Source organism: Pyrus communis, chromosome 13, assembly GCF_041283825.1.
Source record: "Pyrus communis isolate YQ-2024b chromosome 13, ASM4128382v1, whole genome shotgun sequence".
NCBI lineage: Eukaryota > Viridiplantae > Streptophyta > Magnoliopsida > Rosales > Rosaceae > Pyrus > Pyrus communis.
The window spans coordinates 738,534-799,481 of NC_142577.1; the positions used below are offsets into that span (position 1 = coordinate 738,534).

The following is a 60,948-nucleotide window of genomic DNA, read 5'->3' on the forward strand; positions in this document are numbered from 1 at the left end:
AATCCTCCCTTTGGATTGACTGTGGTTGAGCTAGGAAGCTTTCCTTGCTCTCTAATCTGTCCAAGGAACTCAGAAATCTGCCCTATTTGTTTCTTCATATCCATCATCTCCTTCTCGTTATTTGCTATCCGGTTGTTTTGATTTTGCAACCCCTGCAAAATAGAGGTTAGTAATTGCATAGCTTGATCACTTTCCAAGGACGTACCTGAATGAGATGATGCCGAAGGTTGTTGGGGTTGTTGGGGTGCATACGGCTTGGAATAAAAACCAGGGGGGTTTGGCCTAAATCCTCCTTGTTGGGCAGCTTGTTGTGGCTCCCTCCATTTGAAGTTTGGATGGTCCCTCCATCCGGCATTGTAAGTGTTCGAGTATGGGTTGTTTTGATTTTGTCCTTGGAAACCAATTGCATTGGCAGATTCCCACCCACCATTCTCGATTAGTTGAGGGCACTTGTCGGATGGATGCCCTTGAATTGAGCACACGCCACAAACTTGGTGTTCTTGTGCTTTTGGACCAATCACAACCTGAGAAACAAGAGAAGTAAGATTAGCAAGTTGTGATTGAATTTCAGAAATAGCACTCACCTCATTTACACTTTGTTGCCGTGGGGCTTCCCTTTGGCCCACTCCTTCATATTGTTGAGCGTTGAGCGCTCGGTTGGCTATGAGAATCTTGGCATCCCTTGGTGTTTTGTCCACCAATGCTCCTCCCGCTGATGCATCAAGCATTTGACGTTCGATAGGAAGGAGGCCCTCATAGAAATATTGAAGGAGAAGTTCCTCCTTCATTTGATGTTGAGGACATGAAGCTACAAGGCCCTTGAAGCGCTCATAATAAGCCGGGAATGTCTCACCATGATTCTGTTGAATACCACTAATTTTCTTCCGTAGGAGAATCACTCTCGAAGTAGGGAAGAATTTCTCCAAGAAAGCACGCTTCATACTCTCCCACGAAGTCACAGTTCCCGGGGCTAGTTCGTAGAGCCAATCTTTGGCCTTGTCCATAAGTGAGAATGGAAAAGCCTTCATCATCAGAATGTTCCCGTCGACATTTATGGGTGTCATGCTCGAACAAACAACCTCGAACTCCTTGAGATGCTTGTTGGGATCTTCCATGGAAAGCCCATGGTATTTCGGAATGTGGTGCAACAAGCTTGACTTCAACTCGAATTCATCGGTCTTGCCGTGGTTAGCCGCGGGGTATTGAATGCATAATGGTGCGGCATTGGCCAATCCTGAGGCGGAAAGCTCTTTAATTGTTCGGTTGTCCGCTGCCATGTCTTCTTCACCCACTGTTGTCTTGGGTTCCTCTTCTTCAAATTCAGAAATGGACTCGGAGCTTTCACTTGATTCGCTAGGTTCTGGGTTCTTTCTCTTTCGTCTCAATTCTCGCTCGAAATCGGCGTCAAAGACCGAGATAGGTTCACGAATCGGATGAGAACTCCTAGTCATAAACTAGTACCTAAAACAAGAAATAAAACAAGATCAAGAATCTGGAATAAAATAAAAACAAAAGAAAATAAAACAATCCAAGAGATTAGCAAAGTTGCTAATCCCCGGCATCGGCGCCAAAATTTGATGCGTGATTTATGCGCACACAAATTAAACCCTCTTTTTGTCAATTGTAGTGAAGTGTATAAGTAGGGATCGTTCTGGACCGGGGATTAGGAGGGATTGTTAATCACTTGGATTTGACTTAAAAACGTAAAAACACAATATAAAACACTATTTAATGCTCGAAGAAAGCAAAACTAAAAATAAGAAAGATTAAGACTAAGACTTCAACGAAATAGGGGGGAATTGGATTTGGACGAATTTAAACTAAAATGGATACTTGGAAACAAAACAAATTGTAAATATGGATTTGACGGAAATGAATGGATGGGAAGCTAGCTAAGGGGTTCATCTCTATACATGTTATACTTGCATACAAAACGATTTTTAATTGTTTTTCAATAAACCATGAATTCTCAACGCCCCGGGTTAATTAGGTCCGCTTAAATTAACCGTCAAGTTTTCCTTAAGTTAATGAATTGGATGATTGCATACGACAATCCAAAGCATTCCTCACAAATTCCCTACATGAATTGCATAATAGAGATACAAGCAAGAATCATTAAGCAACATGAAAACTATAAGTGTTGACGAGGCATTCGTTACTATGATTGCATGAAACTTATGCCAAGAATTTGTTTAACGCGATTGTTTATAAGCAACCTCCACTACTTGTGAATATAAGTTCATAACTATTACGTGAAACTCACTTATATTCTAGCGTCATATTCATGCATGAAAATTAAGCGTTCATTCTTAATAAACATACATAAATAGGATATCAATCAAATAGTTAAACAAATTAAATTCACAACTTATGAAACGTAATTAAAAGTAATCAAATCATATTGCAAGCATAAACATATATTTCGAATCACCCCCTAGCTAAGGGGGGTTTAGTTCCTCATACTTACAAAACAAAGAGAATTGAAATTAAACATTGAAATCAAAGAAACACCTAAACATTCCAACAACTCAAACTTGAATTGTATGAACGTTTAGGCCCTCTTCTCTTCCTCTTCTTTGTAGCATAAGGTCTAAGGATAGTTGGTTTGGGGGAATGGAAGTGTGGAATGAAGTGAGGAGTGCTGGAAGTGGAAGAGGATTGGTGTTTGGATTATAAGAGAAGGGGGACTCACGGCTAAGGAAAGAATGGAAGTGTTTGTGGTGTGTTGTGGTTATTTCTTGTTTTAGGTACTAGTTTATGACTAGGAGTTCTCATCCGATTCGTGAACCTATCTCGGTCTTTGACGCCGATTTCGAGCGAGAATTGAGACGAAAGAGAAAGAACCCAGAACCTAGCGAATCAAGTGAAAGCTCCGAGTCCATTTCTGAATTTGAAGAAGAGGAACCCAAGACAACAGTGGGTGAAGAAGACATGGCAGCGGACAACCGAACAATTAAAGAGCTTTCCGCCTTAGGATTGGCCAATGCCGCACCATTATGCATTCAATACCCCGCGGCTAACCACGGCAAGACCGATGAATTCGAGTTGAAGTCAAGCTTGTTGCACCACATTCCGAAATACCATGGGCTTTCCATGGAAGATCCCAACAAGCATCTCAAGGAGTTCGAGGTTGTTTGTTCGAGCATGACACCCATAAATGTCGACGGGAACATTCTGATGATGAAGGTTTTTCCATTCTCACTTATGGACAAGGCCAAAGATTGGCTCTACGAACTAGCCCCGGGAACTGTGACTTCGTGGGAGAGTATGAAGCGTGCTTTCTTGGAGAAATTCTTCCCTACTTCGAGAGTGATTCTCCTACGGAAGAAAATTAGTGGTATTCAACAGAATCATGGTGAGACATTCCCGGCTTATTATGAGCGCTTCAAGGGCCTTGTAGCTTCATGTCCTCAACATCAAATGAAGGAGGAACTTCTCCTTCAATATTTCTATGAGGGCCTCCTTCCTATCGAACGTCAAATGCTTGATGCATCAGCGGGAGGAGCATTGGTGGACAAAACACCAAGGGATGCCAAGATTCTCATAGCCAACCGAGCGCTCAACGCTCAACAATATGAAGGAGTGGGCCAAAGGGAAGCCCCACGGCAACAAAGTGTAAATGAGGTGAGTGCTATTTCTGAAATTCAATCACAACTTGCTAATCTTACTTCTCTTGTTTCTCAGGTAGTGATTGGTCCAAAAGCACAAGAACACCAAGTTTGTGGCGTGTGCTCAATTCAAGGGCATCCATCCGACAAGTGCCCTCAACTAATCGAGAATGGTGGGTGGGAATCTGCCAATGCAATTGGTTTCCAAGGACAAAATCAAAACAACCCATACTCGAACACTTACAATGCCGGATGGAGGGACCATCCAAACTTCAAATGGAGGGAGCCACAACAAGCTGCCCAACAAGGAGGATTTAGGCCAAACCCCCCTGGTTTTTATTCCAAGCCGTATGCACCCCAACAACCCCAACAACCTTCGGCATCATCTCATTCAGGTACGTCCTTGGAAAGTGATCAAGCTATGCAATTACTAACCTCTATTTCGCAGGGGTTGCAAAATCAAAACAACCGGATAGCAAATAACGAGAAGGAGATGATGGATATGAAGAAACAAATAGGGCAGATTTCTGAGTTCCTTGGACAGATTAGAGAGCAAGGAAAGCTTCCTAGCTCAACCACAGTCAATCCAAAGGGAGGATTCGAATCCGCCAAGGCCATCACCCTAAGGGGTGGAAAAGAAGTTGGGACCGAACCAAACAATCCCAAATCTGCCCAGAAAGTAGATGAAGAGACGACACAACCTGAGGAAGTGTCTAGCTCACCCACGGCAAGGGTGAAAAACCCAATGCCGCAGGCCCCCAATCACCCTAACTCGGCCAAATCAGGTAATTTAAGTTCAAATTCATGTATGTCACGTCCTAATCTGCCCAATGTACCTTTTCCTCGCAGGTTCATGCAAGAAAAAAAGGAAGAAAGCGAGAAGGACATTCTTGAAACGTTCCGGAAGGTGCAAGTGAACATACCGCCTCTCGATGCAATCAAACAGGTTCCAAAGTATGCTAAATTCCTCAAGGACCTATGCAATACAAAGAGAAGAAGGGCAAACAAAGAGGTGGTGAAGGTAAGCGAGAATGTGTCCGCTGTTTTGCAACGTAAACTGCCTACCAAGTGCAAAGACCCCGGTAGTTTCACGATTCCTTGTGTGATTGGACATAATCGTTTTGAACATGCCATGCTTGATTTAGGTGCATCCATAAATGTCATGCCTTATTCTATTTATGCATCTATGAATTTGGGTGAATTAAAACAAGATGGTGTAATTATACAATTGGCCGATCGTTCTAACGCGTATCCAAAAGGAGTTTTGGAAGATGTGCTTGTGCAGGTGAACCATTTAATTTTTCCGGCTGATTTCTACGTCCTAGACATGGATGATTCAGCCCATTCTACATCTTTGCCGATTCTCCTTGGTAGGCCATTCATGAAAACGGCCCGAACGAAGATTGATGTATACAAAGGCACCTTGACAATGGAATTCGATGGGGAAGTGATTGATTTTAATATTTCTGAAACTATGAGATATCCCGTTGATGACCATTCTTGTTTTTCCATTGATGTTATCGATTCTTTGGCACAGGTATACCTTGAAGAATTGAACGAGGACGCCCTGGAAACAACCATCACTAAGGCCATAGAGTGCAAAAATGAAGGATTTGGGCCAATGCAAGGCCACGGCAAGGAGGAGGAATTCTTTGCCATGGGTTCTAGTGAAGAAATAATTGAGGTTGTGGCAGCCCTTGAGTCATTGCCACAACAATATGGTAAGGTTCCACTCTCACTTTCAAATTCAGTTTCCACTAAGATGCTACCTTCTGTTGTTCAGGCACCATCGCTTGAACTTAAGCCGTTGCCGGACCATTTGAAGTATGTGTTTTTGGGAGAAGGCGAAACATTGCCCGTCATCATTTCATCAAGTCTCACGGCAATGGAGGAGGAGAAGCTTGTGAGGGTGCTGCAAGAACACAAAACGGCCATAGGGTGGACTTTGGCCGACATTAAAGGAATAAGCCCTACCACATGCATGCACCGTATACTTCTCGAGGAGGGGACTAAGCCATCCCGAGAGGCTCAACGCCGTCTCAACCCTCCGATGATGGAAGTGGTGAAGAAGGAAATAATCAAGCTTTTGGATTGCGGAGTGATCTACCCTATCTCCGATAGCCGTTGGGTCTCTCCAGTTCAAGTTGTTCCCAAGAAGTCCGGAGTAACTGTTATCAAGAATGATGAGAATGAGCTCGTGCCTACACGCATTCAGACTGGATGGCGAGTATGTATCGATTACCGGAAGCTAAATGCCATGACTAGGAAAGATCATTTTCCTTTGCCATTCATCGACCAGATGCTCGAAAGGTTAGCCGGTCATGCTTTTTACTGTTTTCTTGATGGATACTCTGGATATAACCAAATTGTGATAGCCTCGGATGATCAAGAGAAGACCACATTCACATGTCCCTTTGGAACATTTGCTTATCGTCGCATGCCATTTGGCTTATGCAACGCACCGGCCACTTTCCAAAGGTGTATGGTAAGTATATTTTCCGATTTTGTTGAAAAGATCATTGAGGTTTTCATGGATGATTTCAGTGTGTTTGGGAGTTCATTTGATAATTGCTTGGATAATCTGACCTTAATTTTGAAACGATGTGTTGAAACTAACCTTGTCTTGAATTGGGAGAAATGTCACTTTATGGTGAAACAAGGTATAGTTTTAGGACATATTGTTTCAGAAAAAGGAATTGAAGTAGATAAATTGAAAATAGACCTTGTACGTCACTTACCCTCTTCTACTTCGGTTAGAGAGGTACGTTCGTTTCTTGGCCATGCAGGGTTCTATAGGCGTTTTATCAAGGACTTCTCCAAGATGTCCAACCCTCTTTGCCGATTGCTTCAAAAAGATGTGCCATTCAAGTTTGATGAAGAGTGTAATTCGGCATTTAACCAACTCAAGGAGAAGCTAGTCTCGGCCCCCATTATTGTACCTCCAGATTGGAGCCTTCCGTTCGAGCTCATGTGCGATGCATCCGACTATGCATTAGGAGCTGTTCTAGGACAAAGAAGAGACAAGCGGCCGCATGTCATATACTATGCCTCTCGGACTCTCAATGATGCCCAATTGAACTACTCCACGACGGAAAAAGAACTTCTAGCTGTGGTTTTTGCTTTAGATAAATTCCGTTCATATTTAATTGGTACTAAAGTAATCGTTTATTCTGATCATGCAGCTTTGAGGTACTTGCTCACGAAAAAGGAAGCAAAGCCGAGGCTTATCCGTTGGATTCTTCTTCTTCAAGAATTTGATATTGAAATCCGGGATAAGAAAGGAAGCGAGAATGTAGTGGCTGACCATTTAAGCCGAATGATCCACGAGGAGCATGAACATGCCGTACCTATCCCTGAAACTTTTCCCGATGAGCAGCTGCTATCCATTGAGGTAAGTGAACCATGGTATGCAGATTTAGTGAATTACTTGGTGGCTAAACAATTTCCAAATGAACTAAACAAGCACCAACGTGATAAGCTTAAAAATGATGCACGTTTCTATGTTTGGGATGACCCTTATTTGTGGAAGTATTGCTCAGATCAAATTGTACGTAGATGTGTGCATGATTCTGAATTTCACTCAATTCTAAGCTTTTGTCACACATATGCATGTGGTGGTCATTTTGGCACACAACGCACTGCCCTCAAGGTTCTAGAGTGTGGTTTTTATTGGCCGACTATATTTAGGGATGCTAGAAAGCAGTGGACAAGGAAACTTTAATTTACTGGCTTATGGTTGTTACTTAAATGTAGTTCATAACTTAACAAACATTTGATAAGGTGGTCTTGAATATTGTTTACAATGAAAGTTTAGACGATGATGTGTGGTGGTGTTGCGAAAATCAATGTTCAATGTACACTGGGCAATTTAGTTGTCTAAAGGATGGTGGAGGGAAGGGGGCTTTGAAAATTATGATAGGGATATGCATATAAGGCTTGATGCATATAAAACTTTAGAATCTCAGGGATGCTGTCTAACCGCGTAATTTGGCTGCTCTTAGCAATTCAAAGTTGTTACTCACACTGTATTTAGCTGAGGAACGTTTATGCTGTTATTTTGTATAACGTACCAGAGAAGTGAATCCTAATATTTAATTAGTTGTTTCTAGAGATAGAGTTCATTTCTTTTGTCCTATTTACTTTTTGTCATGTTTTAGTTCTGACTAAGAGCTTCTGTGATATTTCAGATTTTTATATCTAGAGAAGGAGTGAATAAAAAGTATGCATCAGTCTTGGCCCCGGGTCATCATGAAGGATTAGGGTAAGAGGATAGACATTGAATTTGGAAACCATCTTCTGAAATAATTATAATTTCTTTTCACTGAATGATAAATTTATGATACGTATTACAATTCCGCATGGTTTTTACATTTGGTGACTGCAAGTCAAGACGAAGCTTGTGGGTTCATATGTAATATTGAGACTCAATATCTTTCTTTTGTGGCATCAAGAGGAGTATGAGAAGTCTCTCTAACTGGCAAGTGAATGCTAGGCAGATGCTGCTTGGGTACCTGGTCCCTGATAGATTTGGTGGCGTGCTTTGTGACACTTCTCTTGGAACATTATGAGTATCAAAGTTTGTAGAGAATAAGAAATTATTGAAGCGACAAGGACCAATAGACTTGATTGGTTGGACTATCCAAGCCCTTTACCATGAGCTTAAGCCCATAGTCAGAGTGCAGCTAGTTTGTATATTCAGAAGGTGTCTTATTTCTATTGGGACTAGATGCACATCAGTTTTCAGTTTGTTTATAGCTAGAATTTTGATGAATAGTGCATTCACTTGGTTTTACTATTTTTGGTAGCTCTATATTTGACTATAGTAGTTGAAATACCCTGATTATTGACATCCCAATTTAATTTGACTGTTTTCACAGAAAAGCTGATGATCAGGGTATATCATCATGGGGCTGGAACCTGGGTGGCCAGCATTCCACATACCATGCACTATTGCCAAGGGCATGGACCATATATGATGGTATCATTCTTCTTTCTTTCCTGTTAGCCATTGGTCCTGTAACTTGCCCTTTAAGCTGCTGTTTTAATTCGGGTAGTTTTATGTATAAATTTAGGTGAACCTGACCCAGAAGTGAAAATTTCATGCCGGCAAATATCACCATTCATCCCTCATAATTATAGAGAAAGCAGTCTTCCTACAGCTGTTTTTGTTTACACGGTAATCTCATTCAACTTGATACCAGGTATATTTAGATGAAAAAGATCGTCGTTTTCATAACCTCTTTCTGTCTTAGACAAGTGTGAACGTAAGGATCTTACACAAGAATTTCAATATAATTGTCTATCATTTGGTTTGTTTATAAGAGTCTTCTTTCTGATATAGTTGGTGAACACTGGAAAAGAAAGAGCGAAAGTCAACCTTCTATTTACATGGGCGGTAAGGTTATATGTTTTGCTTTCGGAATGGTTTCCAAGCAATTCAAAGATTCTTGGATATTTAGTAATTTATGCTTTTCTCGGTGTAGAATTCAATAGGAGGAATCTCACACTTGTCGGGCAATCATGTGAATGAACCATTTATGTGAGTAAATTTGGTGGGTGTTGTATGATTTGTTGCCTACTATAGTGGCAGCATGTATTTAACATATTCCGACTTCTTTTTCTTTGACAGTGGCGAAGATGGAGTCTCTGGTGTACTTCTGCATCACAAGCAAGTCGTCAAACCTTATTACATTTATTTGATGGTTGGTTTGCAGATTTTTCTGCTGGCAGTGTCATATTAGGCCAGACAAAGTGTTCAAACAACCCCCTCCTCTTTTATCAAGGCATATAATGCCCCAAACAGGTGAAAGAAGTCAACCATGAGGAAAAATGAGATGCTTCTGCGTCAACTTACAAACTTAAAATTCCTTGTCAAAATACCAGGAAATGAATGACATGGTAAAAACAAAGAAGTATGGACAGATATCACAGGAGCGTTTAAGCAGAAATGTTAAAAAAATTTTAAATAGATTAATCGTCTGATGCTAAAAGTAAAACATATTCCCTTACATATGGAATTGATATTTAAATACTAATTCTTGCCCTTTCGGGTCCCTTGTTCTCCTATTTTTACAATTAGTAATTCTTGTCCAGTCATCAACGATAAGTTTTGTGGCCAAGTTGTAACTGTTACTTGGGTCTCTGCATTTGTTAACATTGAAAGTGTCTTCTTGTGAGCACCTTATTCGATGCCCATTCTTATTTTTGTTCAAACATAGGGATTTTTATTTTTATTTTACAAAAATTCTGTTTTCACCTTGTCTTGTTTCGTTCAAACTAATGAGCCTTATATTCTTATGGTTCTTGGTAACCTGAACCAAAAAAAAAAAAAAGTTATCAGTATGTGATTTTGGGAGTTGTTGTCATTCACTATTTTAAAACTTGTTAATTCTTGACAGTATATTTAAACTGTGTTTAACAACTGTGCTTATGTTGCAGGACTGCAAAAGGGAACCCTCCTGTTACTTTTGCAATAGCTGCATGTGAAACTCAAAATGTAAGCGTGAGTGTGTTGCCATGTTTTGGGTTATCTGAAGGAAGTGCCACTATGGCCAAAGAAATGTGGGATAAAATGGTGCAGGTATTATTTCTGTGGTTTGCTTTCTCAATTCAGTGTACCTTGTTTTTTGTTGTCTAACCTAATGCTATGTGCCTCATTTTTCTATTACCCAAATCCATTGTCTGTTCTATCCAGCAAATGCTGTCATTCAGCAACCTGGTTGATCAAATTCAACTTTTGAAAATAGTCCTACTTAGATTTTGACATGGTGTTCCTTCCATTGTTTTACAAGAGTGATTGTTTTTCCTTTTCTAAATCCGAGCCTTATCTTTTTAGGATGGAGAATTTCATCGTGATAATTTCAATTCTGGACCATGCATGTCTTCATCACCTGGCGAAACAATCTGTGCTGCAGTAGCAGCTTCTGCTTGGGTGGAACCTCATGGGAAGTGCACTGTTGCATTTGGCCTATCATGGTCATCTCCAAAAGTAAAATTTTTGAAGGGAAGCTCATACCATAGGTAAGCTTATTGTAAATCTTCTTTTTCCTGTTTTCTGCATCGGTGTTTTAGTAATTTACAGACGAAAAGCTACTTCAAAAGTTGGATGCAGACAATCCACTATGCATATTTTGCAGTACTGTACTTAGATGATTTACAAATGAATGGATTTAAGAATATTGTAATCTAGAAAGTGGCAGCAACACTAGTGAGGTGCATTATTGGTTATTGAATTTTGTAATTTTTCTGTAGGAGGTACACAAAATTCTATGGGACCTCTGAAAGGGCAGCTCAGGACATGGTGCATGATGCGCTGACAAGTTTGTTTCTCTCTTTTTCTATTGTGACCTTTTCATCAAAATACTAATATGTTGACATTCACTAGATTTAGTTTTCTGCTTACTCTTTCTTGTTTAACAATCGTTGCGGTATATGTGATGAGTCCTGATCAGTTTTGAAATCTGGACAGATTATAAGCGATGGGAAGAAGATATTGAAAGGTGGCAAAACCCTATCCTCAGGGACGAAACATTACCAGAATGGTAAGAATGGAAGCATTATACTGTGGTTGCTCTTTGTTAAATCAGAATGTCCCATCAGATAATATATTGGTTTCCTAAGTTGGTGAAACTGCCTTAAAGTACCCAGCAGTAGAATCTGAGCTTATGTTTAGAATAACATTGTCAATTCTTAAAAGTTGTGAAAAATAAGTGCACCGCCTTACATAAAGAAAGGTGTTTGCATTTGTGTGCACGATTGGCATCTCATTTCTTTAGAGATTGTGATGTTAGATACCTTCCTTATATTCAAATTAACAGCACACAACTGTGTCCACTGAAAGCTGTTTTGAGCTTGCTCGAATGATTGGTCCAGTAACAATGGTCTCTGCAATTACTGTAGTCAAAGAATCATATATACCCATCTCCATTACAAATAGAAACTCCCCAATGAATAATCCATTGAGTAAACATTGTGAAGTTGCTTTGCTATGTTTACCTGTCAATGATTAACTATGAACTTGGTCGTCAATCTTGCGGCTAATATTTCACAAAATTTTTGCAGGTACAAGTTCACATTATTCAATGAGCTCTACTTTTTGGTGGCAGGTGGAACAATTTGGATCGGTATTTATCTAATCCTGATTTCCTTGATAACTCACATCTGGAAATAGGTTCTAAGAATATTTTCATGTGGACACTAGTTCTAGTCCGAACAGCGAACGTGCACTTTTTATTCACATATTTCCCTTTTTGCTAATTTTACGGTAAAACTGAGAAATGGGCTTTAACTGTGATTGATTCATGCAGATTCTCCCTTGCCAACAACAAACATTAAAGACAATCGACACCAATTAACAAATGTTGAAAATACAGATGTTACGGTTACTGAATCTGAAGTGAAGAGCAATCACAGCGCAGTTGTTGAGCACACTGCAACTGGTTGCCAAAGGAGTGTAAAGTTGGACCCACAAAATGCCAATGAAGAGGTTGGGAGGTTCCTTTATCTGGAAGGAGTGGAATATATCATGTGGAACACATACGACGTACACTTCTATGCATCATTTGCCCTTCTTGAGCTGTTTCCCAAAATTGAACTTAATATTCAAAGGGACTTTGCAAAAGCTGTCTTATCAGAAGATGGAAGAAAAGTAAAGTTTCTGGCTGAGGGTAACTGGGGAATTCGTAAGGTTAGAGGAGCTGTCCCTCATGATCTGGGAACACACGATCCTTGGAACGAAATGAATGCATATAATATTCATGATACTAGTAAGTGGAAGGATTTGAACCCGAAGTTTGTACTTCAAGTGTATAGAGATTTTTCTGCATCGGGGGATATGTCATTTGGAGTTGATGTTTGGCCTGCTGTTCGTGCTGCAATGGAGTACATGGAACAATTCGACCGGGACAATGATGGACTCATTGAGAACGATGGTTTCCCTGATCAGACCTACGATGCTTGGACAGTTCATGGAGTAAGTGCTTATTGTGGGTGCTTGTGGCTTGCTGCACTTCAAGCTGCAGCAGCAATGGCCTTTCAACTAGGCGACAAGGAATTTGCTGAATGGTGCAAAACCAAATTTTTAAAGGCAAAACCATCTTTTGAGGAAAAATTGTGGAACGGCTCTTATTTTAGTTACGATAGTGGGTCCAGTAGTAACAGTAAGTCCATACAAGCAGATCAACTGGCTGGGCAGTGGTATACCGCATCCTCTGGTTTACCCTCACTTTTTGATGATTTTAAAATCGAAAGCTCTCTGCAGAAAATCTATGATTTCAATGTCATGAAAGTTAAAGGAGGCAGAATGGGTGCTGGAAACGGAATGCATCCCAGTGGGAAGGTGGATGAGTCTTGCATGCAGTCACGTGAAATATGGACTGGTGTCACATATGGGGTGGCTGCTACGATGATTCTTGCTGGAAAGGAGAAAGAGGCATTCACTACTGCTGAAGGTATTTTTATTGCTGGCTGGTCTGAAGAGGGCTTTGGGTAAGTAGACATATACCTCCATTATTTAGAGTAATCAATTGTTGATGTGATTTTACTCTTGTTCATGTCATGTGCTAGATGTGAAAAGTATAGAATCTTACAGAGAAAGCTTTAGACAGGAAGAAAACTCTTTGACTGAAAATACATGTATTTCTCATTAAACAATAATTAGTTATACACTTGGTATTTATAGTGTCAACAGAACTAGCACTTTACACATATACCCTTAGTAATACTAACAATTACATTTGAGAATAACAACTATACAGAGAAGAAACTAACAGTACAAGTCTATTAGATTGCTCTTTAATAATGGTGATCATTGAAAATCTCGTAGTTTCTAGTTTTTAAGTTGTTTTTTCCTCTGGCAAATTAAGTTGTCCAGCCAAACTATAGTAATGCTCTGCTGTTTAGTTATCATTTTTTCTTCCTGAAAACATAAGATGTCTGGAAAGGACCCGTCGAAAGCATAAGTTGCTCTGTTGTTTAGTTATTCAGCATCACGTCTCCCTGGACTTTCGTGGCGGAGAAATATTATCTCAAATTTTGTCATATTTTTAATGGTCATTTTTTGTTTTCATATTTTGGCGTTAACAAAGTTAATTTTCTGTTAAACTACCTTTAGATACTGGTTCCAGACGCCTGAAGGATGGACGATGGATGGGCACTTCAGATCTCTAATATATATGAGGCCACTATCGATTTGGGGGATGCAATTCGCCTTGAATCTGCCCAAGGCAATTCTCGAGGCTCCTCAGATCAACATAATGGACAGAACACATTTATCGTCTGTCAGCTCACAATCCTCTCACAACGAAACAGGTGTGAGAAAGATTGCAACCAAGGCAAAATGCTTTGGGAATTCAGTTTTTAACTGTGCATGCTGATATTGTAAGATGTAAATTGATTGTATTGTAAAGAAGTGTATAGTGAAATCTTCGCTTCCCCATACCCTCCCGATGTGAGGTAATACAAGTTGGGAGAGGTTTCGGGGGGAAGTCTTGAAGAAATAGCCAAATAGGTAATAAAAAAAAAAAAAAAAAAGAGTTGTATTTCATTTACATGGTATTTGTAGATCAGTCTTTCTTTGTAATCTGAATCCTGGCATGTAAATTGGAAGACAGGATCGAAATAATGTTGTTGTGTTGCGTAGATGAATAGAAAAAAAAGAAAGCTCTTTCGAGGGGTGGTTTTTGGTGCCCGTGAACGGATTCGAATCCAACTAGCTAGTGTTGGCGACAGTGTTAAAATGGTGTAGACTTGGTTGTTTTTGCATTATGTTCAGGCATCTAATTCTGAGACTTCCCAAGACATACAGCTTAAGCTTTGGTTCAAGGTTTGCCAAAGCTCCAGAGACTTACCAATGTAAGGCTCAACCGCAATTGGTATTGGTGGTAATTGACCAATATTCTATTGTACTCCAAGGTGCCTTGTACTTCTGTGTTTTTAGTCGTTATATTTTTGATAATTATGTCTTTTATAAATCTAATGGTTAAAAATTTTGGAGCATACTAGAAAATCTGGTTATTTTTTCTATTGGAAATAATATCAGTGGCTAGAAATTGCCAGGTTCCCAATATCTGCTTTATCCACTTAACCCGTGGGATAACACGGGGGCTTTAATTATTGCATGTGTGTATAGTCAGTACAACGCGGGGGCCTTAATGAAAAAAAAAAATTCTTAATTTTTGTTAATTAAAAATTATATAATAACTTTATTTAATAAAATAAACTTAAAACTTTAACCAAAAACACTTAAACTTTAATAAAAATGACTTAAACTTTAATGAAAATACCAAAAATTTAATATAATAAAAATAAAGAAAAAAAAAAACTACTGATGTAAAAGTACTAATATACCCTATTTTAAACCCTATATCGAATTATAGCCACCATTTTAGTTTTATGATAATTCTAACCAAAACTTGCCAATTTTGCATAATTAAGCAGTAGGGATGTTCTGACAAAAAAAAGGCAGTAGGACACATCAGCCTTTTCAAATTGTCCAAGAAACAATGGTATGGTTGGTCAATTGTAGCTTCCAATTCCTAAATCAACTTTTTGATATTTCATATCATGGTTTTAGTCAAAACTTTAATGATTTTCATGTTCCAATGCAGGTGAATATATTATGAATCCTTCGACAAATCAACAACTTTAATGATTCAGTTCCTGATTCATTTTATGTTTAGTTTACTGGGTTATCTTCAGTTTTCACGTTCTCTGATTACATTTGAATATCTATATCTACTCTATATCTATACACATATACATACATATATATATATATATATAGATAAAAAATTAAAAAAAAAAAAGTGTAGGAAATGGAGAGGGTTCGAGATTAGGGGTACTGGGTAGTATTCAAGATCTCAACTAATTGTTGTTTTTTCATGGTTAAGAGTAATGGGGAATTTTTTGTCATTAAGGGTATATTAGTACTTTTACATTAAGTTTTGGTTAGAATTATCATAAAACTAAAATGGTGGCTATAATTCTATATAAAGTCTAAAATATGGTTATTTTCCCAAAATTCCCCTATTTCTTATACTGAACATTAACTATTTTTTAAACTGAACACTAATACTATTACTATTTCTTAAATAGAACAGTGACTATTTCTAGAATTGAATATGAATACTATCACTTTTTTCTAAACTGAACACCAACTATTTCTAGAACTGAACACCGTCTATTTCTTAAACTAAACATGGGTATTATCACTATTTCTTAGACTGAATATTGATACTATTTATTTCTTAAATTGAACACTAATTATTTTTTAAACTGAAAACTGACTATTTCTAAAATCCACGTCAAAAAGCCACCTTGTTTATGCTTGGTTGGTTACATCCCACGTTGAAGCAATGAAATGTGGGGCGATGTTCTTTATTCGATTGCACCCCTAAATCATTACATTCCAAGTTGCAAATCCTTCTGGTGAATCATATCAAAAACTACACGTGCCATATCAATCAGGCCACAAATAGGATACATATGCACCAATGCATTTTGAACAGACATTAGAATCAAGCTCATACTTCAGCACATGAGGCATTTGTGATAATGCGTTCTGGGACAAGGTGTATTGCTGCAAGTAGCAAACCGAAGACAAAGCTGTAGGATGTGAACATTAGAATGAGTAGAATAGCTTGCAAAGGGCTTATAGCTCAAGTAAGTTACCTATATCTACATGGTAGCATGAAATGACACGAAATTTGAACAGTGTTGGGGCTCAAAAATGTCACACACCAATCCAATCAAGTCTCAAGACCCAATTGTCATGCAAAGCCTACATTCAAGCCCAAGCACATGCCAAGGCACGAGATCGACGAAGAATATATTTACAAGCATGCCATGCCGTGGTGATTAAGTCAGATGTTCACGCCATGCTCATGCCTATTCATCACGCCATGCTTCCTTAGCCACAAATCATGCTAAGCCTAAGTCACATAATCGGGGCTTGCCAAGTGGATTGTGGTGTGGATAGTTACGGAAGGTCATCGGGCCTACGTGGAATCGAGGTCATGGAAGACTTTGGGCTGCTTGGGAGCCCAAAGATCCAAGCCCATACCTTTTGTATTCCATGCATGCATCATTGAGAGAGAACCAGCCCATACCTTTTGTATCATCATATGCTCTAGAACCATCCATGGATCCACAATCCCAAGCCAGTGGAAGCCATTTGGGAACCTTCTGGGAACATTGAGAAGGCTTACTGGTGCAAATACTCCAAGCTGCAGAGCTATGATACACCATGGTCTCAAGTTGAAGGATAGGGAGATAAGGATGCAAATCTCATGGATTTTACCCCAAGCCTAAGTGATGAAGTCTTCACCATCGATATGCCAAAAGAATACAATGAGGAAGCTGCAGAAGAGTAGCTGTTCCACCAGAAAATGATGGTTGTGACTCTGTACAACCTTCCTGACATGGAAGCTGACACATCTAAGCTTTACTTTTCCCCAAGGCAGGGGCACACTACAGCGCATGTCCTCCAAGAAAACCCGAAGTTCAAATCCCTCTTCAACCAGCTTGAATACGACCCAAAAGCAAGGATTACTACTGTTGAAGCTCTCATGCATGTTTCTGAGGACTATGGCCCTCAATGCTACAACGCCCAACTGCAAAAGGCTTTCCTCGAGAATAACAACGCCATCATCTTCATTGACGAAGACATGGAAATGGCTTTCCTTGAACATCGAAGGCCACTGTACCTGGAAGGACAGATCGATGACATCTTCATTAGGCTTGGTTGACACTAGTTCCTCCGTTAACATTCTGCCTTTGGCAGTACTTACTACAACAGGCGTCCCAATGACAAAGGTGGTAAGGTCTCAAATCTCTATCAATGGGTTTGGGAATATCAGTGAAGAAACTATGGGATATATCGAGATTGACTTGAGGATCGGCCTTGTCAGGTCTTTTACTAAGTTTTTTGTGATGGACATCAATGTGGCTTACCACACTCTGCTCAAAAAGCCATGGATAAACAAGCACAGACTTGTAGCCTCCACCTACCACCACTGCGTCAAGGGAAGGATTGGGCTAAGGCCTATTCACATCCTAGGAAACCAAATGTCATTCAACTTTGACGAGGTCCACTATTCCGATGCCGAATTCTATAATGATTTCTTAAGTGTTGGACGTGGGATATCACAGGTCTCAGAGATACCTTTACCCCCTTGGGAAGAAGTTCGAGATCTTAGTGACCAAGAATTCCTAGCCACTGTGGAAAAGGGAAAACACATTCAACCTGAGACCAATGTATTTGCCTATAGTTCACCTCAATGCTCCAAGGTCGTGTTTCCTGATGGCCGCGTCGTCTACCGCTTATGACGGGTTGGGGGGCCTAACCACGTTGAGTGGGAAAGCCCCGAGTATAGAGAGAGTATGGAGGCATTGAACACCAAGCAAATGAAGTTCCCAAGGAAGCTGAAGACATGCCTGCACCTATTGGTGAGGACGAATCCCTACAGAAAATCATGCCTGCGCCAAAATGCATGCGGGATGGATCCATTGCAGTGGTGGAAAAGCTTGAGGAGGTAAACCTAAGTGATGATCCCTCTATGCAAAAAATGATTTCTATTAGTGTTTGCATTGATTACCTAGATCTCAATGCAACATGCCAAAATGACGAGTTTCCACTGCCCAACATGGACATCATGATCGATTCAACCTCAAGGCAAGGCCTGATGTCATTCATGGATGGCTTTAGTGAATACAACCAAATCAAGATGTCTGCCAAAGATGTTCAGAAGACGGTTTTCCGCACGCCATTTGGAAACTTTTACCATACGGTCATGCCATTTGGACTAAAAAACGCAGGTGCCACCTATCAACAAGCAATGATGGCAGTCTTTCACGACATGATGAGGAATGAAGTGAAAGACTGTGAGTACGATCTTGTCATGAAATCTAAGACCAGGGAAGGGCACTGGGAAGTGCTAAGGAAAGTGTTGGGAAGATGTCGAGCATAAGGGTTGCAGATGAACCCCAAGAAATGCGTTTTTGGTGTTTCCTCAAGCAAGTTCTTAGGCTTCCTAGTGCATCAGTGCAACATCGATGTAGATACAAACAAGGTGGGCACAATTAGAGCTCTTATGCCCCCAGAAAATGCAAATGAGCTGAAATGCTTGATAGGGAAGCTGTCATACATTCAACATTTCATCCTAGGATTAGCAGCAGTAACAAGAGCCTTCGCCCCACTGCTCAGGAAAGGGAAGGAATTCGTATATACCAAAGAATGTGGTGAACCCTATCAATGGGTCCAGCAATTAGTCACCAACCTTCCTACCATGAAGGCACCAGTCCCAGCATTCCGTTCAAGCTCTACCTAGCTGTAACAAGCACTGGTGTAGGAGCCCTGCTTGCCCAGGACAATCCAACTCGGGAAGAAGCACTAATTTACTATGTCAACCGATAGCTAAGAGGTGCTGAAACCCGTTATGAGAAGACATAATGCCTCTGCCTAGCTCTTGTCTACATATCACAGTTGCTACGACCACTATTTCGTAGCCCATAAGCTGCATCTTATGGTAAAGTCTGATCTAGTAAGATACTTGCTCACTAGACTTATACTATCTGACTGTTTGGCTCATTGGTTGCTCCAACTTTTTGAATTTGATATTATATGTGTGACGCCTAAGGCTATCAAAAGCCAAGCTGTGATAGACATGATAGCATTATTCCCTAAAGAAGAAGAGGCCACCATCTCCAAGGAAGTCCTTGGTGCACTGCCAGAGATAGCTGTCGCAGCTGTGGAAGAGGAGCCATGGGTTATGCAATTTGATGGTTATTCTACAACCATAGGAAGAGGAGTTGGTGTTATACCTGTTAATCCAGAGGGCCAAGCTATTACCCTATCCTTCAAGCTAATCTTTCCATGCACAAACAACGTAGCCGAGTATGAAGCTTTCATTAAGGGCCTTTCCACAGCCAGGGAAATGGGTGCAAGGAAAATACGAGTCGTAAGGGATTCAAATTTGGTCTTGAGTAAGGTCCAAGGAAGCTTTGCATTGAAGGAAATAACTTTGGCACCATATAACACTATGGCAGAGAAACTCATGGCAAGTTTCAAGCAAGGTGGTGTTGGAGCACATTCCCAACATAACCAACAGATATGTAGATACCCTAGCCATACTTGGCTCCAAGCTTACCTTTGTCGAAGAATAACCTAGCATTGCTGTAATCAGAAGGGAGGCCCCATCCATTGATGCACCCTTCCCGAAGGAAGCTCCAGAAGATGATGGCTGGAGGGAAATTATCAGAAGAAAACTTTTCAAGCCAAGTAGAAAGCTCAGCATCAAATGTCTTAAGGAGTAAATCAATGTTACTGAGACACTCTACAAGCGTCCACCCGGATGAGTATTAACCCGATGCCTTAGACCAAAAGAAGCACAAAGGCGGTTGCACGAGATCTATGAGACCATATGCGAAGTCGACCAAGTTGTGAGTCTCTACTGCCTACTACAAAGAAAAGGGTACTATTAGCCAGAGATGAAGCAACAAGCCATATGCATCTAAGCCGACTGTCCAAAATGCAGTAGAATGCTTTCCCCATAAGAAGCACTTGCAAATTCCATTGCTGATGATTAGAGGTCTCCATACCTAACCTTTTTTATTGATGGAATACTGCCAAGCAATATCAGGGACACACGTAAGTTGAAAGGGATAGCCAAGAGGTACTTCGTGGGTGAGGCAATTTTATACTGGAAGGGATTCAATGGGGAACTACTGAGGTTCCTTGGGCCATCCAAGTCGTCACAAGTTATGCAAGAGGTACATGTTGGAGAATGCGGTGAGCACCAAGGAAGAAAGAAACTACACAAGCAGCTACTGAGCCTAGGATATTATTAGCTAAGCATGAGGGAAGACACGCACAACATGGTCAAGTGATGCCATGCATACCAAGTTCATGGAAATTTAATCCACAGGCCTCCAACGCTACTGCATGACATGGGCACCTCATGACCATTCCATACTTGGGGGCTTGATTTGATAGGAACAATCAATCCATCTTCCAAAGGCCACATATGGATCCTAGTAGCCACTAAGTCCTTCATAAAATGGGTAGTGGCAATCCATCTCAAGAAAGCAATAGGAGCAGCAGCATCTAATTTCATCAGGGAATGCATCGTTTTCTGATTCAGTATACCTTACAAAATAGTAAGAGACATGGCACACCTTTTGTGAACATACAAGTAAGTGCCACACTTAATGCTTACGGGATCAAGCACTGTCGCTCCATGCCAAATTTTCCCTAGGGAAACGGTCAAGCCGAAGCCACAAACAAGGCACTGCTAAGAATCCTAAGCAAGATGGTACATGATTACGTTGGGGCTCGAGCACTTATCTTCTAGATATCTTATGGGCCTATCACACATGCCCAAGGAATAATATGGGTTTCTCTCCCTATTCCTTGGTGTATGGATCCGAAGCTATTTCCCCTGTGGAAATGATGATGCCCACAGTAAGAGTTTCAACATTCAACGATGTGGAATGGGATGCTATAGCATAAGCAAGCTGGAGGTGGAAAAACCTTAAGTTACTCGAGGAAAAGAGGCAAAAGTAGTTGGGAAAGTAGCCCTATACCACCAACAAGTTACCAAAGTCTACAACCGCACAGTCAAGCCACACAACTTTAAGGAAAGAAATCTCGTCCTCAAGACAACCAAGCACATAAGGAGGCAGATCTCCGGACCTTTGAAGTTCGCCCCACACTAGGAATGACCTTTTGTGATCAAGGAAGCATATCAGAGTGGCTACTACTACTTGACCTCAGTCAAGGAAGGTACGCTAATGGAGCCTGTCAATGTAAAGTGGCTAAAGCCGTATTACTGCTAAAATGCTTATGCTTATTTTAGAAGGACAAACTTCTTCTATGCAATGATCATTTTGCTTACTCTATGAGGCCTTGTAAAGCCATGCAATGATTGATGTACCCCAAATTTTAATGAAATGAAGGAGCATTTTGTCAAAATCTTTGGTCTATTCATTTCTTTACATTGGCAAAGGTAACTAGAAGGATTTCTTCTAAACAAGCTATAGTAGTAGTCATGCCAAGGCTATAAAAAAAGCCCACGCCAAGCCTATCAATGCCATGCAAGCTGCTCAATGGTTCAATGCTTATGCAACATGCCAAGCTAACACGCCATGCAAAACCATTGAGTCAAGCAACTTAAGCTTTTTCAAAAACTATACTCATGCAACTTGCCAAAGTCTATCAATGCAAAGCAAGCTGCTCAATGATTCAATGTTTATGCAACATGCCAAGTCAACACGCCATGCAAAACTATTGAGTCAAGAAACTTAAGCCTTTTCAAAAGCTATACTTATGCAATATGCTAAAGCCTATGAATGCAAAGCAAGCTACTCAATGGTTTAATGGTTATGCAATATGCCAAGCCAACACACACCATGCAAAACCATTGAGTCAAGCAACCAAAGCTTTTCCAAAAGCTATACTTATGCAATACGCCAAAGCCTATCAATGCAAATCGATTCCAAGCCTATCAATGCAAATCAATTCCAAGCCTATCGAGGCAAATCAATGCTAAGCCTATCAATGCAAATCAATGCTATGCCAAGCCTATCGATGCAAATCAATGTTATGCTTATCGATGCAAATCGATTCCAAGCTTATCGATGCAAATCAATGGTAAGCCTATCGATTCAAATCAATGCTAAGTGGTGTAAACTTGCAAGTGCATAAGATAGTCATAATATAGCATTTGGCAAGTCCAAGTATCGTTCCCACGAGGATTCTAATTCAACCTCCAATTTGATAAACTAAACTGAATATAATGACATTAAAAACACACAAACACGAACATATAAACCTAAACAACAAACTAGACTTGATCTTAATTTATAATTCAATCAAAGATGTGAAGATTTTGTTGTGATGATTTTATAAGCGAACAAAAATAGGACCTAAAATTAAAACTAAGATAAAAGAGAAGAAAACATTGAGTTTTAAGGCAAGTAATGAAAATCTAGGGATTTGGAATCAACCACAAGCAATCCAATTCAGGTTCAATGCATTCAATGGAATATTTCGTCTCTTAGATGACAATCCCCGTATCTAAGTCTAATTAAGGCACTATAGACCATAGCTCTCCTTAAGTATATGATTCTCTCTGGTTAAGGTAGAGATTGTATATCCTAACATGCAGTCTATCCAGTTAGGGCATAAATTTAACATGTAGAACTCATTATGTACAAGAGAACTGGAGAATCATGCAAACCATCAATCTTGTAATTCACAACCCTTATTCACAAGAAGCTAGTTCGAATTATATTGCAGTTACGCCTCAAATCCGTCTTCAAATTACTATATGTAAAGCCCTAAGGTGACAAGTCAAAGAACTTCAACACAAAGCATTCAATTCTTGTAGTGAATAAGAATTCATCTCGTAAAACTAAATATCCATCAAATAGTCATTGAAAACCATAAACATTTATGCTAGGGCATCATCCTAGCCCTAGAAAAAGGATTTAGTTACTCATAGAATACGAAGACGTAATTAAAAATCTTATAAACATGAAAAACTTCCGAAAGATGAAGATGGATAGGAAAGATGGTTGGCGGCTGCGACCTTTCTCCTTTGCTCCTTGGACTCCAAAAATCCCGTTCCCCAAACTTGGTCTCCAAAATATCCCTTTTTTTCTCTTCCTTCTTTTTCTCTTGAATAAATGCTGAAATCCTTATTGAATAGGACTGTTTAATTCTCTTCTTACTTGGATTGGTATTTTGATGATGTGGCACACCAAACTAGTAAATATATTAACTATGAACCTTTTAGGATAGTCTTGAACTCTTCTAATAGCTCTCCTTTTTCTTTGCATGTTTCCTTTTATTAAAGTTTGTAAATTTGAAGTCTCTTTGCAAATCCCGTGTAAGCATTGCTGGCAGACGTCTGGTACAAGAATCACTATAACATCTTCTAGGAAACTTGGACTCACAAACTGTAAAATTCCTCTGAAAGCTGACTTCCATATCTTTCAAATGGTACAAGCCTCAATGGCTGGTTCATTCTGAGGAATTACAGTTTAATTCGTAAAGTTGGCTAATCTACACAAGCAGCTTCTACTTCCAGCATGCTAAACTCATTTACATAGCAAAAGTGCTCCTTTTTGAAGGGAAATTTTGAGATTTCTATGGGATTTCTAGTGACTAGCATGCATATACAATTCTAAATTTATATACACAAGCAACAGAAGCATATTATCACATATTATCAAAGCTATAGTCATGTAAATCCCCTTCAAGAAGCATAGGTTCATATATGATGCATCAAACAAAATATTGAAGAACAAAGTGAAGGTTGAGTTTTATACATCTTGATCTAGATTTTTGGCCAATGATGGACCACCTCCAAGCTCTTTGTTCTTTGAACTCCTTGAGGCTAGCCTCCCTCCTTGCTTCCTCCACCTTAAAGATTTAAAGCTCCTTGGTTCTCCTTAAGCCTTCAAGTATAGAAGACCTCTAAAGATCCACACCCACTAGTGTAGTGAGATGGATGTTGGAATAACCAAAAGGAGAAGAGATGATTAGCTATTTTCTCCTCTTGGTGTCCAACTATGTGTGTGTATAGAGAGAGAGAGAGAGAGAGAGAGAGAGAGAGAGAGACTTATTTTTCTCTTGTTGAAAAGAACACACAAAAACCCTAATGAAACTTTTTCATTAAACTCCCTTTATAAAGGTAAAAGAAGTAAGTCAACTAATTGACTCTTTCTCTCTCTTCTTTCTTCATCCTTGGCCGGCCGCTTAGTGTTGGTTTGGACTTTGGGTTTTTATCATTTCAAGTCATCATATGCTTGAATAAAAAAGCCCAATGGGCCCTAATGAACCAGAACTTTTTCTTTAAGCCCGAAACGATCTTTCATCGCTTCTATGATTTCTTTAGACTTTCTAATTAATCATAACACTCAATTAATTCCATCATCCTTAGCTGTCTCTGACACACCTCGACCCAGAATATCCACAAGGACTCCGAATCGAGCGGGGCTGGTTGACACCTAGAAGGTGACGAAGCCATAAAGTATGATGATGTGGAAAAATATGAATAAATTTGAACCTAAGAGTGCCTAAATACCAGAGTGCGCTGGTGAGCAGGAATGAACCCACTTCACACGTGATGTTAGAGCATAAGTAAGTACAGTAGATTAGATTGAGAATCATACCATTGAAAGTAATCTCCAATACCAAGATTTGCCAAGAATTCTCATTGAAAAGAAAGCTCAGCTAATACAACCTGGAGGGTGAAACAAAGTAAGGGCGAGTGGCCCTAGAAATAAAATTTTAATGAAAACCTTCTAATTGTCGTAATCCCTAGCTATAACACCTGTATAGTTTTCAGGAAATCATACCACGTATCAATGCGAAATCAAAAAGTATATCAACATGAAATCCAGAAGTATACCACTACTCAGCATCTCATTAGCAATATAAGTAATGTTGTGCTTAATAACCCATACTAGCACGCAAAGTCAAAATCACCTATGATGACCTGTACAACTGCACCCATATCTCATCAACCAATGCTAGCACATAAGTCGGAGTCACCTATAATGACCTGTACGACTTATCCATATCTCATCAATCAATATCCAAGTAATATGTCAGCCGGATCCACCTCTTGTGCCCTGTACGGCTAAATCAATAACTCATCAAAATGCTAGCCAATAGCTCATCAACATGCTAGCTGGAGTCACCTCATGTGACCTGTATGGCTGAATCAATAGCTCATCAACATGCTAGCCAATAGCTCATCAACATGCTAGCCAATAGCTCAATAACATGTTAGCCAATAGCTCAATAAGTATACCTGTACACGAGTCGGAATCACGTAAAGTGGTTTGTACAACAGGACTGGGTGTAAATAAATACGCTCAAGTGCTATGATCACGTGAAGACTGTGTGAATAATCACGGGTCACCTACAAGTCGAAACCACCTATTGTGGTCTGTACGACAGGACTGTGCACCTACCTTGGATCCAAGGTGAGCGTAAGGTGTGGAAAGTGAACATCATGTGAAAGACTGTGCCCTGGCCACGGGGGGAGCACTAACATCGGGGTGCAGGTTTATGAGCTCTAACTGCATCTAATATAACATGTACGACTCATGGGCAACTTGTACGACAAGGTCGGAGTTGCCTATTATTGCAACCTATACGACAATGTCAGGGTTGCCTAAAACATAAATGTAGTCATGCCATAACTCCACCATTTCAACTAATACGATAAACTCACCTGAACTTACCTGTGTGTCCTGCATTCACTTTTGCACTTCAAGGCATTCACAAAAATTATGTGCAGATATTATACATGTGGATATGCCATGACACAATCTAGTACTCAACCATAACATAGTGTTTCCATATATATATATATATATAGACATACATACACACAACATGGCGTGAAATGCATAATCTATAACGCCCCACTTCAAAACTATTTATTTCGGGAATAATTATCTGGGATAAGCCCAACTACACACTAGTTTAATTATCTATCATTACTTACAATTCTTTACTTCAATTTCTCAATTCTTCACACATTGCTCAATTCCCCAAACAAGGCTTTTGTCTCGATTATTTAATCTCATCTATTGTATGGCTACATCTAACGTCTCATTAGATTGCCTACGTACCCTAAACAGGGATCAAGCCAATCGTAGTTCACAATAATTATTTATAGGTAACATGCATAAATTAATTTAGAAGCGTTTGTGGAACTTTCAATTATATACATATGATAAACAGGAAAAGATACACTCACGTGGAGTCTATGCCACAACTTCCTAGCACAATCATCGAGGCGTCTCGAACAATCGATGCCTAGGACAATTATCAAATCACATCTCATAATTCTTATCAATAGATCATGTAATTTATGTAAAGCACATCCCTAAAACATTTTAGAGTGATTTAAGCTCCATTAATCAAAAGTCGATCGTCGGTCAATGATCGACGGTAGGGTCCACAACCCTGCGTAATTCAATCCAGGAGATCTGCTCCTCGGATTTCCGATCAGTAACTTCCAAAGATCCACATTATGATTCTAAAACATCATCCTAAATTTCATTATGATCCAACGGTTGATCTCCGTCAATTGCCAAAACAAAGTGGCGGTTAACATTTATTTTACGAACTTACAATTCCAATTCGGGAAGATCCGTATATCGGATTCCCGATCCATCAGTCCCTATGATTCTCAAATATTATGTACTATAATATTAAAGTTTGGTGACGATCCCACAGTCGGGTCGTCGTTTCATATTTTTACCAATTAACGCATTTTAATCAAACTAGGTTCACATAATCAAGTCATAACATATAGACATCAAATCTAAAATCAAGATATCGATTTAACGTAAAATGACATTGGCGGCCCACTAGCCATGTGCCGCCGCCGGTGGAGGTCGGCCGCTCCGGCTTGCCAGAAAATCCAACTATTTCTAAAAATTCTCAAATTTCACAACAATGAAGATCTCTATGAGTGGAGCAACTTTCATACCTGTGACTAAGGCCAATTTGGCCGGGAAACACCTCAAATCACCACAAAATCGTCGGAACCCTATATGTGGGTGTTCTCCAATTCGTCCTCAAATCGAACTCAATGCTCCAAAACTTGTTTGGGCTCTGTTCTAGCCATCTAGGGAAGGATTTTGGTGGAGGTAATTGGATAAAATCATTTTAGATTTGGAGGATTGAAGACACGGTTTCGTCGCGCCCATGGGTGTGGTTTTCATCAATTCAAAGCCAAACTCCATAAATTTTGGGTTGTAATTGATAGAGGGAAGGTCATAGAGTATTTCCTAACTGTTAATTTGGCATGAATCGCCGGAAAAATGGGTAGAAATTGGCCCGAATAACCCCGGCCGAACGGTTTGCATGCCATGGGCACGGGTCTAAGAAGAAAGGGTTTTCTTTTTTTTTTTTTTTGTTTTTTGTTCCCTCCTTTCTCTCCTTGTTCCTCTTTCTAATTGGTCATTCCCTTTCCTCCTTTCCTCCTTTCCTCCTTTCTCTCCTCTTCTTCTCATCCCAACCGTCCTTTACTTTCTTTCTTCCATCCCAGCCACACACGTGGCTTGACACATATCTGCTCTAGAAATCTGGAGCCTTCTAATGAAGGCCAAATTTACAGTAATTTCCTTAATTTTAAACATTAATAACTTTCTCGTTATAACTCTAAATTGCGCTTCGTTTGCGCCCACCCGTCCGTAGCAATGAGTACTATGAAGATATGCTAAGAAAACGAACCTTACGTGGCACAACACGACAGTCAACAAAGGTCAACACTTTGCCTCGAAGGGCATTCTTGTAAATTCACTTAATAAAATTATAAAGATCATAATTATTGGGGACGGGTTTAAGGTTTAGGTACAATCTCACCACAAGAATGTATCAGTGTACAGTCACTTTAGGTTCTAATTAGCGAGGCAATGAGGTGATTGGTAACAATCCAATGGATTTGTATTTATCCAATCACTTAGTGAATTAAAACTTACTTTTAATTCTCCTTCTTTGATGACTACTTATTCAATCATCAAGAAGGACCCACAAGCCACGAGTGACATCTAACCATATTTCATGGCTACCCAAGCTAATGTTGAATTTGGTCGGAGAACCTACTCAGTTGGAATTACAATGTAATTCGATCCTTCTCTAAACTATGTCATATGATTAGGGTATGGATACTTTATGTCAAACCAATACTTTCAATCACATTACTACGGTATGGATACTTTATGTCAAACCCCTAATGTGATTAAACTATGTCATATGATTCAATTGAGTCGTATAGGAATGCCTTCCATCGTTACGCTCGATTCTTCGACCGAAGATTTCCGAATCATATCTTAGAGTATTCTTCTTCTCGTACAGAGGATTAGAGATTCCTTGTTGAACATTCACATGTCTACATGATTAGGCAACTTAACCTCAACAATGTTGTGGACACTCTCGAATGGAATGCCTTTGACACTATCAAAGATCAAGGACCTAACCACTTGACAACTATGATGTCTCAGGTTAAAGGACTTACATTATTCCAACCAATTAAGTTACTTGCTTGATGTGTGAGTAGACCTCCATGCAAGTACTCTCTTTTGATTGTGTTTCTATACGAATGGCTTGAGACTTGCCATCCTACCAATTGAAGCAGACATACTATGTACTGGTCTATCCGGATTCTCAGCGTCCCTCTAACAATCTTATGACCAGGAACCTTTTTGGACATTATGATTATGTGAAGAAGGTCTTAGTAGTCTAACATCTTTAGATTACTTCTTCCATTGATCCATTGTCCATGGACTCACCATTTTGGACGTGTATCATTCATCAAGATAGTCTTAATAAGTGACTTTGCCCCTTTTGATGTATTAGACTTAACCATACGTTCAGACATTGTCTTGAAAGGTTTCTTCCAAAGATTGACTTTCAGGGCATATCTCTAACACTTTTTCCTTCTTTCTTCATCTTCACTCTTCAAATCTAAGAAAAACATAAAACTAAGTGAAACAAACTAAATTCACTCAAAAACATAACAAGAACCTAAACTAAAGGGCATGAAAATGTACGCAATTATGGTTATATCACTAACCCTAAGCCTACCAATGCAAATCAATGCTTAGCAAGTCAAGCTTTCTTGACATGCTATGCTTCCCTACGGAAGCTACAACATCTTTTCCATCTTCCCTTAGGGAAACTCATTGGCAAAGTACCAAGTGACATGATCAACTATTTTCCCCAAGAAAGCAAACGGAAGCTCAAGCCTGTGTCTCAAAACCTAAACATAACTTCATCGAGCAAATTCTCATGCACTCAAAGTAAGAAAAAGCCAATGTCATTGCAAGATTAAAGACATTGCAAGCATTATGCTAAGATCAATATTAGCATCCAAAGCCAAAGGAAGAAGTCAAAGGCAAATAAGCAAAATACAAAGAAAAGCAGCCCCATGCCCATTGTTCGAAAAGCAATAAACTAGCTGTCTAAATGGAAATTACAAATAAAATTAAAGGTGGAGTAAGGAAAGCAATCTTCTTCATGGTACGCCACTTCAACATCTCAAGGTTCATGCTTTGCTAAGAAAAAGAAGGGATGGTTAGAAAAATGCAAACAGTCATGCAAAGTGTGCAACTAAGGAAAGGTGAGGAGTTAAGCTCAAAACACCACCTCTTGGAGGAACTACTAAAGGTGCCAGCATGCAACTGATCCGCAACAAGTTGAAGGCACGCCACTATTTCCTTAGAGCTCCTACATACCAACTTCTTCAACTTGAGCTGCTAAACCTCTAGTTCCTTATGTTGCAGTTCGAGAGCACGCATCAACTTGTTGACTTTGATGAATGGGTCCAAGAAACCCTTCTCATTTTCAAGTCCAAACATGGTATCGTGCAACTCTCCCATCTTCTCACTAGAGAACCCACCGGCACACCCAAAGCAGCTACATCACTGATAATATCTCGCCAACATAACAGTCTGTGCTCGATGAGTTCTAATAGGGAAGTGTGCTCCATACCATAAAGTAGGAGCCCGAGTTCTTCGAAGATCACCCCACACATAAAAGGAGATAAACCTACCAAGCTCACATCTGCATCCCCAACACACTCAAAGAACTAGCCAAATGCCTCAGCTAGCCTGGAACGAACCTTCACTCCCCTAAAGTCAACCCTGGAAGAAAAAGCCTCGCTGGAAGGAATCAGTTCCTTAATCAAACTTAACACCTTGGCTTTATTAGCAATACTATGCTTGAGCTTTTCGAGGGCTTCATGCCATGATGCCCATTCCTTAACCAAAGCCCGCTTCTCAGGGGAAAGAACCTCTTCAAGAAAAACTGTATGCTTGGGAAGAATGCAACTGGGGGTTTGAACATTTTCTATAGCCTCTGCAGCACCAAATTTCACCTACAAGGAAAGCAAAGAAAACACGCACAAGTAAGGAAACATATAAACAAGCAGAGACGCAAAGTATCACGGCTCACAAGAGGTATCCAAGGCAAAATTCCAACAGATCAACATGCTTATACATGCACATGCAAAAACATGAAGCAAACATGCTAGAAGAAGTTTAGTTACTTCTTATAGACACATGCAAGCTTAATCAAAATTTTCAAAGGCTTAAAAGAAAAGATGGCAATAGCAAATTCATGCAAGGTTAAGCATTAACAGAGAATAGGGAGGCATACCTTTGTATTTAAAAACCCGTAAACTTTATCGAGATCAACATCCTCTGCTACCTTGTTGCCATCCTTGCTGCTTGGTTCTCTACCGCAGTTTTCATCCTTCCCTAGGAAAGCTTGATGATGTTCCCCACTCCCAAGGTCAGACTTGGCACTTGTATTGCTACTTTCTTTGGCGACTAAACCCTATCCAGTTGCCTCATCGCCTTCAATTTCCCCAACGCTCCGCTTTTCCTCACTTGCCTCAGTAATATCAAGGAACTCAGGAGGCTTGGGAGTGCTGAAAGAGGCAGACGCAGATGCTCGGGCACTTATGGTCCTATGTGTAGAGCCAGCGGGGGCTACTTCCTTGGTAGGAGTTTTGACTATAATAAAATTTATAATCAGCACACAACCACAAAGCAATGGAAGCAAGAAACAAGGGAATATGACTCATTACCAAGCTTTGGTTCCCCGAGGAACTTTCGCTCTTCGATTTCTTTGGAGTAAGGGAAGCATTAGGCTTACTGCTGGGAAGGTCGTCCTTTACCATGCGAGGCCTGAAGTGTTTCATTGCATCATCTGAGGCATAACATATAAAGTGCTTAGGAAAAACATGCAAAATGAAGATTGGCAAGAGAAGTGAAGATAAGAAATATACCCGAAGCTGCTTTCTTCCTTTGACCTGCAAACTTTCCTTTGCCAACACCTGACGACGTACTCTTCTTAGTGTTCTAGGAAGAGTCACTCGAAGCATTACTTTCCTTTGCTGCAGTAGGGCATCGACACTTTGAACCAGAAGCAGCAGTCATAGGCTCTAACATTAGCTTAGGATAGATGACAACACTGAGAGATAACCGCTGCTGCTTGTCACCATGAAACTTGGTGATAACAGAGAAACACTTCAACCAATAAGCAGCATAGCCATTAGAGATGCCACTCGAGTCCGGTTGGTAATATACTGGAAAAGGCGAAAACATTCCAGAGGCGCGTACACAAAACTCCAAAACAGATTGTTGAAAGAGGTCTTAGCTTTAACGGGGAAAGACATTGGCAAACCTTGGTCAAAGCCCAGTTGCCGTCGCATCCGGAAAGGAGAGTAAAATGCACTCATTTCCTCACTATCTTCCCCTTAGAAATAAGAAGAATGAGCCAACATAGTCAATGGATTTTTAGTAAACGAAAAGAAATCCAGATTCTCGAAGAGAGGAATTGACATCACACTTGGATCATCATCAAAGGCAACATCGATAAAAACATCACGGAGGAAAAACATTCGGGGATTGACATGTATGGACGGAAAACAAAGCTGTTCATGTCATCTAGAAGCTCCAAGATGTCCTGCTTCTTTGCTGGAATCTTCCCAACCCAACGACAAGCCAGAGGGAGCTTCTCAGGTAAATAAGATGAGGAGTCAATAACAAAATGGTTTTTCACTATGCGAGAGTGGTAATGAGTTATCTTTAAACCTTTGATACGCTCCTACAAGAAACTTTGCAGGAAGCTAGCACAAAAAAAAAAAAAACTTTTCAACAGGGTGTTACCTGTGGCTTGCTCTACCAAAGTGTGAAGCTGGTCTAGTTCATGGTAGAAGAGCCCGAGAAACAGTGAAACCAGTGGAACCACTTGGCCGTATAAGATTGCCATGGCCAAAGGAATCACTTAACAACTAAAGGTATCCTTGTTATCACAGAAGACAAAGCGGCCTAGCCATAAACATAACATGGCCTCGAACTTGCAGTTCAGCTCTTGTTTGTTTTGCCAAAAGTATTTGATCCATTTGCTGAAGTGAAATGCCTTGCTCTGAGAGGTAGGAGAACCCTTCTTTAAAACATAAAAAATGTATGTGTCTGTAGAAGGAATGATGTAACGGAAGGGATCTACGTTACCCGCAATTGGAAGATGCATAATATTGGCAACATCTTCCAGGGTAGGGGTAAATTCTCCCTAAGCACAAACAAAAGTATGGGTCTTTGTACTCCACTGCCTAACCACGTGGCAAAGAAATTTGGGCTCGAGATGAACAACTTGCTTCTTGGTCATGAAGACAACGTTCAAAACCTTGGCCTTTGCCAAGGTTGCACACTGGTTTGCAAAGCTAGGCTTAGTATCCACCCAATTTGCCTAGCCAGTGGCCTCACCACAGAAGAACTCGAAGTGGATAGGCACGGCGGGAAACAACCCACTTTCAATGTAGCGCTGAGAAAAATGTTTGGGATCAATAGAAGGGACCAAATCTAAGGAAGGCAGCATCGAGAAAAACGTTTGGGATCAATAGGAGGGACTGAATCTAAGGAAGGCTCTTTCCCCTTGAAAACCTTGCTTTGAGAACCAAGAGATGGAGGCGGCTTGCCTTGTCAAAGTCGATCCTCAGTAGTAAAGGACCCATCAACTGTAATTAGGTACTTTGCTGACTCCGCAACCATAACGCACCTATGGAAAACAAGCGTCAAACCATAGATATCATAAGCCAGTGCAACATGCAAGAAGAAACGTGCAAGTATACAAGGTGAAACACGATAAGGAAGCTACCCCAGGAAGGCAAAATGGTGCGTGTATAAATTCAAAGCCCTTCATGCAAAAGTCTAGGACTTTAATATGGGACTATTTTCCCTACATGATATCACACAAACACATGAATCTTTCCCTGCACATGCCATGCTATCAAAGTCCTAAAATATCTAGCCAGCGAAAGTGCTCAAGTGTGCACCAACATGCAAAAAGGCAAGGCAAAATGACAATTGCATAGCATACATGGAAAGTATGAGAGAAATCGCAGAGGCCAAACACACAAAATTTCGAAGTAGCAAGGCTACCTAAGAAGTTGAGTCCAAGTTCTCGAAGGAAAGATTCACACCCCTTCCACATCCATGGAGAAACCCCATAATCTTTGAAACACACAATCAAAAGAGGAAAGATGCATGCCTAATTTCTTCACATGGCAAACGCAAAAGACAAAAAGGAGAAGCAAAATCTGAAAGGGGGTCAAGGGAAGAATTTCCTTACCTGGATAAAGCCTTATCGCAAAACTCGAAGAAACATGAACGGGATGACACAACCTAGCGCAGAAAGCAAAGAAAAATTTGGAGAAAAAAAAAAAGCAGTTATGAAAATTTGAAGAAGGAATGAGAATTCAAGGAGGAGAGGGAGAGCAAGGACAAATTAAATACTTGTACTAGGGAGAAGAGCAGTTTGTAACAGTTACCAAGTGGACGCGGGGAATACCCAGAGTTTCTCTGTATGATTGGATGTGCACGGGATGCAAGGGAGCACAACGACAAAGAGTGATCAGCTGCCAAGCAGGAAGAGGAAGAGTCCCATAGCCCGCTCAAAGTATCTCATAGCCCAAATAATCAAGGGGGCTAATGTTGGGGCCCAAAAATGTCACACACCAATCCAATCAAGTCTCAAGGCCCAAATGTCATGCAAAGCCTACATTCAAGCCCAAGCACATGCCAAGGCATAGGATCGACGAAGAATATATTTACAAGCATGCCATGCCGTGGTGATTAAGTGGTGTAAACTTGCAAGTGCATAAGATAGTCGTAATATAGCGTTTGGCAAGTCCAAGTATCGTTCCCATGATGATAAACTAAACCAAATCTAATTATATTAAAGACACACAAACCTAAAAATATAAACCCAAACAACGAACTAGACTCGATCTTAATTATCAATTCAACCAAAGATGTGAAGAGTTTGTTGTGATGATCTTATAAGTGAAAAAAAACATAACCTAAAATTAAAACTAAGATTAAAGAGAAGAAAACGTTGAGTTTTAAGGCAAGTGATGAAAATCTAGGGATTCAGAATCAACTACAACCAATCCGATTCAGGTTCAATGCATTCAATAGGAATATTTTCATCTCTTAGATGACAATTCCTATATCTAAATCTGATTAAGGCACTATAGACCATGGTTCTCCATAGTATATGATTCTCTCCGATTAAGGCAGAGATATTATATCCTAACATGCAATCTATCTAGTTTGGGCATAAATTTAGCATGTAGAACTTATTACGTACAAGAGAACCAAAGAATCATGCAAACCATAAAGCTAGTTCGAATTATATTGCAGTTATGCCTCAAATCCGCCTTCAAATTACTATATGCAAAGCCCTAAGGTGATCAATCGAAGAACTTCAACGCATTCAAGTCTTGAAGTGAATAAGAATTCATCAAATAAAACTAAATATCCATCAATAGTCATTGAAAACTGTAAACATTCATGCTAGGGCATCATCCTAGCCATAGAAAAAGGGTTTAGTTATTCATAGAGTACCAAAACATAATGAAAAGTCTAGAAAAGAACATGAAAAACTTATGAACGATATTAAAATATAGAAGAACTGAACGATGGTAGATGGTTGCTGCTTCCCTCCTCAAAATGTCACAAAGAATCCCCTAAAAGAACGTCCCATGGCTTCATACAATCTCTCCTTGATATATTCGTCAAAATCCTTGCATGATTAGGTCTTTTACAATATTTTCCTCATTTGATTGGACAACTAATGATGTGGTGAGCAAACTTCCCACGTAAATTACTGCAGACCCATTTGAAATAGGATTAAAGTCATCTCCAACGTGTTTCAGTTGAATTGTGACTTGAAAAAAACCAACAGAGTTTGCAATTTCCACTTAGACTTGGCTCACCAACGTTTTGCATGAAATCTTCATAACATTGTCTAGAAAACATGAAATCGGAGTCCATAAAATTCCTCTGAATGCTAACATACATGTCTTTCTAATGGTATAAAGCTCAACATCTCATTCCTTCTGAGGATTCATAGTTTATTCCATCAAGTTGGCTGATCTGCACAGACAGTTTCTGCTTCCAGGACACATAACTCGTTTCAATTGCAAAATCTATCCTTTTTGTTGTGTTTTTGTCTTTACTCCTCAAACCTAGGAAAAAACAGAAAACTCAGTGAAAGAGAACTGAATTCATTCAAACATCACAAGAATCTAAATAAAAGGGATATTAAAATGTAGGCCATAATAATCATATCATTAAGCCGGATGTTCATGCCATGCTCATGCCTATTCATCACACGATGCTTCTTTAGCCACAAATCATGCTAAGCCCAAGTCACATAATCGGGGCTTGTCAAGTGGATTGTGGTGTGGATGGTTACGGAAAGTCATCGGGCCTGTGTGGAATCGGGGTCATGGAAGACTTTGGGCTGCTTGGGAGTCCAAGGATCCAAGCCTATACCTTTTGTATTCCACACAGACATTATTGAGAGAGAACTAGCCTAGTTTATCCATTTCCCTAGCAAGCCAACCCCCTTAGTTAGGATTAAACTAGATTATTGCATTAAATGCATGTTAAGCCCAGCAAGTTAGGCATTTAATGCTAACTTTCCCTTCCCAGCCTGTACAGATAGCCATAAAGCACTACCAGATTTAACGACTGCAGAAGGTAGCCCCGGGAAAGCTGTGCTTCGAGAAAAAGCAATCTGCAAGTCTCAACAGTGCATCTAGTTTACACCGAAATAGGAATAATAGAATAGCTAAGGAGAAATGAAGGGAAAACCAAGCCACAAAGGGATATTCCCTTGAAATCTAGAGAAGAACCCTTCACCTAAATAAGGAGGGAGAGAAGCCATTGGAGAAGAGACTTAAATGAACACGGAGGGAAAAATAAAGAAAAGGCAGTAAGATAGAGCCACCGAAGAAGAAGCCTAAAAAGTTCCATGTTTGTCCAGAAGCTTACTCCAAGCCTCAAGCATCACCATTCATGCAACCTTAGCAATTTCCACAACTTTCTATCAAGCATCTCATTCATTAGAAACCTTGTTATCACCCAAGGAAAACCCAAAATGTGACGACCCGTCCCGAATTAAAATATATTTTATCCTTGAATGTGTGGAAATGGCGAGTATACCCTTGAGTCGTAGTGACATGGCTATACATTTTTAGTTTTAAATTATTTGTAGTAGACGTGAGTAAATTATACGCGACATCACGAGAGCGTGGATGCAAGTTTGGGCCGAGTCGGGTGTGTAGAGAAAATGTTGTGGAGGAATAAAGGAGTTGTGGGTTGTTTTTGATTTAAATTGTTAGCCTTAAATCTCATGGCCCAATCAGGGCCCTACTCCTTCTATTCTTCCCAATCCCATGAGACACACACACCTACACACGTGCTCCTTCTTCCCTAACTCTCTCTCATTTTCTCAAACTTTCTCTTTCTGTACAACCTGAGCTCATAGCTCTCAAAACCCTTCAAAAGCTCATAGATCGAGTGTAAGGATAACACTATTATGCTTCCTTTGACCTCAGGAGTTGAGCGGTACCATTGGTTTGAAGGGAAGATTGGTAGAACTCGAGATACCCAAGCTCCGGCAAGGAGTGTAATTTTCTCCAACGTCATCGTCGAGGTTTACTTGCTATTGAGACTTAGAAAGGTATTGTTACAACTCCTCTAGTGTTTTAGACTACTTTTGATTATGTTGGACATCAAAATAACCTCGGTAGTGGGTTACAGGTTTAATTGGAACTTCAAGGGTTTTTCAGACAATTTCTCGCCGTATTTAGGACCCCAAATAGGTAAGATACTGTTCTTCTAGCTCAGGGCTTCAATTTGATATAAAATTTGTGAAATTTGGTGTTGAACCGATGGAGATATTGAGATTCAAAGTTTTTCTAGAAATTGGCGAGTGCAGCGGCGACAGCCGGTGAAGTATTTCAGCGAACCACAGGAGAAGACAGAGAATATTCCATCAACTTGGACGGAATATTCTTAACGGCATCAGGTATATTTATCGAAATATCCTATTATTTAACGAAATATTCCCCAACGACGTTAGGGTTACTGTCAGCATGCTAGGCACGTGCCTGTAAGTGGTCGGCGCATGAGGGTTCGTGGGACATCAAAAATTTTTTCTAAAAATATGAGGATGCTCGTGGTGTGGAGTAAGCCATAATGGTATATTCAAATACCTCAATTGAGCAATGTATGAGAAATTATTACATGATTTTGGTTATGTACTTAAAATTGACGTTAAAATAGTGGTTCCATATATAGGTAAGACGTTTTCGGAGGACAAGCGTAGCCAGGCGAGACTTGGGGGTTATGACCCGACTACATACCAGTGATTGGGCTTTTGGTTTTCTATATATACGTATATATGCTTTACGTTTTCCCAGAAATAGTTTTAAATGGTCTTTATGTTCAAAATGCCATGTCATAATTGCTTTAAATTTTAGCATATGAATTTAGTATAGCTTTGCATGATGTTGTATGACGCTGGGGATGCTCAGGTAAGCCTCAAATAACCTTCACGTGATTGTTCACCTCCCTGATAGGAGCATATTTAGGCGACTTACTTAGCTTGTTTTCGTGCATCTATGTTGTTAATTCATAGTTGTTTTAGTAGTTTAAGCCATTTTCGTGTGTTTTTAGGTTCATATGGCTAAGGAAGCAAAAAGATGCATTTTGGAGCAAAATTGGGCTTGGAATGGATAGCATATGATTGGAGCCAAAGTGTTGGACGAATTTGAAGGCCTTGTATTCATTTTGGACATAAAACAAAGGGCCTAGCCCATTCTCTCTTAAACCAACCCCAAGGCCATGCATTTCCTTCTAATTCCAAAGCCCACAATCACTTCAAAAGCCATGCAAAGAACCATCCATTCCATCAAAAACAATCCATCAATTCACATGCAAAACCACCATTAACACACATGCACCCAAACAAAGCCAACCTAGCTAACCCTACATGCATTCTTTATGCAACTCTTCATCATTCCACCATTCATTCTTTATTCCACAAACATCTCACATGCATTTCCACCTTCCTACTTCATCATTTCACCACATTCTCCCTCTTTAACTCATTTCATTATTCATTCACTTTGCATTCATTCAATTCCACCCCACATGCACCCTTTATTCTTCATCATTGCAACCATGGCACATTTACACCAACAAAACAACTCCCATGCCGTGGCCTACTTATATTCCCATTTCCTTTCCAACATCTCACATGCATTTCCACCTTCCTACTTCATCATTTCACCACATTCTCCCTCTTTAACTCACATGCATTCATCATAATACACAAACACATTAAACAAATAGCCATATACACCTCCACTCCTCCTATAAATACCCTTGCATTCATTCATTCAAGCATCATCTCATTTCATACACAACACACCACAAACACTTCCATCTTCTCCCTAGCCGTGAGTTTCTCTCCATTTCCCTTCCATTTCTCCTCCATTTCTTCCATTTCCATAATCCCCCAATCCATTCAACACACCAACAACATCCCTTAGTCCTTGTGCCACAATAAAGAGGAAGATAAGAGGGCCTAAACGTTCATACAATTCACGTTTGAGTTGTTGGAATGTTTACGCGTTTCTTTGATTTCAATGTTTAAATTCAATTCTCTTTGTTTTGTAATATGAGGAATGGAAGAGAAGAGTGCCTAAACGTTCATACAATTCAAGTTTGAGTTGTTGGAATGTTTAGGTGTTTCTTTGATTTCAAAGTTATGAGGAACTAAACCCTTTTTGGCTAGGGGTGATTTCAATACCATGATTATTTATGTAATATGAATTGATGAATTCCGGTTATGAACTCTTGATTCGTGAATGCAATTGGCTTAACTATTTGATGATTAACTTATTTGTGTTTGTTGATTGAGGGTCGACACTTAATTAGCATGCATGAATATGTGGCTAAAGTTTAAGAAGGTTTCACATAATCGTTACTAACTTATACTTGAAAGTAGTGAAGGTCGCTTGTCACGATCGCATTAAGTTTAATTCTTAGCATGAGTAACATGATGTCATAGTTGCAAATGCTTTGTCAATGCTTATGGTTTTCATTATTCTTAATGATCTTCGATTGTATCTCTATTATGATGACATGTAGGGAACTTTTGAGAATATTTTGGGTTGTCGAATGATGCCATCCAATCCAATAATATAAGGAAAATCTGAGGGTTAACTAGTGATGTCACGGTTAATTTGGGGCATTGTCGTTCATAATTCAATGAAGGAATAACTGGAAATTGATTCATATGCATAAATATCATGTGTGGAGAAAGAACCTCTAGCTAATTTACCAACCATCTTATTTCATCAATTACATTCTGTCTAGTTATTAACTTGTTTCGTTATTTCAATTTTCGTCAAACCTCAATCCCCCTTTTGCTTTAATGTTCAATATAGTTAGAAATCAATTTAGTTTGTGTTTTTAAAGCATTTTGATTCTTTTGGTTTGTCTTAGTGTTTTAACGTTTAGTTTCACATTCTTTGAGTCTAGTTTAGTGTTTTATATTGTTTTTACGTTTTTAAGTCAATTTAGAAGGTTTTAGCAAGCCCTCCTAATCCCCGGTTTAGAACGATCCCTCACTTATCCATTCTACTACAATTGTCAAACGAGGGTTTAATTTGAGTGTCAAGTAATTCTCGCATCACTCCCGTACCACACGCTTACCTTGGATCAAAGGCAAGTGTCAGCCTGCCGTACAAACTACGTTTGGTGGTTGCAACTCGTAGGTGACTTGCGATACTTCGCACAGCCATCACGTGATCGTAGCACTTGAGTGTATTCATTTACACCTAGCCTGTCGTATAGAACACATTTGGTGGTTCCCACTCGTGTGCTGGACTTGATTGATGAGTTATAGACTCTGCCGTACAGGTCACGTTAGGTGACTTCGGTTGACATGTTATTTTATATTGAGTTATTCAACCTGGCTTACTTATTCATGGTTGAGATGATTGACATGGGATATATCCGATTCTTGTTACTTTCGAGCAGGGTTATTATATACGTATATGGTACTATTTTCTAAGAAATTATACGGGGTTTTACGGTGAGGGGTTATTATATTTGAAAAGATAAATGGTTTTGTTTTTGCCCACTCATACTTTCTATTTTGCGCCCCTCCAAGTTTTAGATAGAAGTTCATGTTGGTGGCTCACGAGGACTTCACGGCGGTTCTGATAAACATCCACTAGTGTAGGGTTTCTTTTATGATATGTATAATTAGAAATTATACTTCTGGACTGCATTCTGATACATGCGCTCTGGTTTTGTGTATGTACTTACACTCTAAGCACTTCCACTCGCACTAATATGCTAGTCTAGTGTCAATTAGCTAGTTGGTTTTTATTTACCCATACTTTTCTATCACTATCACTTCCACACAGCGCACATGGCTGCGTCACCCCCACATGACGGCCAGCATGCCTCAATTTAGGTCGGGGTGTGTCAGCTTGGTATTAGAGCCTAGGTTCGGCAGTCCTACATATTTTGTGAGTATTCTAATTATTTTGATGTCTTTTGTCAGAACTATACCGCCTCATAAAGAGCTTTGCACTTCATCTGAGTCTAACTTCCCTGATATTACTCAACTTGGGAGGCTATTGCTAATGCCATTCAGTCCTTCTTTCGTCCTAACCAGTGGACTCCTTTGGAGAATGTATGTAATTTGAAGTTGAATAATTTTATTGGTACTGAGGGGACCGAGGAAGCCGAGCGTTGGTTTAATCATGTTGATAAAACTTATCGAGTGATGTAGAGGCAGGGCAACTTCCCTGAGGATAGATGGGTACAGAAGACCACTTGGTTTTTAGGTGAGGAGTCTGCATCCTGGTGGAGGCAAGAATCTTTTCAGTTGACACTAGAGGAAGCTACAGACTGGGAGATTTTTAAGTAACTATTCCAGAAGAGATTTGTACCTCTAGAGTATATAGATCGTAAGAAGCCAGAATTCACGCATCTAAAGCAAGGGAAAATGTCAGCTAATGAGTACTATAGAAAGTTCATTGATTTGTCTCGGTATTGTCCAGAGATTGCTGAGAACCCTACTGAGATGCTACGACGATTTAAATTAGGTACTAGGAAGAAATGGATTCTATGGCGACCATGACTCCCTACACCACCTATCAGGAGTTTTATGAGATTCTATTGCGAATTGAGGATTCTGAAAACATGCCCAGTAATAGTGAAAGAGAAGCAGAAAAAGATAACAGCCAGGAGAAAAACGATAATAAAGATAAAGGGTAATCATCATAGGGACCTCGCATGACGCAGAGTTGTAAGAGAAGTGGTGTTAGTTCCAGTTCGTCTAGTGGAGGTTTGAGTTTCACTACGCAACAGAAGGGGGGTCGTTCAGGCGGTTCTCACTTCCAGAGTCAGAGAGGTTTTAGTGGTTATGGTGGTCCATTTTGCAGTAGATATAACAATCAACATTTTGGGGAGTGCAGGCAAGGTAACATAGGATGTTTTACTTATGGCCAGATGGGACATCGGGCTATCCAGTGCGGACAGAATCCGCAGAAATCCCAGCCATCTGCCTTGCCACCACCAGTTCCTATCCAGCAGATTCAGGGGTCCAGTGGTTATACTTAGACGGGTTATGGTGGAGCCTACCACTATCAAGGTGTTATAGCTCCATATTCTGGAGGACAGTATCAGTATCTACATGACTTTTATCATGAGGGAGGTTATCCTCAGTACCCAGGAGGTTATACTTCATATCTTTCATATTCAGCTGGTGGACCACAGTGGTATCTCGGATGACAGTCTTAGAATGTTGATGTTGCTTTTAGCAGTGCAGGATCATCGAGGTAGCCTAACCAGTCTGGTCAGGGACGAGGTGCAAAGGGATATGAAAATCAAGCTAATAAAGGTCATGGAGGATGGCAATAGCAACAAGGCCGTGTTCACCATATCTCCTTACATGATGCTCAGAATAACCCCGATATGATTACTGGGACGTTAAATATCCTTGGCCATTTTGCAAGAGTATTAATTGATTATAGGGTAACACACTCTGTTATTTCTCATACATTCGTTCAGACGACGCAACCCTACCCTACACCTCTTGGGTATGAGTTAGAGTTTTCGATGCCTAGAGGTGAGACGTGTTATTGTAGTGGGGTATATCGGGGATGTCCTGTTTTGGTGGAGGACATCGTTATGCCGGCTAATTTGGTTCCATTAGATATAGTTGATTTTGATGTTATTCTGGGCATGGATTGGTTACACTACAATCGTGCCAAGCATGATTGTTATGAGAAGATAGTTGCTTTTCATCAGCCGAGCTTGCCTGTGGTTACATTTGTGGGTGTACGTAGTGGATTAAAGCACGACATCATTTCTTTTGTGAGGGCCAAGAGGCTATTGAGGAAAGGTTGTCAATTTTATTTGGCTCACGTGGTATTGAATGAGGATACTCCTATTTGTGTAGAGGTAGTTCGAGTAGTTAGACATTTCCCTGATGTTTTCCCTGACGATTTGCTTGGATTACCACCATATAGAGAAGTGGAGTTCATTATTGAATTACTCCCAGGTACATATCCTATTTCCTTTACTCCTTATGGAATGGCTCCGTGGAGTTGAGGGAATTGAAAACTTAGTTGCAGGAATTGGTTGATAAGGGTTTCATTTAGCCTAGTACTTCACCTTGGAGAGCTCCAGTTTTATTTGTATGGAAGAAAGACGGAACTTTGAGGCTGTGTATAGATTATCGACAGCTGAATCGGGTAACGATTAAAAACTGTTATCCATTACCGCGTATAAATGATCTAATTGATCAGCTTCGAGGGGCCTGCGTGTTTTCCAAGATTGATTTGAGATCCGGGTACTATCAATTAATGATTAGAAGTGAAGATGTTCATAAGATGACTTTTAGGACTTGCTATGGTCATTATGAGTTCTTTGTGATGCCATTCGGGTTAACTAATGCACCTACAACTTTTATGGACCTAATGAATCAAGTATTTAAGCCATACCTCGACATGTTTGTTATCATTTTCATTGATGATATTTTGGTGTATTCTAAGTCTACAACAGACCATACTTAACATCTCACTCTGGTTTTTGAAGAAATTGAGGGAACACCAATTATATGCTAAGTTTAGCAAATGCCAGTTTTGATTAAATCAAGTGGCATTCTTGGTGCATGTAATATCAGCCCAGAGTATATAGGTGGACCCGCAGAAATAGCTGCAGTTGAAAATTGGGACCAGCTATGAACCATCACTGAGGTACGAAGTTTTCTTGGTTTAGTGGGTTACTATCGACGGTTTGTTAAAGATTTCTCTACTATAGCTTTACCACTAACGAGGTTAACTAGAAAAGATGTTAGATTTGAGTGGGACGATGATTGTGAGTGGAGTTTCCAGCAGCTAAAGTATTGTCCCACCCACGCACCTGTTTTGGCGCTTCCAGACGACGATGGTAATTTTGAGATTTACAATGATGCTTCCTTAAATGGCTTAGGCTGCGTATTAATGCAACATGGTAGGGTGATTGCATATGCCTCACAACAGTTGAAGCCACACGAGATGAATTACCCTACCTATAATCTCAAGCTAGCAGCCATCATTTTCGCTCTAAAGATTTGGAGACATTACTTATATGGAGAAAAGTGCAAGATTTTCACAGATCATAAAAGCCTTCAGTACCTATTCACCATGAAAGATCTTAACCTTCAACAACAGAGATGGATATAATTACTTAGTGATTATGATAGCATGATTGAGTATCACCCTGGTCATGCAAATGTGGTGGCAGATGCACTTAGTAGGAAATGACACGATTGACTTAATGCTTTATATGCTTGCCATATCCCTCTCCTTGCAGAATTGAGATCTACTAGAGTTGATTTGGGAGTAATAGATCGGGAAGAAGCCTTACTTGCTAGTTTCCAGGTCAAACCAATTTTAATTGGTCGTGTGCTAGAGGCTCAAGCAGAGGATGAGGAATCCTAGGAATTAGCAGAGGCAGTGTCACGAGGGAAGAAGAAAGATCTTAGAATTCGGGAATCATATGGCATGCTTATGCAGAGAAGTAGAATGTACGTGCCGAATATTGCAGAACTAAAGAAAGATATTCTCGATGAAGCACATATATCGGCTTATGCGATGCATGCTGGGAGTACCAAGATGTATCATACCATTAGACCTTTCTATTATTAGCCGGGCATGAAAAGAGAGATTGTTGAATATGTGAGTAAGTGTGCAATTTGCCAGCAAGTTAAAGCTGAAAGAAAGAAACCTTTTGGGTTGATGCAGCCACTTTCTGTTCCCCAGTGGAAATGGGAAAATATTACTATGGATTTCATGTACAAGCTTCCTCGTACACGAAATGGATATAATGGCATATGGGTGATAGTGGATCGGCTTACTAAGTCAACACATTTTATATCGGTTCAAGAGAACTATTCCTTAAGTCGATTAGCTGAGTTATTTATAATAGAGATTGTTAAATACCACGGGATTCCAGTTAGTATTATTTTTGAAGCTCTTGATTCGCAGACAGATAGGTAATCCGAAAGAACCATCCAGACATAAGAAGATATGTTGAGATCTTTAGTGCTACAATTCGGCGACGCTTGGCATAAGCGTTTAGATTTGATGGAGTTTGCCTACAATAATAGCTATCATTCTAGCATCGGGCTGTCACCTTCTGAGGGATTATACGGTAAATATTGTCGTACTCCTCTTTGTTGGTCAGAAGTTGGTAAGCGGGAATTAGTAGGCCAAGATATTATGGATGAGACTACCCATAATGTTCAAATAATTAAAGCTAACCTGAAAGCAGCCCAGGATCGATAGAAAAGTCTAGCTGATAAGCATGCTACTGATAGGGTGTACAATGTGGGAGATTAGGTAATTTTGAAATTATCTCCATGGAAAGGCGTAGTGCGGTTTGCTAAGAAGGGTAAGCTGAGTCCTCGCTACATCAAACCTTACTAGATCACCGAGCGAGTCGGTGAAGTTGCTTACAGACTTGAGTTGCCTCCAAAACTGGCAAAAGTACATGATGTTTTTGATGTTTCTATGCTTCGCCATTATGTTTGTGATCTGTCACACGTATTACCTCCTCAACCATTAGAAATTAATCCAAATTTGACTTATGACGAGGAGCTAGTGACGATTTTGGATTGGAAGGATAAAGTTCTAAGGAACAAAACTGTTCGCTTGGTGAAAGTTTTATGGAGAAACCATTCAATGGAAGAGGCTACTTGGGAAATAGAGGATCGTATGCGAGATATGTAACCACATTTGTTTTCTAGATATTGATATGTTGTATGCTGGTGTAAGAAATTTCAGGGACGAAATTTTTCTAAAGGGGGTAGGTTGTGACGACCCGTCCCGAATTAAAATATATTTTATCCTTGAATGTGTGGAAATGGTGAGTATACCCTTGAGTTGTAGTGATGTTGATATACGTTTTTAGTTTTAAATTATTTGTAGCGGGAGTGAGTAAATTATACGTGACGTCACGAGAGCGTGGATGCAAGTTTGGGCCAAGCCGGGTGTGTAGAGAAAATGTTGTGGAGGAATAAGGGAGTTGTGGGTTGTTTTGATTTAAATTCTTAGCCTTAAATCTCATGACCCAATCAGGGCCCTACTTCTTCTATTTCTTCCCAATCCTGTGAGACACACACATCTACACACGTGCTCCTTCTTCCTTAACTCTCTCTCTTTTTCTCGAACTCTGTCTTTCCATACAACCCTAACTTATAGCTCTCAAAACCCTTCAAAACCTCATAGATCGAGTGTAAGGATAACACTATTGTGCTTCCCTCGACCTCACAAGTCGAGCTGTACCCTTGGTATGAAGGGCAGATTGGTAGAACTCGAGATACCCAAGCTCCGACAAGGGGTGTAATTTTCTCCGACGTGATCGTCGAGGTTTACTTGCTATTGAGACTTAGAAAGGTATTGTTACAACTCCTTTAGTGTTTTAGACTACTTTGGTTAAGTTGGATGTCGAAATATGCTTGGTAGTGGGTTGCAGCTTTAGCTGGAATTTCAAGGGATTTTCCGACAATTTATCGTTGGATTTAGGACCCCAAATAGGTAAGATCGTGTTCTTCTAGTTCAAGGCTTCAATTTGATATAAAATTCGTGAAATTTGGTGTTGAACCGATGGAGATATTGAGATTCAAAGTTTTTCCAAAAACCGACGAGTGCAACACCAACCAGCGAAGTATTCCTGCAACCCACTGGAGAAGACAAAGCATATTCCGTCAACTTTGACGAAATATTCTTAACGGCGTCAGGTATATTTATCAGAATATCCTATTATTTAACGGAATATTCCTTAGTGGCGTTAGGGTTACCGTCAGCTTGCCAGGCACGTGCCTGCGTGACACGCCCCGATCCTGATATTCCCCAAATACTAGGATAGGCACGTGTTGGCCGACACCCGAGGGTGACGAAAGCCATTTATTGAGTGCAAATGCTGAAAACAAGGGGTAGATAAGGCTTATAAATATAAAAGAAGAATGAATATACGACTAAGTAAAACAGTAAAAGAAATAATATAAAATTGAATGAATAAAAAAATGGGTCCTACGACGAAAGGACTTGAAGATGCTGATGCGAAAGTCCTTTGACGCTGGGATTGTACGCCTCAATTCTAAGTCCTGAAGGGGGCGCAAAACAAACATGAGTGGACCAAGTTGATATATATATATGTATATATATACATATATATAATAAAACAGTTATCAACGTACTAACCCCTAGGTTTTATGAAAACACACATATCATGATAAAAATAGGTTTTCCAAAACCTAGCATGTCGTGCAACGTCCCAAATCATAACTTGTATATATACTAATCACTAGTGAATGTCCCATAACCCCCAGGCCCCATGTTGGCTCCCCGTCTCTAAGCAGACAGTTAGAGGAAAATACACTCCAGGCCTCATGCCGGCTCCCATCCCCGTGCTAATAGCCAGAAGAAACACACTCCAGGGCCTATGCCAACACCAAACCATCGCCCGGGATGGACCAGAATCTATCCCTACATCCCGTAGCGGAATAAGGACCACTAGGTAAGTACAATACATATATTGAAAAGCAACTTCATAGGATAAAGTCATCCATCATCTATACTATAAAGAGATGTTCTATACATGTTCTAAATATCATATCATCATCCATCATATATTTTATAAGAACACAGGTTATAGGAAAAATAGTAATAATTCAAACTAGCCTTAGTAAGCATGTTATCTCATAAAACGTTTCATAAAACATAGTCATCAAATCATGCTTTTCATGTATGCATTTCTACTATCAAAACATGCATTTTTAGAAAGGGTTCACTCACAGTACTTAGCTGTCGAAGAGCCACGCAACTAGCGAAGACGGAAACACCACAATTAATTGCCCCTAAGCACATAAAGGGTACATTTAGTCAAACTCTACTAAAAAGATTGAATTTGGGAAAATGGACATCGGAAACGGGTTCAGGATGTCGAAATTAGCCTAGGAAGGGTCCCACACGAAAACCCAAAAAGTCAACGGTCAAAGTCAGCGCTGACAATTGACTGGGTTAATGGTCAGACCGGGTCAAAGTCAACGGATCCAGGTCAAGGGTATTGGGTTGGACCGAGTTGGGTCAAAGGGTTTGGACTTGGGTTTGGGTTTTAAAAGGGATTGGGCTTGGGTCATAAAGGCCCAAGGTTTTGGTTTAAAAAGGACTTGGGTTTTGATGGGTTTGGAACCTGGGCTGGGCCTAAGGCTTAGGTTCAGCCCTAAAGGCTTGGCCCAAGGGCTTGGGTAAAATGGTTGGGTAACCCGGCCCAAAGGCCTAGGTTGAGGGTAGTTTTCAGGCCACCATTTGGTTGGTTTCTGGGCAAACTTCAAACGCCCATAACTTCTTCGTTACTCAACCAAATCAAGTTATCCAAAAATGAAAGTCATAGTTCTTGAAGAAAGGAAAAGAATGGTACCTTGCACGATGGCTAACTCACAGTGGTTTGGCCAGAAAACACCTCGAAAGCTGCGGAGGTTGCCAGAAACTTGGTAAGATTCAAATGGATATAACTTCTTCAATACTCAACGAAATTAGGTGAAACAAAAAGTTGTAGTACTCCGCAAGACAAAGAGATTGATACATTGCACGCCGGTCAACTTGCCGTGGTTTGGCCGAAAATTGGCTCGAAAGCTGTCAGACTCACTAGTAAAATTGGAAAACACCCTTCGAGCTGTTCCTCACTACAAACCTTCACCAAAGCACCTAAAATGAGTCCTAACTAGAGTTTGATTGATCTAAGAGAAAGATTAAAGAGAGAGTCCCGAAACTTACCAAGGTCGAGGGTTCATCGTTGTGGTTCCCTAAGATTACGGGTTGGAAAACTGGTATCTGTTCCTTCCTCCATTGAGATGGTGACTAGGTGTAACCATGTAAGTATGTATGTGTAGCTATGTGTGTGTGTTGTTTTCAAAGAGGAGGGGGACAGCGCAGAGAAGCGAGAGAGGGTTGCAGAGAGAGTTTTGGGGGAGAGAGAAGAGAAAAAAGTAAGGGAGAGAGATGAGTCCACGGGGGAAGGGGAAACCAGGGACACAAAATAGGGGTAGGCCCCTTGGGCACACCATTTAAGACCCAAAAACCATTTTAAAAAGGAAAATATCCCCCAAACTTAGTGAAAATACAAAAATACCCTTTTTCTTCCGTAAATCCCAGGATGGGTTGTTACACTGCGCGTGGCCGCATGGGACGTCGGAAATTTTTTCTAAAAATATGGGGATGCTCGTGGTGTTGAGTAGGCCACGATGGTATATTCAAATACCTCAATTGAGCAACGTATGAGAAATTATTACAAGGTTTTGGTTATGTACTTAAAATTGACCTTAAAATAGTGGTTTCACGTATAAGTGAGACGTTTCCAAAGGACACGTATAGCAAGGCGAGACTTGGGGATTACGACCCGACTACATACCAGTGAGTGGGCTTTTGGTTTTCTATATATAGGTATATATGCTTTACGTTTTCCCATAAATAGTTTTAAATGGTCTTTACATTTAAAATGCCATGTCATAATTGCTTTATATTTTAGCATATGAATTTATTATAGCTTTGCTTGATGTTGCATGATGCTGGGGACGCTCAAGTAAGCTTCAGGTGAGTATATATTGATGGTAGCGACGGTAATGAGTATGATTATGATGAGTTGCATTAGTGATTAATATCCTGCATCTTGGTGTTAATGCTTGGCCCAAGGCCAGGGCCTAGCCTTCACGTGATCGTTCACCTTCCGCACCACACGCTCACCTTGGATCCAAGGCAAATGCCAGCTTGTCGTACAAACCACGTTAGGTGGTTCCAACTCGTAGGTGACTTGCGATACTTCGTACAGCCTTCACGTGATCGTAGCACTTAAGCGTATTCATTTACACCTAGCCTGTTGTACATACCACATTTGGTGGTTTCGACTCATGTGCAAGACTTGATTGATGAGTTATAGACTCAGCCGTACAGGTCACGTTAGGTGACTCCGGCTGACATGTTATTTTATATTGAGTTATTCTACCTGGCTTACTTATTCATGGTTGAGATGATTGACATGGCATATATCTGATTCTTGTTACTTTTGAGCAGGGTTATTATATACGTATATGGTACTATTTTCTGGGAAATTATACAGGTTTTACGGTGAGGGGTGATTATATTTGAAAATATAAATGGTTTTGAAAAGTTTTTTTTTTCTGCCCACTCACATTTTTTGTTTTGCGCCCCTCCAGGTTCTAGATAGAAGTTCGTGTTGGTGGCTCATGAGGACTTCACGGCGGTTTTGACAAACATCCACCAGTGTAGGGTTTCTTTTATGATATGTATAATTAGGAATTAGACTTTTGGACTGCATTCTGATACCTACGCTCTGGTTGTGTGTATGTACCTACACTCTAAGCACTTCCACTTGCATTGATATGCTAGTCTAGTGTCGATTAGCTATTTGGTTTTTATTTACCCGTATTTTTCTATCACTATCACTTCCGTACTGTGTAGTTGGCTACGTCACCCCCATGTGACGGCCAACATGCCTCGATTTAGGTCGGGGTGTGTCACGAATGCCATGCAACCATGCCAACCTTCTCTCTCATGTAAAATGATAATCTTGTAGCTTCCACACCACTCTTCACTTGAGTAAGTCATTATCTTGATCTTTCCTGCTATCTTCGAGCCGTTGATGTTACCAGGGCATTTCCTAAGACAAGCTATCACTTTCGAGATATCCCGAGACTTGTTGCGAACTCGCACCAAGGGAGACAAGAGGACATTCTCAAAGCTCAAGTCCAACTCAACCTAAAAGTCCTCCAACAAACAAAATCTTAACTTTTTCAACCAAGATTTTGTAGGATGGTGCGGGGAGAACATACAATAGATGTACATTTTCCGCATTCGTGTATAAATCTAAATACATTGTCACTAAACAGCCAAATAAATGCACTATAGCATAAAATTGCACATGTACCGAATTGTACAAGTATGTATTTCATGGCTAAACTACTGATTTCCATTCCATACGTCGCAAATCGTATATCCGAGACCTTCACAATATGAACATTTTGCTCCCTCCTCCACCCAATCCAAGAACTTCTATCATTCAACCTAATGATTACTGTGTAAAATCATCTCACATGTTCTTCGATGTTTGGTTCGCCTGTTTCGTCACATTCTACACATGTAAAAACTGTCACTTACTAAAAGCTTTGTTCAATTTTCTTTTAGACAGTGAATGAAGATACACACGCGTATGAAGTAGGGTTGGATTGAGTGAAGTGAACCTAAATCGTGACAAAGTCGGAAGACAGGCAGGAAGTACCTGTACATAGTATGCCGCCATCCCCTCGACATGTAAGGCACCCTGCTGAGGTACCCGCCATATTGCCATCACCACCTTTTTTCTTGTTGGTTATAAGTCTAGTAGAATCTTCTCAGCGATTCTCTCTTAAGAGAAAAACTTGATGGTGGGATACCTCTACTTCTGTACCGCCTTCTTCTTTCACTACTATTTGCTGGATCTCTGATATGTCAGTTGCAAAAGTAACTGTACCTCCATTTGCATCCTCCTAAACAGCACAACCAACTCAACCATTAGAAGCATCATTACAATGTTTCGAGTTGCTAGCTAAAGCTCAACCACAAAACTTCGTTTCCAATTTAGCGGAATAGTTAGAGATTTATGTCAATTTCGCAACTAAGTATGAGTGCTTGTTTTTCAAAAAGTACGATTGCTTCTTTGGTACATGAAGGCATAATTTGCTTCAAGTTGAACAATCAAACGAGTTTTTGGTTCCTAACGATGCAAACTGTTATTTTTCACTGAAGTAAGGCATGCAAGTAAATGACTTATCAAACCATTATGTTAGTTCGAAGCATGATTCCGAAGTATATATTGGTACTGAAACTTAAAACATCAGTTGCTTCCTTTTAGTAAAGGCTGATGCAGTACATCCCGTAACTAATGTATGAATGCTGCTAGCTTAGAACCTCATGTTCCCAACATACCTTTGGTGTAGCCACCCTTTTGTCATCTGCACCCTCAATTTGTTGATCCGCATACACAAGAAGTTATGCAACCACTATTCTGCCTTGAGGAACGTCTAAGGAGGCCTGTCAAACAAGTTATTACAAGTTCAGTAACCCACATAAAACTTTCCACTGCCATTGTTTTATTTAACCTCATTGTTCTGAAATTTCTCTCTTTACGAATGATGCGCAGTCACATACAACGAATCTGAAACTTCCTTGCCAAGTCTTGACATCGTGTTCTGTCCTGCTTGAGAAGCTGGAAAACTCCATGTCTTCCTCACCCGAATAAAACCCCAATTTTAGCAATGCTTCATGTCATCAACGATTCAAACAATCGAATATTGGAACATGTTTGAATGCAGAATAAGAAAGAGAAACCCAATTGGAAAATTTTTACACCTTTCTAGTTTCTACTATGAAAGAGTTGATGCATTTAGTTAATTGTAAGCTCAGGAATCGTAGAAACCAAAAAAATAAAATTCGCCTTTCAAAAGTATGCTGCATTGCTTGAACCTCTTCACCTTCCAATCCTTTCCGCAAAGCGCTTCTGCTCCTTGTCATTTTCCTCTTAGCAATCACCTCCTCTTGAATCTCCTAAATTTCTTGATGATCCAATTCCACGGTTTTGGGACTCAACCCTGTATCTGTTATCAAATCCTTCTCCTTGAGCATCTGAAACAAACCGGTGACGCTGGCAATGGTGTCAAACTCCGACACCACAGAAGCCCCTCCTCTTAGTCCTCTTTGGCTTTCGGGAGCCTGGATTTTGAGCTTGAGCTCAGCAATCTCATGGAGGAGTGTGTCACGGTCGCACACCCAGTGCTATTCCTCCTAGAGCCACTTCTGCTCCTTGCGGAGCCATCGTAGCTCTTTGCAGAGCCACTCGGCTTTTTGCTTTCGTTGTGAGAATAATTTGAAGAGAAGCAAATGATGTTGAGGGGTTTTAAGGATTTGAAAGAGAGAGAGAGAGTAGGGAGACAGAGTAGTAGTGGTGGCACTTGGGGAGAAGATGGGGAAGATGAGGTGAAGAAAGAGAGTGAGGGAGGAAGCTGCAGACATCTAAGAGAAATTACAGACAAAAATTGAAATAAAGAAGAAAAGACAAAGAAGATATGAACGGGTGAAGAGTGAAAGCAATGATATATTTGAGTGGATATCAATCAAGTGCTCTCCCAACTGTCACCATTTGGCAATTGCCACTGTAACCGTCCAACGGTCTTTTTTCCTCACGACTTTAGCTAGTTTTTTCGGGTCTATTTTTTGCTCACCATCCTTAAGTAGTGTATTAGAACCAAATTCAAGCACTGCTGCAGACGGAGGAAGTGAGCAAGTCCGACTACCTGTAAGTAAGCAAACAATTGAAGTCAGAGCAACAGTAGGTACCAGCCAAAGGCTCTCTAACGGTCAAGTTAGTAAGCAATATTGAGATTCGAGCAATGGGTAAGAGAATAATGAATGCATTATGGAAGTGTTACTAGAGATTTGCCCAAGATGAGGGTACTTATACTAGTCGAACATAGGCCCTTTATGATTTGGAATTCGTATTAACAGAGAGAATCCAAGAGGAAATCTAGGGTTAGATATTGTTTCCTCATAAGAGTATGATTACTTGTGGCACACGTCAATCCCTAAATTTTAGGAATCTCCAAGAATATTGGAAACCTTTTTGATCCCCAATTGGATTAGGTTTTCATGTGTTGCAGAACAAGAATGGTTACTCTTAGTGAAATTGGTGGACTTCACCTACCTTTCTAGAGTATAGCAAGATGTGGTGGCATTACTAGTCCGTTTGAGTAGCTCAACCTGATTTGGAGTTGTTGAGTCCATGACTGGACTTCTGAGATACGCATATTCCGATCTGCCTTATTCCGGCCTTGGAAAATCATGGTTCCACAATTGTCCCTAACTATACATCTAATAGAGCGTTTTGCTTGATGATGGATATTTTTTACGACCCATGCCTAATTTTTTCTATTTTATTCTCCAAAGGTGGGAAATGACAAAAATATCCCTTAGGCTAAGTGGAATCTTATGTGTAGCTCAATTTGTATTTTGTTTCCTTTCCTGTTGTATATTTGTAGAACTCGTCGATCGATACGAACGTGTGAACACAAGTGGATCAAAATTTGAAGCTAGAATGAAGATTTTACAAAATATCGAATGTCAAGGGCAATTTGGTAATTTTACAAAACACGGAATGTTAAGGGCAATTTGGTCTCAACAGCATTGAGAAGAGTGAGTATGGAGTTGCAAAGGGTGATGTCGTCAATGAGGAGAAGATAGAAGAGTGTGAATGGTTTGGAGACTCTCGACTCTGGGAGAGAGGATGGGGTCCCGATGGACTAGGGTAGGGAGAATTAACGGTTGAAATTCCATTCATTACGTTTAGAAATAGGCCGGTCCAATGTCACGTTATTCTAAATATTAGGACTCAGCCCACCCCTATATATCAACGCTGTGTCTTGCCCCAATTATCCTCGAAAAAAATTGGACTTGTTCGGTACCCGCCCTAAACCTTGTCTACCCATCCTAACCTACGGTTTCTCTACCCGTTTGCCCACCCCCAATTTTAACGGAATAAGATAGAAAATCAAAGTCTTGACCCCATCTTGCAAATTACAAAAACTTGAAGGGGGTAAAATAGTATGCCGATGAAGTGTGGGTCGAGGCGCCCCCATTACCCGCCACTGAGATTTCTGTAACATCATCCCCCTCTCTCTCCGACTCTCAGATTTTATGCGAAATGGAAGGCGATAAAACCCTAATCAAACAATACGATATGGAAGACGAGAAAACCCTGATCAAACAACAGCAAGAACAGCAAGAGGAGCTCGAAGACGAGGAATTCCGAAAAGAGTTTGAATGCTGCATTTGCCTGTCAGTTTCTGAATCTATTTCTTCAATTTCTTCAATTCTTGCAATTTCATAATTTGTTTGTTTGTTTCACTGATTAGGTGTTTAATTAACAATCAGTTCGCTTGAAATTTCATTTATTTGTTTAATTTTTATAATTAGCTGCTGGCAATTTTTGTTTGATGATTTAGCACTTCATGAATATTTTAGTGTATGAAGAATTATAGGCAGCTTCATTACATGTATTTTTTTAAAACTGAGTAGAATAAAAGCATGATTCTGCTGTCAGTTAGTCTGATCGAGTGAGCTTAAATTGGCTATACTGGTTGCTTAATTTATAGTTGAATTAACTTTTTATTCTGCGGTTTTTCGTGATAAATCCCTAAAGGTGATTTCTTTTACTTTGCAGGGATCTTCTTTACAAGCCAGTTGTATTAGGTGATGAATCAGGCCATTGAACAACATTTTGAAATATATGTTTCATTCCCTTTTTGATGACTTTATGATGTTTGCAGGTTGTGGCCACATTTCATGCTTCTGGTGTGTCTTTAACACCATGAATGCTTTTCATGAGTCCTATTGTCCCATTTGTCGGGACCCATTCAATCATTTTCCGAGTATCTGTCAGTTGATACATTTCTTGCTCCAGAAGTTGTATCCTGGAGTGTACGAAAGAAGAGGAAAACAAGTGGAAGGTGTGCTTTACCGAATCTCTTGAACATTTACCGTCTTGAATCTCTTACCATTTTGTATGATTTACTATGCTCACTACTTTCTATCTCTACTTATAGACTCACTTTGCCTTTGAAATTGTCTTCATAAAAAGTAGTTTTTTTATGAGCACGAATCCTTTAGAATCTACATTGGTTCCTCAGAGTGTTAAGTAATATGTAAGGGCTGCTTGTGATACCAGTAAAATGATGGAGAATATAAGTGAATTTTTAGGTCTTGGTTCACTATGTGGGCATCACACTGAAGTTCCTTTCAAAGGAACAAGTCCAAAAAACTTCTGATAGTAGTTGTATTCATTCATCAGCATTCTCCATTGAATTCAAGGGAAGAATTTATAAAATTAATAGGCGTAGTCCTGCTAGACAAGGGAATTTAATAAAGTAAATGAGAAACTAATGACAGAAATCTGCTCCAAAGTCTAATCCAACCACAATGATAGGACTGAATAATGTAGCTTCTTCTTCCATCAATTTTGATGGTGTTCTGTTATCCTTTCAGGAGTATAAGTGATCATAAAAAGGAAACCTATTAGTTTTGCACCAAAGCTCTCAAAAATCCATGATTGCAACAAATGGTTTTTACCTCTATGCCTTGGAGAGTGGCAGCATGGCATGGGATTGACTGGGTTTTGGCATGGGATGGACTGGGTTTTCTGGAATATGGTACTTTGCAAGCGCAAAGTGGCCTTTCGTTAAACTCAAAATTGTGCATTTTTACTCCTTTTAGACTGCTGTAACGTATAATATGTGTATAAACTGGTAAGTAATCTCTGGAAACTGATATGGTTGTATCCAGGTCCGTTGTATCCAATAAGACAAGACATCTCTATATTTTGTAGGAGTGGATAAAGGGTCACATAACCTTCAACAAATTATAGTATTTATAAATAAAATTCATATTAGAAGTGCAATAATGGTTTGGAAACCTTCAAACAATGGTTAGGCTCTTTTAATGCGATGTGCTGGTGGATAGTAGATTTGGAAGTGTTACATTGTCTTTTCTGTATCATTTGGTTCTTCTGTTTGGGGTTGACACTTAAAGAATGATGTTCTTTATATTGATGGGTGTCCATATTATTTTGACATTCTGAATAATCATACTTTGTGCTGAAGCTTTAGTTGATTTGTATGGCAGTTGCAATCTCACAGAGTATGTGTTAAATAATTTATTGCATTTCTTCCTTGGCTCTACCAGAAGAAGAAAAGGAAGTTGGTTTCTTCTCGCCTCAATTTGATAATTCACTATCCGGGTCACATCGTATTGAGGAGTCAAATATTCTGGGCAATGTTCACTCAAAGAACTCTGAAAGTTGTTCTTCTGGGGTAGGACAATCTTCCTGACTTGTAAATTCTCCAGGAACAATGTTAGATTATGAAGTTAATATTTCAAGCCCTGCAACAGAATGAAGCTACTGGAAATGCAGCAATCCAAGAAGGCTGTTCACGTGATTGCAATCTTGGAAATGGAACTCACCAGAGAGTTTCTGTTTCTGATCTACTGTGTGCTGCATGCAAGAACCTGCTCTTTCAACCTGTTGTTCTCAATTGTGGTCATGGTAACCATATCATTTAACTGTATGTTGTAGTCAGAGTTATGCGCATGTGAATATATACTAATTTAGACTTTCTTTTGTGCAGTATATTGTGAGTCCTGTATCAACATTCCAGCTGATGGAATTTATAAGTGTCAGATTTGTCAAAGCATGCATCCGAAGGGGTTCCCTAGTGTTTGCGAAATTTTAGAGCACTTCTTGGAGGAGCAATATCCTGAAATTTATTTGCAGCGACGAGTATCATCACTAAAACGTATGACAGTCTTAAGAATTTTTATTATTTTGATGCTTCTTTATTTTCCAATAGCATTATTATTATCTAGAATAGGAGCATTGATTATGTCTCGGAAATTGGTATTGTAACAAAACCGGACTGTTCTAAGCTATAACTGGAAATTAAATAAATAGTCAAATATCTTATTTAATAATCAGAGTTACAGATCGTTCTTGTTTTCCATTTTCTCCTAAAACCAAATTTCTTTTGGTAAAATATTACTTGAAATTTTTAAAATTTTTGTTTATATCAGGCATCTTATTTTAGTCTTATCTATAAATGGTATAAAACAGAGAGAAACATCATGTTGGAAGATCGTTCCGATTCAGGGTTTGAATTCAATATTTTAATGTTGCACTCAACTATGTCGATGATATAATTAGTCATAGACTCATACTGCAGTTATATTGATTTAGTACTACCGATGTTTCGAGTACTCTTTCCTTTTTCTTCTTAATTGCTTTTCCTGCATTTCTTATTTCCGTCTTGTTTCTGGCGCTCAAATGAGATTAAATTGATTTTACGTTCAGTGCATGTTCGTCAACGTGCTGACCAGTCATCTTCGACACTTTCTGATGAGTACTTATCTTGCTGGGCTGGGCAGAAAGTTCATTACGGAGTTGGTTGTGATTGCTGTGGGGTAATGTCCTTTGTCCTTCTTTAATTCATATCAACTTTACATTTAGGAATAAGGGCCAGGGGCTTGCTTCATTTGTTGTTAACTTGATCTTAAAAGTCAATGGATCAAACTTAAATTTGTAGGTCCCAAGAGATTTTTCTAGCAATTACCCAATACTGTAGGAGATGGGTGTGGGGGATATCACCTGTTCGGAGGATATCATGTATTATGGTTCATTTTTGTGAAAAAATAAAAATAAAAAAACCACTTTTCTATTAGGAATTGACTCGTCAATGGTTGTGTCCTATTTTATTAGGGATTGTATTAGGAAAGCTAAAGGTGCACATCTTCTTGTCCTACAAGGATTAAGAAAGAATTAAGTTTTCTTGTACAATTAGATTCAGAATCCTAGAAGCAGAAACGCTATAGGAATTTAAGTGGACTTCCTATTCCAAATAGAATGGGAGTCCTAATCAGTAAATAGGTGTGTAACCCGCACCCTATACTCATAAATAGGGTGCAGCAAGGGGCAAAGAGAACAAGACCAAGAGAAAGAGAGGGATTAGTTCTAGGGTTTACAAAAGCACTGTTTACTCTCTATTAATTAAAGAAGCTGTCATTTCTCTATCCAGATAACCACAACTGGACGTAGGCAAAAAGTTCTGCCGAACCAGATTAAATCTTGTGTGTTTGTAGTTATTCTCTATTCTCTGAGTTTAGTCTATTGCCAGATACATTAAAGAACAAGATCTAGAGTGGAGTCGAAAATTATAACATTTTCCCCTGCACTGCAAAATCCTATAAAGTTTTTCTTTTCCAAATTTTCACCAATATCAAATAATAAATTGATATTTCTGGTATAAGAGTGTTCATGATATGATGCAAGTTAAAGAGAGAAGACTTAACTGGACATTTTTGAGAAGCCGGCTGACCAGTGGAAAATTTGGAATGAATTATTTGATAATCAAATAAATAATATGCTATGGATACATTTTTCTTGTTTTGATTTCATGTATATAATCACTCAACTAGTTTGACCTGTGTCTACACTTCTGCCACGTCTGTACTCCTTTCTGTAAGCAAATGGGGTGAACTTTTAAGCATTCAAATGATCAGAGTACGGGACACAGTTGGAAACAATTGATGTGTTGATAAAGTGTTGAGAAAAGAATAATTTAATAATAAAATAACTGGGAGTTCCCCGCAAATCATAGTAAGAAGTGCTGTATTATTTCTTGTCTTTTGACTTGTAAGGCACTATGCTCTTCTTTGCAGGTATCTCCAATTATTGGGGAGAGGTACAAATGCAAAGACTGCGTGGAGAAAATAGGTTTTGACTTATGTGGAGCATGCTACAATGAGCCTTCTAATATCCCTGGCCGATTCAATCAGCAACATAAACCAGAACACAAGCTTGAGCTTGTACCTCCAGGGAGACTACCTGTGCTTCTCTATCAATTAGATGACGACGGTGCTGTGTTTCAGGAAGACCTAGAAACCGTCACTGCTGCTCCCATTCCAGAAGATCCAGAAAATGGCCCTAGCAATGTGCAAAATGGTTCTCCTGCTTTTGTATTCTCAGCTGATAGCTCTGTAGATCTGGATGATGATTCTGATGGCAGTGCTTTACCAGACTTAATGCAAGAATGAGAAGGTACCAACGAGCCTACAGTCTAACCAAAACAGCAAATCATGTGTCCATTTTTTTATGTTTGATTTGTTGAATGAGAATTCCCTGTTTCGAAATTGTTTCTGCATGTTTATAATGTATGTTTACAGCCAAATTCAGCACAGAAACACTGTTATAGTTTGATAGAAAATATTTTCTTTGCTTTTTGTAAAAATGCAACTCCCATCTTCTTGAAGGCTGCTTTGGTTTTTGCTACCGTAATTGCTAAGGTGCTTTCTGGTAAGTCACCCTGATTTTGAAGTTTTAGTAATTCCTCCCTCCCTTGCTGCTATGTAGTATACAATAGGATCTTTGGTTTAACTGTTTCTGCCAGAAACTAGTTTCAGATAAATTCTCGTTGTCTTTTTTAAGTTACTTTGATAGTACCACTTTCTTAAGAGTATTTGATAACCATTTTGATTTTTTATTTTTGTTTTTTATTTTTTTGCTGGAATTTTGAGGGGGGGTTGGTTTCAACTTTTCAAAATCATTAATTTGTTATTTCACTCTTCCCGTTAAATTTTTCATTCATGTCTTGGACATGATTTGGTTTCACGGTTATTTCGGACTTTTTAATATTATAAAAAGCAAACGAGGATATATATATGTGAGTTGGGATGAGTGAGATTTCAAGGAGCATGTGACTGCTCACGTGTGGGTTATACAATCGGTAACCCTAATTATGCAAGAAGATTGATGGGATTCGTGGGTAGGATTATTGGCTGTTGAGGAATTAAACAGCTTTTTTTATAAATCCTATCCGTAGAAAGGAAGTTTTATTACAAAAGTTAACTACAAGATGAAGCCCACAAAAAAATATTAACAAGACAAAAAGGGGCCTTCCAAATTTTGATATAGAGCTCCAGAACATTCCAGATTGCTCCCACTACCGCAATAGTTCTTCCCGATCACCCAAAACCGATTTCCCAAATCGATGCCACAACTCCCACCAAGCAGCATCGTAGAGATGAAATGAAGTCACACCCAGTCTCCCAGCCACGAACGCTGCACCGGTCTCAGCCAAAAATTGAAAGAAGCCCGTTAGATTACAATGGACAACATCGCCAACAAAGGTAGATAGAGAGAAGGAGGTGGTGTTGTAAACACCCGACCCGGCATAACCAGAACTCTACCCACCTTCTCGAAAGAGCGCATCAAAATGCGTTGAAAGCCGATT

General features: G+C 39.7%; 2 protein-coding genes and 1 pseudogene across 10 annotated transcripts in view; 2 read left to right on the top strand and 1 right to left on the bottom strand.

Annotated features, from left to right (window-relative positions):
• Positions 1-14,295, top strand: part of LOC137737756 (uncharacterized) — a 26,251-nt gene extending 11,956 nt beyond the window's left edge. For 3 of the 9 annotated variants that reach the window (XM_088682793.1, XM_088682794.1, XM_088682791.1), the window contains 14 exons: positions 6,791-6,999; positions 7,796-7,869; positions 8,486-8,586; positions 8,681-8,784; positions 8,950-9,003; positions 9,092-9,147; positions 9,238-9,276; positions 10,047-10,188; positions 10,444-10,628; positions 10,860-10,927; positions 11,077-11,149; positions 11,670-11,731; positions 11,915-13,094; positions 13,720-14,295. In XM_088682793.1, the coding sequence (XP_088538919.1) occupies positions 6,925-6,999; positions 7,796-7,869; positions 8,486-8,586; positions 8,681-8,784; positions 8,950-9,003; positions 9,092-9,147; positions 9,238-9,276; positions 10,047-10,188; positions 10,444-10,628; positions 10,860-10,927; positions 11,077-11,149; positions 11,670-11,731; positions 11,915-13,094; positions 13,720-13,981 (2,475 nt within the window). In that variant the 5' untranslated portion in view covers positions 6,791-6,924 and the 3' untranslated portion in view covers positions 13,982-14,295. Of the gene's footprint in view, positions 1-6,790; positions 7,000-7,795; positions 7,870-8,291; positions 8,311-8,485; positions 8,587-8,680; positions 8,785-8,949; positions 9,004-9,091; positions 9,148-9,237; positions 9,507-10,046; positions 10,189-10,443; positions 10,629-10,859; positions 10,928-11,076; positions 11,150-11,669; positions 11,732-11,914; positions 13,095-13,719 lie in introns of those variants that run through there. The other 6 variants (XM_088682795.1, XM_088682790.1, XM_088682799.1 and 3 more) reach the window with 6 other exon arrangements.
• A 37,179-nt stretch (positions 14,296-51,474) lies between these two features.
• LOC148691532 (protein disulfide isomerase pTAC5, chloroplastic-like) lies at positions 51,475-53,899 on the bottom strand (annotated as a pseudogene).
• A 773-nt stretch (positions 53,900-54,672) lies between these two features.
• LOC148691533 (E3 ubiquitin-protein ligase PRT1-like) lies at positions 54,673-59,967 on the top strand. Its single transcript, XM_088683548.1, has 8 exons — positions 54,673-54,949; positions 55,335-55,363; positions 55,441-55,620; positions 56,852-56,979; positions 57,059-57,212; positions 57,295-57,462; positions 58,014-58,123; positions 59,378-59,967. The coding sequence occupies exons 1-8, from the start codon at positions 54,816-54,818 to the stop codon at positions 59,750-59,752; spliced, it is 1,278 nt and encodes a 425-aa protein (XP_088539674.1). The 5' UTR covers positions 54,673-54,815; the 3' UTR covers positions 59,753-59,967.
• The last annotated feature ends 981 nt before the right edge of the window (positions 59,968-60,948 follow it).

What these genes read in the sequence shown, in the direction of transcription:
- LOC148691533 (XM_088683548.1), top strand. Translation starts at nt 54,816, where the DNA reads ATGGAAGGCGATAAAACCCTAATCAAACAATACGATATGGAAGACGAG. An exon ending in TTTGAATGCTGCATTTGCCT is followed by an intron (nt 54,950 to 55,334) that starts GTCAGTTTCTGA and finishes TTTACTTTGCAG; the next exon opens with GGATCTTCTTTACAAGCCAG. An exon ending in AAGAGGAAAACAAGTGGAAG is followed by an intron (nt 55,621 to 56,851) that starts GTGTGCTTTACC and finishes TGGCTCTACCAG; the next exon opens with AAGAAGAAAAGGAAGTTGGT.